Consider the following 72,089-nt stretch of genomic DNA (forward strand, 5'->3'; position numbering starts at 1 on the left):
TTTGACTGATGTGATTGTATGATTTATGTACGGAGCTAATCTAGGCTCAAAGTCGATACAGACCCAGGGGTTGATTCAGACCCAACACAGCTACTTGCTTTTATTTTTGGTTGATACGGACCCGGGGGTTGATACGGACTTGACACAGCCACATGCTATTATGATAATAACTCTTATTTGACATACTTTGGTTGGTTTCTTATGAATACTTGATGATTTTTTTATTAAAATAAAAATGAAAATTTTATCACTGTTTTTGGAATATACACATAGGTTATGAGTATATTATGTAATTCCTTGTAGTCTCGATCTTTGTAACAATGTCCCTGAACCGATTCATTTCAATTGATTTGGATTATGTTTTATTTTTCACGGATAATTAAAGATAAAAAAGAAAACCCACCAATAAATTGGAAGAACCTTGAAGAACCGAACAAGATTGACAGTTAAGGGTTTCCCTTTTTAGTAGGCGAAGGTTTTAACGGGCACAAAAGTTAATTGGGAAGGGTACTTCAATACAATCATATGAAATTTTGATTGTTAGATAAATTTTTTAATAATTATTTAATTTATACCTAACTAAATTACGATTTTGGATATATATATATATATATATATATATATATATATATATGAGTTTATAATTTGAAACGGATATATATGTAATTTTAAAATTTACAAGAATATGTAGTAATATTAAAAATTTATAAGGATATAAACGAATTTTTTCCAAAAATAAAAACTAAAATCTTCGAAAAGCTAAGATTGTATTTGGTTGTGGAAAATTTTATAGTTTTTCAAAAAAGGTGAAAATCTTGAACGTGCGTTTGGTTTGATAACTTTTCCAAGATAATTATGGAAAACAAAAATTTTCCGTTTTCCAAAATTACGAACTTAAAAAACTGATAATTATTGTTTTCCATATTTTTCTATTTTCAATTTTTTTCCCTAAAATATATAAACACACACCCCCAATCCTCACCCACATACCATGCCTCCGCTCCCACCCCACCCCCACCACATACCCCACACATACATTACCTACCCCACTCATACCCATCGACTACTACCCATCCAATCCTTATGTACCTAACACTACCATCTACCTACACCCACCACCTTATCCATCGACCCTCACCCACCACTTATCCCTACGCTTACCTTCACCCCATCCCATCGACACCCAATCGTCACCCCTACCCCACCTACCACACTACCCACCCCTAACCCACCCACTCCATTACCCACTCACCCACACCTTGGCTATGCTACACCTACACACCCGCCCCCAACCTACCTGGGCCCACCCCACCCTACCCTATCTACCTAACCATTCCCTTATTAAAAAAAACAATGGAAAATGACAACTGAAAAGTTTTAATAAAATGCGTTTTCTAAAATTTTCAATGAAATCTGAAAATAAAAACTCATCTTCGTTGTAAACTTTTCCAAGAAAACTGAAAATTGTTTTTTCCAAAACCAAACACAATCTGGGATTCAAACATATACCATTGGATTTCTATTAATATAGTTCAATACATATCGATGGAAGGCAAACGGGTAACAAGTTGCGCCGCTAGCCCTTTCTGGATGGCAAAACTAATTCTTTTGAAAACAACATCTGTGGATCTAGGAGATATGACATTAGAATGCATGACCCGTTGGACTCTGTTGAGGAGCTCCACTGTCTCTGGTGCGAGAAAACCAAATGTATCAAATGCAAAAGGCATAAACACATGTTGATTTTCTATACATGCATTCTCGTGCTTTGCCACTTTACACACATCGACTTTCAAAGCGGCATGCCCTGCTGTAAAACCCCCGCTCCTCAAACCGACGAGTGGAGAGACCCCAGTAAGATCCACACACGCGTGCTTCCCTCCTACCCATCCAAAGACCAAAATGTCAGCCGGTCTAAGTGTGGATCTTCCATCCCGCGGGTCCGTCAAAAAGTTCACTGGCGCTTCTTTCTTCGCAGAAATACCAGCACGCCGACAAGCATCAAAGAGAACATCTCTAACCACATCATGTCTGTACTTGAAACCAGGGAGCTCCCTACAATGAACCTCATGTTCCCCAAAGGTATCCAAACATGCGGCAAACTGGGCATATCTCGTCAATTGGGAATAGAGGAATCATGAGGCGATAACGAAGGATAGTTCGGTACTCCACAGGAGACATATGCTGGCCAATGCCATCAATAGGGATAGTTAGCAGAAAATCCTGAACATGAGGTGCCCGAAGACACTCAAAGACTGCTTTCTGTCTAACAGACATGTCGAGTCGACTTCCATATCTTTGACGATTTTGCTAAAAAGGGCACACACCAATGCTTTTTGGGATTTAGGGGGGGGGTGTCCTTATTAGTGAAACCGCTACAGTCGAATCCCGGAATCGTATCGCGAAGACGAGTCATGACACATAGGTAATCAAAGTCTATACCACATATGCCACTGTCACGTAAGATGTGGTCTTGTAATGCCCAAGACTGGGCCATCGAGGCTACAAATGCGTAAGAGGAAACCTCGTATGCCGAGTACAAACCCAAACCACCGAAACAAATAGGTAAGGAAGCCAAACGCCACTGAAAGTCTCCAAAGAAGGGGCCTCCACATACCACTATATCCTCGATAGACCTGCACAATCATTTGTCAAAGAACAAAGCTGCCTCATCTATATGCACCGACTGACATGTCCTTAAACCAAAGAAAATTTTTGCAATGCCCATACATGATCGAAGTAGTTGTTGGATTCATATCATTTTAATTAAAATAAAAACTAAAAATTCATTCTGTAAAACGAAACGTTTATTTTTAAGCTTTTTCTTAAAGGCTAAAAGGTTAAATCAAAAGCTACATTCCAAAAACGCCAAACTTATATCCTTGATTAACTTTCAAAAGCATAGAGCTACTTTCACAAAATAATTTACACAAATAAAATCCATACCACTTTGTTAGGTATGACTCTTAACGATTATAAGTTGTTATAAACAAGTTTCAATTTATAATTATAAATAAATAGAACTTCATAAGATATACAACATACATAGTTGGTGTGTACATTTATTTTGGAGGGAGGCTCGCAAAATATCTTAAATTTGATACTTTGATTCCCCATTTTTGGAGCTCGCAAATCACACTATACATGAGAAAGTGAAGAAGGGGGAAAAGTGAAAAGCGAGACATGGATGAAACAGAGTTTCTGAACTCAAGCCCGACAGAGAAGAAGGAGAGGAACAAGTTTCCATTGCTGAGGTATGAAGAACTGCCGGAATATATGAAGGATAATGAGTACATCTTGAATTACTACAGAGCTGAATGGTCTCTTAAACACGCCTTCGTTTCCTTGTTCTTATGCCACAATGAATCTCTTAATATATGGACGTAAGTGCTCTCATCTTCTCACTCTCTCGATCTGACATTTTTCCTTTTCAATTTTCTCCATTAATTAGGGAAATAGTTCGTAATTCTGTCTTTTCTCGTTGTCATGATATGATTCGACATATACATGTTACAATCATTCCGTAGTTTTGTTCGAATATTGCCGCTGATTTTAGGAAAAAACGTCCTGATTTTCTCTTTCATCGATAGATGATCCCTAGATATGTTACGTTATCTTCGAGTTTTACTATTAATTTTAGGGGAAAAGTTCGTAATCTCTTCTCGAACGCGTGTGTGGATCGATCTAAATTCTCAGGTTACGATTTTAAAGGATAAGTTGATTCTCTCCCTCGATTTCATCAAAGCGTGTATACTGTATATTAGTATATATCATCAAGATCATGAAAAATTCCCATACGATTTCATTGTTTTTTTTTGGATGAATTATCTTAAAACTATCTATAACCTGTATTCATCAGAATGTGTACATACAATCGGATCATGTGAGATTTTCCCAGAATTATATTATCTCTAGAAGGAATAAAAAATCAACAAAATTTGGGGTAAGGTTGGTGCAAGCTGCAACACCCACCTATATTCAACCTGTCAATTTTCATTTCAAGTTTCGATTTAATGTTTTAGAATTAAAAACCAATATTTAAATCGTTGTAACATTATCTATACAGATAATAGTATGTTCTATGTTTTTTTTACCCTATAGGATACAACCCACACATTTTTTTATTGATAATAACTACATTGAATTTTGTATATGCAGTCACGTGATTGGATTTGTTGCGTTTTTGGTACTCACAGTTGCAAACTTGACAGAATTTTATCAAGTGGCCGACTTCATTAACCTTTCCAAATGGTACTTACTAATTATTATTCGGCTTAAATACATATCATAATTTCAAGATATTTATTCCCAAATAAAAGTTGTATTGTTTTTATTATAATATATATTTTTTTTCTAGGGTTTTTCCTTCGGATACGGGTACACCACCACCGCTAATAGACACACCACGTTGGCCATTATTTGTCTTTTTATGTGGTTCAATGTTTTGCTTCGTATCAAGTAGCTTATGCCACCTGTTCTCTTGTCACTCGCAACACCTAAACTGTCTACTGAGTCAGTTAGACTACATCGGAATAGCAGTTATGATCATCACCTCATTTTTCCCTCCAATATATTACCTCTTTGAATGCGACACCATATGGCAATATGTTTACCTTACAACAATATCCATACTCGGTGTTTTAGCAGTCATTATACTCCTTTCCCCTAAACGAACACGTGGGAAATACCGATTCATTCGGACAATAATTTTTGTGGCAATGGGTCTTTTCGGGGTAATCCCTATGATCCATGCTACCATTGTTAATTGGAACGTGCCTCAGAGGAATACGACTTTAGGTTTTGAATCTGCTATGGCTTTTTCGTATCTGATAGGGGCCATGTTTTATGCTACTCGGGTACCTGAGAAGTGGAAGCCTGGTTGGTTTGATTTGGTTGGACATAGTCACCAAATATTTCATGTTTTTGTCGTGATGGGTGCATTGGCACATTATATTGTTGTAATTATATTGTATGAGTATCGTCGACGTAACGGTTGTAACTGATTTTAAATATTTGTATTATGCAAAATTTCGTTATAGCTCCTGTTAGACACAAATTATATTTTTATATTATTGTATAATCATAAAGCAATCAAAAATCAAGACATTAATGTTTATTTTGTTTGTATTGTTTTACTTTAATATCCTTACAGTCATTTGTGTAAATTGGTTGAAATGTTGAAATCATTTTTAAATTTAAATAGGGATTGAGATTGAGATTGAGATTGAGATTGGGATTGGGATTGAAATTGGGGTTGAGATTGGAATTGAGTTGGAAAGAAATTTGAATTTTTAAAACAATGGCCCTTTCTCTCTCCTCGACTTCTTGTTGCCGAGTCCACGTCACCCGAGCCACTTTGTTAAGCCTAAGCAAAAGGTTTAGGTTGATTGATCACATACAATACTTTTAAGAATCAATCCTTTTTGAGCAGTACAACCACCATTTGCAAGTATCTACATATCAACAACATTGAACAAAACAAATATACTTTTTAAAGAAGTATTCTTGTTTAGATAAAATTCCTATGAAGGTGGTTCACCATGTGGTAAATATACAAAGACATTTTTGTCTTGTTTTACAAGTGATGTTATGTTACCTTATTATAGCCATCCTAACTGAAACCTTAAGGATTTGAACTTGATCTCATGTGGGGATGAGTTTACTAAATATTATCAAGTGGGCTACCAAGTGATAGTTAGTAGTAAAGTCAAATTCGTTGACTATAAAACAAATTAAGATATTCATTTTCTCAAAAAGAATTTCTTTTTGTTTGACGGGTGACCAACGAGCGTTGACAAATATGATCCATTAAATAACTTGTGATAACATATAAAGAACAACATCTATATATAAATCCGCTTACATCCTTTTCATCATATATATAGATAACAATACCAGCCTCAGGATATCGAAAATATTTGAAAGATAACAAAGTCTAACTATTTGCCAAATATAACTTTCTGACCATCAAAATAACAACCCATAATGGTTTATACTATATGATTGCAGAGTGAAGAAACGACTCTGCATATTGAATAAATACTTTCTGCTACAAAAATTATATCGTGAATATCTCATTTTATGAATTCAAGAAATATCATCAATATCTTATTTTATGAATTTGTTATCGAGAAAACCTAATTTATGAAAGATGAAGCAACAAGATTGAACAAAAATATGCTTTCAAAAAGATAAAATCACATGCTATACATAAAAAGATCTCAATAATTTATGGAAAATAGAATTTCATGAAGTATTTATGGAACCTAAATAGTAAAAGTTTCATACTATGTGAAGAGATCGTTTAGGTAAAAGATGTTTCTTTTTTTAAGGAGTTGAGGGTTTAAGTTGGATGATTATGAGTAGATTTAAAAGGTAGGTGTTAACTGTTAAAAATAAATAAAGAAAAATGACAAAAATAGCCAAAAATACTAATTACTTTGTGGAAAATAGCCAAAAAAAAATTGAAATTGCAAAAATGGCCACAAAAATCGCAGATGGGAATGGTTCATCTGCGATTTACACATTTCATCTGCGAATGTACAAGTGGCTAAAGCACAAGTGTGCTTTAGCCACTTGTACATTCGCAGGTGGATTATTTTTTATAATTTTTTTTTTCTATATATATAGGGCAGGGAAGGCTTAAATCGCAGATGGACACAGTCCATCTGCGATTTCCTCTGTATTCCATCTGCGATTTTACGAAAAAAAAAATTAATTTTTTTTTATTTTGACTATGAAATCAATTGGTTTGACTACGAAATAATCTTACTATATATAAACTTTTGTAGAAAATTATCAGTTTAGTTGTTATTTGTTTAGGAAATTTCTCTAAAATCTCTCTAAAAAAATGATTGAATATTTGGTTTGTCTTGTAATCGGTGGGAGATGACAAGTTATTGAAACAAATCTGGAATACGTATGTCCACATGGAGGTATTTCTGAATTCGCTTTGATATTTTCTGAGTATATTAGTTATAGTGATTTTGTATCTTTGGTGAGAAGCAAAGTTGGTTTGTTAGACAAATATAGAATTACTCTTTGTTTCCATCATCCTGAATTGAATTATTATATAGCTATAGTTGAAGACATGGATGTTAGAATGTTGATAAATGTAATCAAATGTAGTGGAGGAAGGGCTGTCAAAGTGTTTGTGGTGGTTGATGATGGAGATGAGGTTAATGAGGCTGGTCACAGTGGAAATCAGCCGGTTGGTAATTTATGCAGTTATAAAGGGAGCAACAATCCGATAGGTACTTTCAATACTCTTAGTGTACCTCAGTTTCACAGTGTTGCTGAAAATGTTAATGTTAGTTATTCACCTATTCACTATGTGGATCCTGAGAATTACAAGTATGTTGGTGATAATGATGTTGGTACATATCTTAATGATGTGGGTGGTCGTTGTGATGATGTTGCCGAACAAGAAGTTAAAGTTATGAATAGGCGTGTAGTAGATAAAAGTAAAAAGAAAAAAATTCGAGTCAAAAAAATGAAAAAAAGCATGTTTATGGGGATTATGTTGATGTTGCTGATGTACGTTTAGATATAACCGACTTACAAAGCAATTCAGATAGAGATGAGTTGGGCGATGAAGTTAAGCTAAGTTTCCCGATAACCTTTTTTACGGTATGCCCCCTGTACCATCATGCCCAGTTGATATTAATGAAGATATCCCAACACAGATGGTAGACATGAATCTTCAAAAGATTGAATGTAAGAGTATATTTAAGAACAAAGAACTTTTAAAGCGGTGTATTGGTAAAAAAATGTCTTCGAGAAGGTTTTCAGACGAGGACAAGTAGATCCACCAAATCAAGGTATGAGGCTGTGTGTGTTTCGAAAAATTGTTCGTGGTTACTAAGAGCAAAAGCAATTAAAAATTCTGATGGACTTTTCCAAGTGAATAAATTTGTTGATGTACACACATGTTCTTCAACAATTTTGCAACCTAATCATCGACAAGCAAACAAATATGTTTTGGGTGAATATATTGCTGATGTTTTGGCTGAAGATTATAGTAGAGTTTATCGGGGAAAAGATATTATTAATGATATGAATGCTCAATTGAATATCAATATCTCATACCATCAGGCATGACGTGTGAAGAAATATGCATTGTTGTTGTTAAGGGGTACGAAAGATGATTCTTTTACCAAACTTCCGGCTTATTGTCACAATTTGGTCAAACATAATCCGGGTACGGTGACACATATTAAAACATATGGTGATGATCGCTTTGAGTTTTTGTACGTCGCACTTGGTTGCTCGGTTAGTATTATAATATTTTATTAATTTTTTTCATTTTTATTTTGGTGTATTTGAATAGATATACAATGTATTGTAGGTACGCGCTTTTGTCAAATTTTGTAAACCGACCCTAGTAGTAAATGGAGCTCACCTAAAGGGCGAGTTCAAAGGTACCATGTTACTTGCAGTTACTAAGGACGGACAAAACCAAATATTACCGGTTGCATATGGTATATGCAAAAATGAGTGTACCGATTCTTGGACATGGTTTTTTCAAAAACTACGTGATTGCATAGACAATATGCAGGAGCTTACAATTATATATGATATGTCTCCATCTATAGCAACATCCGTTGCCAACATTTTTCCTCACGCTCATCACATAATATGTGGTGTCAATTTGTATTTCAACATAGTATCTAGATTCAGGAAGAGTAACACAGTTAAAGGAATTTTTTAGGAGGATTGTAGGGCGTACATAGTTGATGCTTTTGACGCTGCCATGGATGTTATGAAAAAGACAAAAGAACCAGTATGGGAGTACTTAAAAAGTATAAATCCAGAAACTTGGTCAAGGGAACATTTTAAAGGGAACCGATACAATCTTATGTCCTCCAACAGTGCGGAGTCTATAAATGCATTATCTAGACACGTACGTAAGGTGCCGATACTTATGTTGATCGATTTTTTTCGTGCAACAATGCAACAGTGGTGGTTTCAAAGACGTAACTTTGCAGGTATTAAGTTAATTTTTAATATTAATGTTTTATTAATTTAATGTTATTGATCTTAACTTCTTCATTTTGCCTGTTTTTTTAGCGGAAGCAACAACAATACTTACCCCTTGGGCCGATGATATTGTAAAAGAAAACAAAAAAAAGTTTTAGTAAGTGGGATGTTCGCATGATCTCAAATATGAAATGCGAGGTCAAAAAGGGGGCACAAAACGTGATTGTTGATTTCCAACATATAACATGTACATGTAGGCATTGGCAACTTGATGGGATACCTTGTGGTCATGTCATAAGATGTTTAACAGTGAACAATTACCAAGACTGCTCGAGGTATGCATTAAATGCTTACTTTACCGAAACACTAAGGAAAACGTATGAGGAATCAATAAACCCTTTGCCAAAGCCATCCGAATGGGATATCCCCGATGATTTGATGATTGTTAAGCCACCTATATTGGATAAACGTCAACCAGGCAGGCCAAGAAACACATACCGCATTCCATCCCAAGGCGAGAGTCCAATTAGAAAAGAGTGTTCTACATGTGGTCAACTAGGACACACGAGAAACAATTGTACTGGAAGGGCGTCCGGTAGTGGAGCACGTCGCACAATTTCTACTGCAGAAATGACATTTAATATTGGTGGTTCAGCGAGTTGCTCACAAACCTATGACGCTGATTTTGATATAAAACAACCTTGAAATGAAGAGTTGTTAACTTATTATGTATTGTAATTTTTTTTTATTAAATCTTACAAGACATTGCTATGCTTTCATATTTTAGTTTAGTTTGTAGATTATAACAATTAATGAAGCTTTTATATTATAAAATTTAGTTTGCAGATTATAACAATTACAAGATGTTACTTAAAAAAAACAACAAACGATCCTTTTGCAACCAAAGGTGTATCATGATAATATTACAACAATTTTGTAACTAGTTTTTAAACTCAGGGAACTGCAATGGGTACTTCTCTTTCTCCATTGTTATATAGTCATCCCTAATTCTCATTTTGTCTTCCAAACGATCCTTTTGCACCATAATGTGTATCAACTGCTCGTCCTTCTCAGCAAGCCATTTTTTAGTTGTTTTGATTGCCTTCTTAGTCTTTTTTATGCATTCTTCATGCTATTTGATTTTGTTTTTATTGAGGTCTATCCATTCTTGAGCTTGTTTGCATTTCGATGCAATATCATTACCACGTTGAGTGAGAAGTCGGGATGACTCTTTGTCCTCTTCTTGTTGTTCTTCAGCCTTCTTCAATTCTTCAAAAATTTCATCTGACATATATGGCCCGGCTGAAGAGGGTGTAAAAAAAGGGTCGACGGAATCACAGTAGTAACAATCTACTTCGTTGCATGAGCAAACTTCGAATTTGTGTGAGGAACTCATAATAAAGTCGACATTATAAAAAACTGGTGCTATAAGTGGTATTTATACATACTAGTCTAAATGCTACCATTTCGTAGTAAGAGTTCTAATTCATAGTCCAACTTTGAAATGACTAGATATTAATGACAAGTCACTATAGTAACCTGCAAATCGTAGTCAAACTCTGAAGGGACAAGACGTAGATGACTGTTTGACATGATAAGTCACTGCAGTAACCTGCAAATTGTAGTCAAACTCTTAAGTGACAAGACATAAATGACTGTTTGACATGATAAGTCACTACAGAAACCTGCAAATCATAGTCCAAATGCAACTATTTCGTAGTCAAAGTTGTAATTCATAGTCCTGTATTTATTAATATAAATAGATGTTTAAGATCTAAAAACCAAACACCCAAATCACCTAAACGAAATGAACTCCCATATTTAGAAATGTCGTCAAATGCAGCAAGTTCTTCGAATGAAGTACCTGGTTCCAATTCTGAAAGGCCATGGACGACAAACGAGGTGTTGGTTCTTACACGATGCTGGCTAAGTGTTAAGGATGGTGTATCATTACTTGCTTCCCCGCATTGCCTAGTAGGTGATGTATGGACTCGCATAACAGCTTTGTTCAACCATGAGATGGGAGAAGGACAACAACGAGAACAATCAGATGTTGTTACTAAATGGATGGATGTAAAGGAAGAAGTGACATGGTTCAATCGAGCGTGTAATTATGCGAAAAGTACCAAACTTCGTTGTCGGGATGAAGAAGAGTTCTTGGAAGTTGTTACAGATTTTTACATCTGTGAGCGTGACGACAGAGACTTCGAATATGAGGAAGTTTGGAAGGTTGTTAAAAATAATCAGTATTTCATGTAGACCTCTCTAATTTCCGTTAATAATAACCCATGGACTTGTTTTTTATTTTAATGCTTTGTTTGTAGTATTTCGTTGTTTTTCATGTAATTGTTGTAATGTTTGTAATGGTTCATGGAATTCTTGTTAGTAATGTATTCTAATGTATTGTGAAAACTAATGCAATGGGCATTTATTAATTAAAATTAAACATAGAAGATGCATCCAATACATATGTAATACATGAAAATAACCTAGTACCCACCTAATAAACTGAAATAGATTTTAAATAAACGGGATATATTTCAAAATATTCCAAGGGGCTTCAAACTGGAATTCCAAACCGTCACTTAATGACTTGTATTCCCCCTTAGCAGCTACCAAGATGACCTCCTCAGTAGCATTTAAACGGGTGTCGTCAATTTTGGTATAAACATCGTTGAATAATAGAACTTCGATTTTCATTTCATACCATATTGCAAAGATGTCTAGTTCGTCACGATCGTTTCTTGTAGTCATTCGGTTTTCAGCGTTGAAAATATTGGTTAAACGACTCCAAAACATTGGATCGTTCAACTTGCTGGTCTCGTACACATGAATATAAGCACGTGTAAGAACCAAGAACTCGTCATTGCTCCATGGTATAGAACTCATTTTGATTGAAACAAAGAGAGTAAAATCTCAAAAATAATATATGAACAGCTGTAACATCGTTTAGTAAACTATTTATTTAACTTAATGTCAATTTATAGTAGTTTATACACAATATCGCAGTCCAATCTTCTAATATGTCTGCAATTCATAGTCAAACTTAATTGACGAACGCAGTGTACTAAGTGAGAACACAACAGATCACTGTTCGAGTTGATAAGTCATTCCGTCGAATAACAACACAATACACTGCTACTTGAGTTGACAAGCCATTGCACCGGGAAAATAAGGAGTCGCTATAAATAGTTGTTAATATCTATTTTAATTGTATCGCATTACTTCTCCCCTTGCAATTATGGACTCACCTGTACCACATATATGGAGGAACGAGGAGGAGGTCGCTTTGGTTCAAGCTTGGATTGTAACTGTAGAGGAGGATTTTCCACCGGGTCCCCCACAAGTTCGTGCTGGATCATTTTGGTCTCGTGTCTGTCATTTGTTTCACCATTTAATGGGGCGTACTCAATATCGAAGAAGAAGATATGTCAAAGCGAAGTTTTTGGATTTGAAAATAAAGGTGAAACAATTTCAACGTATTTATAACGAGTTGGATAATGAACATGCAAATATGGATGAAGACATTCTGCGACAGGTGGCTTTGGAACTATACCGTTTTGAATATGATAGTAGCGAGTTTACCCACGCAGATGCATGGAATCTTTTAAAGAATGTCCCTCATTTTTAATATGCATGTTGGTTAAGGTAATTGTTTTTCGTTAGTTAAGTTGCTTGTTGTTGTACGTGTGTTTTGTGACTAGTTAATAAATGTCCCTTACTTTTAATGTATGTTGTTTCCTCAATCGCAATTAAAAAAGAATTAACAAAACAGGTACATAAATAACTAATACATAATACGACATAAAATGCAAACGGGGTACATGAATAAGTAATACATAATACGACATAAAATGTAAACGGGGTACATGAATAACTAATACATAATACGACATAAAATACAAACGGGGTACATGAATAACTACTTCTTTGAGGGAGGTAACAGGACCACCGTTTCATTTGGTATTTCCCAGTGCACATGTGATGGTATAGAATTCACCAACTCAGATCCAAATGCAAGTCGATACACGAAAGCAGTGAACTTGTAATCAACCATTTCGTGAATGGCTTCAGACGTACGGGTTCTTAGAGATGCTATAGCGTGGCCACATGGTATACCGCTTTTTTGCCATTTCCCACAACTACATACCCTACGTTCAAGTTGTACTTTGCTGGTGGCAAAATTGTCATCGACTTTAAATGTATCCCCATACAAACATCTTGCCATCCAATTATAAGACTTGTTGATACGTTTTTGAACCTTACTCTCAACATAAGGGGTCAACCCACCAGACAACCTCCCTGGAAATTTTGATAATTTTAGAAAAATAATAACACAAGAAAAAAACTAAATATAACAATCTCCCTTACCCGCCACTTCAGCCCGTTCAGCATACTTTGATTGTATCGACGTATTGATTAACTCAATTATCGTTGTTATAGGAAACTTACGTGTGGACGTGGATATAATTTGCAACATTTCAGGGACATCAATCGATTTAACATTGTAACGTACTTTTGGGAAAAATGCTCGTGTCCATTTTGAAATTGCTATATCGTCAAGCCAGAAAATTAGACTCCTAAGCAAGGTGCAGAAAGGTGGTTTCCTACATGCACTTTGCAACCTTTCCAGACACAAGTAACAATCATGAACACTATATGCATTGCATGACTTCCAAAACAACGATTCGACTTCTGTATCGTTATGTCCGACAGACTCACGTATTTTTCGAGCTATATCTTTAGGACAATATCCATGATACGAATCCGGGTAGGCACTCTGAACACCAAAGTCTATTTTATCACATAGGTTGCTTATGAAACCAACCTCTGTATCCTCACATAAACACTCTTTTAACTTCATCATGAACCATCTCCATGATTCTTCAAACTCTAAGGTTCCCAAACCAATTGCTAAGAGTAGGGGTTCATGATTTCCATCCAAAGCCACTGCGAAGTACATTGTTGTCAGATAGCTCCCAAGAAGGGGTAAATAACCCACATATATCAACGGTATCATGCACTTAAGGAAGGTACGAATCTGCATAAAAACCAAACATAAATTAGTGATAAGTAAAGAGTACACGAGATACATTAGCAAGAAATATTAATTAAGTCAATAAAACTAATATGTTATACCACGCAACCTAAAGCCACAAAACAGAATTGAAAGCGGTTGGTATTCGTTTTCTTGATGGTTGTGAAGGTATTAGGATTTGTTCTTTGTAGATTATGCAGGAATATTGGTAGCTGAGAAAAGCTTCTTTCGGTGTAAGTACTCATTTTCACAAGCAATGAAAGTGTATTATAATCATCACACAAATACAATTTTAATTATATACAAATTGGTGTTTCTCTACAGTTCATATTTCATAGTTCAACTTTTTAAATTCGTAGTCAAACCAGTTCATTTCATAGTCAAACATCACTGACCGACAAGACAAGACAATGTACTTGTATGCAGTTCATAGTTCAACTTTTTAAATTCGTAGTCAAACCAGTTCATTTCATAGTCAAATATCACTGACTGACAAGACAACACAATGTACTTGTATGCAGTTCATAGTTTAACTTTTTAAATTCGTAGTCAAACCAGTTCATTTCATAGTCAAAGATACTTGTCTGTAATAAAATTTCTTCTATAAATGGGTGTAATGTAACTCCATTAAATTTATATGTGAAAGTAATTCATATTAGAAAGACTAAAAAAGGCGAATGACATACTGTAATTGCGGAGGTGAACGTATCATTAGGATTTCGGGTACAACTAAAAACCCAGAAAGATTATTTTACTCTTGCCCATATATGGTATCATGTTCTTAACTTCATTCATATTTACACCCTAATCATTATACGGCAACAATTCTTATTGTCAATGTTTAAATTTACAGGGACCAAAATGCGGATTTATCAGTTGGGTTGATGAAGAGAATGACCAATCATCTATCATAATAACTAAAATAACTAACAGTAACAAGCTCTTTCAATCAGAAAATAAGCAGTTAAAGATAGCCTTGGTTTGTAGTTGGGTGTTGTTTTTGGCAATTATTTTTTACAAGTTGTAAGCTTTTTAGTATTGTTTTGATAGTTTTCAGGTTGTTACATCAATAAATTGTTGTATTTGTTGTTATGTTTAGAGCAGTGCACTTGTTACTTTATAACAAATGGTGGTGTCGTTCTTATGTTGTAAGTATTTAAGTTATTACTAGGTCATTAAATCCAACATACAATTACATATACAAATATATAATCCAACTACATAGGACCAAGACTCGACCCCCAATAAATTTTTGCCATCCTTTGGCGAAACTCTAAAGCTGCGTTCATTGGGTCAATAAGTTCACGTATTGGTTGGCCTGAAACTAATTGTTCCATAAACATACAAACAAAAACACTGCAATCTCCCAAATGGCTACTTTGTTGGGGAACATTTGTTTCGAATATGAATTGCATATTCAATGGAATCCTTGGGATGTTCCTCCGGGCCCAATAGTTAATCTTGTCTAAATAATCTGTCACCCGAGCTTCAAATTTGGTAAAGGTTCCATCAGAGTTGAACTTTTCATAAGCCCCTCTACCGAGACTGTCATAAATATGGACTTCCATATTCGCCAATCGTAGTTCCCCAAATAACCAGTGATTAGGGGCTGAATGAATCGGAAATAGGACCTGTATAAGGATAAAAAAGAAATAAATTTTGTTTAGAAATAAGAATACCAAAACATAACGACAATAACGATAATATTTTCAAAAAATAAAATTTAGTTTACCGTATCGACATCCCACCAAGCAACCATGAAGTTGGGGTATTTAGCAATACCAACCATAAACGCCCTCCAATCCTGCCCTTCCTCCAGAGCATGGCAAACAAAAAAATTTGGCGGCATTATTGTATGTCGGTCGCTATCAAAACGTCTCTCCATCAGTAGTCTATACCAAAGGGTGATATGCTGCACAAAATTATGATACTTTTGTTATTAACTAAAAAAGAAAATACTTTTAAAAAAAATAAATTAAGTATTATTTTACCGCTGCCTCCAACCATCCGTCGTGTGTATGCCCAAACAAGGCGCTCCAAAATTCTCTATCTAACACCAAATTAAACAAACGATGATGCACGTCATATGAATGAAATAAATAATTCTGGATCACAACCTGACCGCCTGCTACGTAAGGTTGCAGGCGCAACACAGAGAAGTCGTGAGCAACAGCAAATGTTGGAGGAGGAACGGGGCTTGTTGATTTCATATCAACCTTCCTTTTTGGTATTCTTTTTTGCTTCGGTGTTGTGTGCAGCTAAAACAATATTGAAATGTTTAGATCTCTATCTTTCAAATAATTCACATAAAAAAATTTCTATTATTACGATATAAGTTTTTAAATTAAACGAATACCTCGGTGTACGGAGGGCACAAATACTTTGATGGATCTCGAGCCCTCGGTCTATCGGGTGTAACTTCTTTGCCGTCAAAACCATAAGCATCATAATTATTTACATTTCCCGTAATTTGTATTTCATCTTCCTCCGACACCTAAATTAATAAGCAAAAATCTGTAATTAAAACATGTTTCAATCTACTAAATAAAAATTAAAATAAATGTAAGTATAACAACCTCTTTAGCTTCATTATCATTTACATCAAACACATCATCATCAAATTTGTTCCTACTACAACCCGCATTCTCATTCCTCTCATCCAACTCCTACATTAAAATTAACACATTATAGTTATTAACGAAAGACACATTAAAAATTAATTATTATTATCGTAAATGTAATATCTATAATAACCTTGTCGTCTTCAATATCACAAAAAATATTTTCATTTGTATTATTTTTATTCATCACTTCATCTTTTATAACCTAAATTTGCAAATATAAAATATGAACACAAATATTCATATATGTTAATAAATTAAAAAAATAATGTAGCGTGTAACTAACTCGTTCATCTAATTTTGTTTGGAATACTGCAGGCTCCTCAAAACTGATGTTATTCCATAGATCTTCGTTATTCACTTCTTCAACAAACACCTCTGTAGGTTCTCGGTTCGTAAACACATGTTGCTCCAGTGCATGTAGTCGTTTCAACACCTCCTCTAGGTTGGGTTTTCCACTGCGCCCACCTCTACCATGAGAGCGACCACTAGACGACATACTAGACGAAGATTCGTCTTGTCTCCTAAAATGGTCCCGTACTGGGGATGGAACTGATTTCCGTTCACCATATACATACTCTTGAAATGACATATAATAACAAGATGTCATCTCATCATCACTCGGTGACATTTTATTTCTTGGTGGTTGTCCCTCCTAAAAAATTGAACATATTAAAAATGCATATAAAAGTATAATAATGAATTTTATTAATAATAAAAAAATATTTATAAACCTGTATCTTTGAAAAGATCTTGTTCACATCAACCCATTTCAATTTTTTTGTCCCACTCCATCGTTTCATCCGAGGCATGTCTCTATTTTTTCTCAATACAAATCCACAGGCACGAACAACCGGAAGCATCTCATATATTCATATCTACAATTTTTACAATTATAGTAATAAAAGTTAAAATTAAAATAACTAACATAACAATAAAACTATTTAAATATAAGTAAATTTTTATACCCTAATTGGAGCCGTAAATCCTAAGACGGTGTATTTTAAAGTTTGACGACGCTCAGGAAGTGATAAATATTTATTTATCTTGTTCCATGTATCCTCAAGGTCATCATACGTAAAATCCCATAAATAGCTACCCTAAGCGAAATTAACAAAACAAAATTTTTTTAGTTATAATATAAATTAACATTAATAATATAAAACTTTCAAAGTAAACAAAAAATACCTGTTCCAGAGATCCAAATTCTCAGCAAAAAAAAACCAATATTGTGTCACGCGATCATTTATTTCTTTTCCCAAAAAACATTCACATAAAATGTATATCAAACATACTCTAACTGCATCGGCGTCGTCAACTTCTAAGAATGGTTGATTTAAAATAAAACTTTTCAGGTCACCGATTTTCACCAAACTATTTGTATAGTTCGGAAATAGCCGCTCACGCAATAAACATCTTTTTTACTACTAACTATTTTTTCTGACACCTTTTTCCCGATGTTTTTTGGATACTCCGCAAATTTCAACCCGGTTATCAAACAAAACTCTTCCGGCCCATATACCATTTTCGTATCGCCTACTCTAAAATATAACCGTTTTATTCCATCTGGAGATAAAACAACGTCCGGCCATATCTGATGAAGGAACATTTTGTGGAACAACAATCTGTCCCCTTGTAAACGAGGGACGTCCAACAAGTAACCAAATATTGTATTTCTAAATATATCACGTCTCACACCATCTAACACTTCAAATACTTCCCATATGTTACACCCCGATCCCTTTAAGTTTACAATAGCTTTCACATTGAAATTATTATAATCATGCTGCACAAAACACAATAACATATTAGAAAACTAAACAACTATTTCATTTTAAAATATATGATTATTAAATGCAATAATAACATAAACAATAATAACAAGGCAAATACAAATATTTAATAAATAATTTATATATTTACGATAAAAAACAATAACATACTATAACAATTTTTCAACTTAAACGACAACTATATAAACAATTTTCCAAGTTATACGACAAATATACAAACGATTTTTATCTTTCTAATTATATAAAATAACATTTTCTAACCATATAAACAAACAATTTTTCAACTAAAACGACAACTAAATTAACAATTTTTCAACTTATACGACAAATATACAAACAATTTTTAACTTTCAAGTTATATAAAATAACATTTTCTAACCATACTATAAAATTTTTTCTACTAAAACAACAAATATATACAAATTTTCAAGTTATACGACAAAATATACAAACGACTATTGTACACAAATATATAAAATAACATTTTCTAACCATACTATAAAATTTTTTATACTTCACCAACAAATATATACAAATTTTCAACTTATACGACAAATATACAAACCACTATTGTACACATATTGTAAACATTATTTTAACCATTTTTCAATTATTAAAAACAATTATACGATAAGAATATACAATTTTTCAAGTTATACAACAACTATACAAACAACAAATAACATATTCTAACCATGATATATCAATTTATCAACTTAAACCACTAACCAAACATATTGTAAACATTATTCTAACAATTTATTTAACTAATAACTTAAAAAAATTAGCATATTCTAACCATTTTACTAAATGTACAACTACCCGATGCACACTCTACGCAGTCTCTACTTGTACATTCATACAACCACTAACAAAATAACATTTAAACTTCAAGTTTACTAATAACAAATATTAAAACTATCAAATACAACAAAATTACCCTATCACAAACAATATAATTTTTTTTTACACTAACTAATACAATAAATAATAAAATAATAAAAACATATACTAAATAAATGTTAATTAAAACATAAAAAAAGTTAAAATCTAACCATATTTTCAGGATTGTTGAAATAATCGTCCATTTTCTTCAAGAAATCGTCAAAAGGAATCCCCGAGAGAGAGAGTTTTTCTATATTGAAGAGTGAAAAATGAGGAAAAAAAAATCGTTTTATAGATTTTCACAACCAAAATCGCAGATGAACAGTACAAATCGCAGATGGACTTTTCCATCTGCGAATGTACAAGTGCTTAAAGCACAACTGTGCTTTAGACACTTGTACATTCGCAGATGGAAAGCCAAAATCGCAGATGGGGTATTTCCATCTGCGAATTTAGTGGTTATTTTTGCAATTTCTATTTTTTTTTGGCTAAATTTGTAAGATAATTAGTGTATTTTGCTAATTTTGTAATTTTCTCATAAATAAATCATTTTTCGAAATAAATTTATAAAAATAGATATAAATCATTTTGCGATAATTTGCGATTTGTGTATGCACCCGGTGGCTTTAGCTCGATTCAGATCCGACCCAGATTCAGATGCCCTACCCGACTCGATCGCAAGCAAACATTCTCATTTGAAAACAAGTTTTGGAACTACACAGCTCGAAGAACACACAGGCAGCTCTCGATTCCCAGAGATTTGCTGCTTCTTCGTTTGTGATTGTAGAAATGGAGGAAAATATCAATAACGGAGTTGAAGAACAAGAATCCGAAAACCATGAACCGACGTCTGTACCTGTTCTCAATACATCAATACCGTCCGGCGAGCAGACTGTTTGGGCCGACGTTGCCTCCCTTCTCGATTCGGCTTGTAATGGTAATAATCGACACTCTCTTCGAAACCCTAGATTTTCGTTTCAACACAAGGAACAGCTATAAACATAGGCTTGAACAACGTACAATCACTAACGATGAGTCATAGGGGGTTCATAACGGTCACGTATTTTGGATGGTTACTTTGTTTCAGTTGATTGATTTTATCGATTGAGATGAATTATACCGCTTTTCGACGTAGCTAACTTAAGTTTGGAAAGTGTAATTTTGTATCAGGTATCCAAGTTAGTAACCAAATTTTCTGTATCATCACATTCGTCATAAACATAAGGTTGTTTTGAGTGAAGATAGGTCCTATGTATATGTGAGGCTTGGATTTTTAATGCCTACACTAAGAATAACGATTGCAAATAACTAATTGAAGCATCTTGGCACATCAACAGATCTTCAAGATGGAGAACTCATTCATGGAGATAATTTTAATCTTTTTGCAGCCATGTCTGCTTTGGAGGTAATGGTTCATTACTATTGTAGTACTTCCATTACATATATATGATATATCTCTTTGTTAATGGTTCCTATCTTCAGTATTTGAGATTATGCACTGAGTTTTCCTACTTGCTTTGATTTTCTTTTGTGTGATTGCTTTGATAATGATTCATGCTTATATCTACTTTTATTAGATAATGGACCCAAAGATGGATTCAGGCATTGTTTGTAGATATTATTCGGTTGATGAAGCCATTGAAGATGGCGCTGCACCTATTCCCTTGAGCCTTAACAAAACTGTAGATGTTCATTGTATGATTGATATCATGGATCATATGCTTTCATGTGAGGTACTTTCTAATATTCCAACTCCTCCTGCTTTCATCATGTGATCTATAGCTAATACATATAATGAGGGTATTTTGGTCTTCTAATTGTTTGGCAGGCGACTTGGCACAAGGGTCATTCACTGGCACAAACTATTTTTTCTTGCATTTATCTTTTGAGACCTGATAGAACATCATCACATGCATTGCTTCATTCTTACTGCACAGTAATTCGTTCAACATGCAATGCGGTTATTTCAGCTGTTTCTGATTCACGCACACATGAGGTGAGGGATTTCCAAAAAAAAAAAAAAACGTGTTTATTTATATTTTTCATGTTACATTATTCTTTTTTTACTTTTATTTCAGGAAGAAGATCTGTTTACTATCACATCTGGTCTTCCATTGAAAAGAGATGGAGATGAAAAATGCTTATCCATGCTAAATGTTATAGAAGAAACCATTTCTCGCCAGTTACATGCTTGTAAAGCTCCATCACATAAGAAGAGATCAATAGAAGGTGGGTTTATTCAAAACTAGGTATACTTTATTTTTTTATGCATGTTTATATGTTGTCTGCTTTTATCAGGGTAGTAGAGCAGTATAGGAATAGTCTAGGTACTAGCTTCTTGTTGAACTTGGGTATTGTTGTTGTTGATATATTGTTTGTTTTCTTGATTTTTGTATTGGAATTTCAAGAAATTACTTGTATTGCAGACATAGAGCCATTACAAACAAATCTTGATCTTGAAGAAGGATATTGCAAAGCTGTGTTATGTCGTTTGCGCTTTCGTAAGGTCTTACCCGGTGTTTTTTTTTTTTTTTTCTACTTCTTTCATGGATCTTGTGAGTTTCTGATATATACACAAAAGGATTATGTACTAAATACAAGTTATAAGTATTATTTATAATATATGACAATCTAGTAACATTAATTTCATTTTGTTTGAGTTCAGCATTTTTACCATGTCCTGGTATGTTTGAGGCGACCTCAAGGAAGAGGATTGGAATTAGCAAGAAAACATATAGCCTCTTGCTTAGTAGAGCTTGATAGCATTCTTAAAACAGAAGAATTTTTAAGGGCTAACAACCGGAATGGAATGTGGGAGGATGGAATGGAATCTGAAGATAGCACTACTGCTTCTGGTTGTCAACCAATTGGGTTTGATTCCACTTTAAACAGTAGATTATCTGCTCCAACACCTCCCCGTGCAATCAAAGTTTTTTGCTGGAAGAAAGTATGCTATAGAAAAAGACCTTTTTTTTTTTATTTTTCTAATTTTCATTTTTTAAAGTTCTAAATATTTTATTAACTTTTTACAGGCTGTTGAATATTTTCAAAAGCTCCTTCATGATTTAGATATTGTCTGTTCACATCCCATAGACCCGTTGCATGAAGGTGCTTTGCGATTTGTTGTAGAGTTTCAGAAGTTGCAACCTGATTTAGTTGCTAGATCTCATTTACAGGTAGGTATGATATTTAAAGATTTTATAAAGTTGTATATTTTGCCAGTTCTATGGTTTTTTTGGTTGTGAAATGGATGGAATTGAATTCTTTCACATCCCTTCAAATTCCATATTACATGGATTTCACGATTCCTAGCAGTGGATGGAAGGAATTCATTTCCAATCTTCCTTTTTTGTTAAAAGACCAAAATACCCTTACCAAGGGCGTAATAGATTACAATCTCCTCATATTCCAATTCCTTCCAAAAACATTCTGCTAAACAAATGTCCCCTTAATGGCATTCATATCAAAGTAAAAAACTCTATATATGACATTTTGTCCTCAAATACGATAATGATCAAGTTATCTTTATTTTTTACTTTTTTAATTCTCATCCTAAAACTAATGAACAGCTTCTACTAGTTCAAGATGGGAAACTCTTTGGGCGTGATCCTATCTTCACTATGATTTGTAAAGCTGCTGCAGTACCAGAACTTGCAAAAAATAATGATATACAGAAAAACGAGTCTTTTGTACATCTTTGTCAGGTGAATATTTTCATATGGATTAAACTTTTTACTATTAACATATTGAAAATTTATTCCTATGGTTTATACGTGTTTATTTAATCATCCTAACATATGATTATTGCTTTTTCTTGAAAAAGTTGGCGATAACTTTGCTTAAAATTTTGTGTACAAATGCTGCATGGCAAAGACGTCAACTTGGGAAAGTTTTACAAGATTGGCGTATCATACACATGCAGGTGTGTAAGTGTAATTAATAATTATCATTTACAATATGATGTTAGTATTTAATTAAGTGACAAATATAATGTTACATCCACCTTTTTTGTTGTATATTAAATAATTAATTACAGATCTGAGTATTGATTTAACGTTTTATAATTAATTTGCAAAAATTTGTTATTCTTACTTTTCATAAAAATGGGTTGGTATGTGACCAGTATATGAAATAATTGCAACATTACAAATTCTTAAACTTCAAGCCAAACCCATTTTCATAAATAATTTACAAAAACAGTTTAATATATATGAACTTGTGTTGAAGTTTAAATTATTGTCATATATTTAAGAGATTGATATTTACAAAAGTCAAGGAAAAAATATGAACATAACATGTGAGTGGGCCAAGGACAGAATGATCATTTTAAAAGTTTAATAATTTAAAAACTTTTACTTTTTAAGATTATTAAAAATAAAATGTGTCACGAGTTAGCAAATAGTTAAAAAAATAAAATTAAGAGAAAGTTACAAATATGGTCCCTGTTGTATGTATATATATTTTTTCAGTTTTGGTCTCAGGTCAAACTGGTCAATTTTAAATAAATCACCAGCTGGCGTAGTTAGATTTAATGATTCAGGGACCCAATTGTTATGAAACAACAAAATAATGACCAACATTGCAAACCAAAACCGAAAAAAGTGCTAAACTCAGGGACCAAAGTTGTAACATACTCATTAATTTATTACTTTTCTTCCCTCTGTAATATCCCTCTTCATCGTTAATAACCTTTATTACAATAATCATGATTATGGCTTATGATTTTATTTTCTCCAATAGCTAGAGATTGCTCTTAGAAAGGAGTTTGAAGAAAGCTCAAGCACTTCACTTGATGAAGTATGTGTTATTAGTTTTGTCATTCTGCTTATTTATACAACCAATTCAATTTCACTTTATTTTAATAACTATTTTTTTTTTTTTTTTATAATATGTGTTTTGTAGAATTTATGCATGAAGATTTACAAAAACATCCTTAATTGGGTTGAGGAACAAACTTATTGGATAGCTTTTCGTTTCCTCATATTGGGTTTTGAATTGGAGCTTTATGCCCCTAGTGAATACTGCATGGTTTATTGGTATATATATGTTATCTTGATCAAACTTGGTGAAAAAATGCATCTCAGAATGATCACAAACAGTGAAACCGGTGAGTATTATTTAGATATATATATATATATTCTTCTATTATTTTGGTTAAAGAACATTTTTTTAAAATTTTTATTTCTCTTTTTATCTTTGGAAACTTATTAAGAACTGAATTGATATGCCAGCTAAGCGAAAAGGAAAGAAGAAAAGGGAGTCTATGAAGGATGTGGCAAGGGAACCTGCAATCCCACCTGCGGTTTTGTTGCTTCAGTGCCAAATATATCTTGCTGAAGGCCTCACATTGGTAACACATTTTGCTTGGCTTTTATACATTTTTATTAGCAAATTATCCACATTTTTTTTTGTAGATGATTTCTGCTTTGAGAAATGAACATGGAGTTTTTCAGTGTCGGGGACCATTCAATAGCGAGCAAGAGGTAACTCAAGTTTTTTAAATAATTTCAATTTTATTTTTAATGATGGAATGACTAAATACACTTTTTTTTTATATTTTATTTACAGAGATTTATTCAGCATTTTGAGCTGTTACAAAAAGCTTGCATTCCTGATCACGTCTCATACTACACGTTTAGAGACTACACTGCCCATTCACAATTGGATGTGGGTCCCACTTAGTACAAGTGTTTTTTTTTTAATATATAACAATTGTTTAATTTTATCATTAAATGCTTCTTTCTTCCTTGACAGACCCTCATCATGTGCAATTACTTCAAAGAAGCCCAGAGGATTGCAAAGGAACTGAGGGGTAGTTTCGTCAATGACAAAAACAAGTTGACAGAACTAAGACACATAGAGCAAGTTGCAGAACACAATGGTATCGCTCTTAATCTTGTAAGTCGATTAGGGTCTCTTGATCCATCACTTAAGGTTTCTTTTGAATTCAATCATCATCCACACTTTGCAACTGCTGTTGTCAAGAGGTCTTGATTTTTTTTTTCTTTTAATTTTTTTTTTCATGAAATTCGATTGTTTTCTAGTTTTGCAAATAGGTTTTCGCAAACATTTTATGTCATTTTTTCTTCCATCAAAGGTGAAGCTCCCTCGATTCATGTATAATTTTTCCTCTTGTCATGAACCGTGTAATATAAACTCCATTTATACAAAGATTTTGGTAGTCTATTATTATCACAATAAATTGATATATTCCATCAAGTTATCATCATTAATTAAAAATATATGTTGATAGTTGTCTATTTTAGGATCATAAGATTGTCGTTATCTATAGATTAATATCTCGCTCCCTATGTATTTATTTTGCACACAGAGAGACAATAATTAGATCTGAAAAAGTTGGGTCATTTACTTTAGTTTTCAACACAAAAGTGTTGCTTAGATTTGTGGTGTTTAGGTTGCTAGACACATCATCAACCAAATGACAAGGAAGGTATGAAGATAGGTTTAGTTTGGTTATTTAGGCATCGTTGTTTTGTTAGTTATGTATTGCATTATGTGAGAGTTTGGCCCATATTACTTTAGGATCTAGACTGATGTTAACGTGATGATTTTTAATTTTGGTCTCATCTACAATGTTTGGAGCTTTTAAAAGATAAGTGATCACCATCCTACCATATTGATGGCGGTAAACTAAATAAAATAATTCTAACGGTAAAATCAAGTTGACATTTTCTAAACATCAAGAAAGTAAACGATAATTGATAAGAGATGAGTCAAAGATAATTAGTATCAAAACAAAAACACATGTCTTATGTTTGTTAACCACAACATTAATTCTTAGTAAAACATTATCGTTGTCGTCGTCATCGTTATTACTATTATTATTATTTGTTTTTTTTTCTTTTTCGAATTTGGTTTTGTTAAAAAATTTAAATATGCTGAAATTCATTTACTTTAGTTTTCAATAATCATGTGATATTTTTGTGTGTGCCCTTAAAATGAATTCGTTGTTTAAATTTGTAGTGTTTAGGTTGCTAGACACATCAACCGATGACAAGGAAGATATAGAAATGAGTTTGGTCATCAGGCATGCTTTGTTTTGTTAGTTATATATGGCATTATATGAGAGTTTTGTATTGCATTTGACAAATATTACATTAGGTTTGAGTATGATGTTATAGGACAATTTCTAATTTTGGTCTCATCAACAAAGTGAAATAAGGAAGGACACATAGTAGTTCTGGATCTTTTGTACGTAGTGTGAATTTGCTACTCATCCACATTATATAAAATAACCCTAAAACCATGGAGTGGAGTTCTAGAAGCGAGGTAACATATAATAGGTTATTCTTATTCACGGATCAATGTGAATATTGTTGAATGAGACTTGCCACCGTGAGGACTGTTAGTGTATCCCATATCGGTGCGATACGGTCCAATAAGTGTCTATATATGTTGGAGGCTCATTTCTTTCCACAAGGGCTCTTTTGGAGAGACAATTTTAAGCTTCACATAAATTTAGCATGATATTAAAGTCGGCGTCCCACACCCTTGGTTCAACACATCCCTATTTGTCATCATCGAGCCTCCGACTATGAGAGGAGTGTTAGTGTATCCCACACCAGTGTGACACGGTCCAATAATTGTCTATATATGTTGAAGTCTGTGAAGTGGAGTTCTAAAAGTGAAGTATCAGGACACTTCCTTGGTTGTTGGTGTTTTGTGGTTTACCTCCTATATAGGACAAGATTGTTATGGATACAATTTACCTTTTATTGTTGTATATGTAACTTTTTTGTATGACAAAATCCTGATTCAACGATGGGGTTTGTAACTGAAAACATGATCTTTTGCTTCTTTTAAGCAAAGGAAGAGTTAAAATGTGTGAGAATCACATAGCCATTTTGTCGGTTTTAGATGAAACGTAGTAACTAGATGTTTTTGTGTATGAGTTAGGGTATCTAGCCATGTATTTGTAACTCCCGGATCTTGAGGTATTTTATGTTATTATTATTATTATTTTATTATTTTTTATTTTTTTGTGGCATTTTAGGGTTGCCACGACGTGGTGGAGGCACCATCACGACGTGGCAAGGCAAGCTTGAAACGCATGTTTCATTTAAGCCGCCACGAAGTGGCAGTATATGGCCACGGCGTGGCAGCTGGTTGATGGAAAACCCTATTTTTCGGGTTTGCTCCCTATTTAAAGGAATGATGAGGCTAGGGTTTGCTCACCCTCACCCTCCATCATCCTCCTAAAGATCTGAAGAAACCGTGATCTCCTTCCTCCATTATTGAAGCCCTTTTTGGTGTTCTTTGAAGTTCTTGAAGGAAGAAAGAGGAAGAACTGAGCTAAGATTCAGCAAACAAGTCTCCATCCTTCGTCCTAACACTCTTCTGGACCTTTGTAAGTGTCAAAGACTCGATTTTTATCATGATAGGTTGCTAGATCTTGAATTTTGCCCCTTAATCTTTATGTTCTTGTTAGTTGGAGTGGTAAGATCTCATAAAGTTTGCAACTTTATGATTCTATGGAACTTTTGGTATGATTGTTGGTTTGGATCTGAAGTATAGTTGAGTTTTTGAGCCATGCATGAGATTTTTGTCAAAAACCCTTATTTTGACTCATTATTGCTTCAAGACATGCATCAGACATGCATAGCTATAAAGCATCAACTTTTATGTTAGTTTTGGTGTTAGAAACTCTTCTGGAGTTATTGGCTTAAGGACTTTTTGGAATAAGTGCTTAATGGATGAATCCATGTCTTGTTTAGCCTTTTTGGAACCTAAGGTTTGAGATCTTGACCTTTTGGGTGGTCTTAATGGGTAAAGTTGGAAATTTTATCCTTCTAGACCATGTTTCAGACCAGATCTGAGCTTTGGAGCTCTTGGGATTGAAGAAAATAACTTAACCCATTAAGCTGTTGGAAACCCAGCGCCCACGATGTGGCCTTAGGTCGCCACGACGCGACGAATGGGAAAAAACTGACTGTTTCGATGTATGAGGGCCACGACGTGACCATGAATGGCCACGACGTGGCAATTGACTAAAGTCAACGTTGACCGTTGACTTTGACTATTGACTTGTGTTGACTTTTGGTCAAACACCTAGTTTTGGAAGAAGAGCTAAGGGTTTATCCGGTATAACTGTATATGTGATGCGTAACATCGGTTTTTCTGGCAGTGAGAGCAGTAACATTTGTGTATCGACTGAGAGATGAGTCTTCTCACTGTGTTTGTAGGTCGAATACATCAATGCCGACCCATTGGATTGTGTATGTAGGATGCTAGTGTCTTTGTGACTCTTGCATGTTTGTATGATTAGGTTAAAATAAACCCTAGGGCTGGACCCATTATTACATGTTCGGGTTGAAACATACCCCAAGGTTGGGCCTATGATTATGTGTTGGGTTGGAATATACCTCAGGGCTGGGGCCAACTATATGTATGGTATGTGGTACTTTGGGAAAACTCACTAAACTTTGTGTTTATAGTTTTATGTTTATGGTTTTAGGTACTTCCGGTACGAAAGAGAAGGACCCGACGTGATCGCACAACATCCCACTCGTGATTCCGCATTTATGACTATATTTACTCTGATGATTTTTGATATACTGTATCGTAGTTGATTTTGAGACATCTGATGTATGGTATTAATGATTTATAAGATGAAAAAAATTTATCACTGTTTTTAGGATGTTACAATATTCTATTAGCATAAGAGTGTATATGGTTAATATCGATGTTGCCTTTTGAATTGATCTAACTTTCATTGATAAAGAGGTAAGTTCATGATAATATACAAAATCACGTTCACATTATTGATTATGCAAAATGAAACTAAATGCACAATTGTTATAAAAATCGTTTGTTATATCCAATATATGTGAACGGTCAAAATAGAACTATAAAATATGTACAAAAAATATTAATGACTAAATAGTAAATATATATAAAAAGATTAGTGACTAAATGTGTAATAAAAAAAATTAGTGACTATATAAGTAGAACGAAACCTACATTATCTAATCATAATGATAGTTTTTAAATAAAATAAAAATTCAATGGTAAAACTTCTACTAGAAAAAAAATTAGTGACTAAATAGGTAAACAATAAAAAATTTGTTACTCTTATAGATCATCTCCAATCATGGATCTAACCTATAACTTTTGTTTTTACTTTGCCACATCATACTTCCATTAACTTTATCAAACAAAATGTTATTAATTTAAATAATTTTCTATCATCGTTCACTTTTAAAAGCTTTTGTTTTATGAAATTAACTAATATTAAATAAAAAATATCACAGTACATGAAATTAAAACAATATATTACAATATTTGAGTTTTTAAATAAAAAATGATAAAGTTATTAAGTTTATGATTATTCTGAATTTAATATTTAATATTATAGATTAAAAATGACTTAAAGTACTACCATAGAGAAGCTATAAGGAAATTAATTATCAATATAGCTATTAATCTAACCGATAACAGTTTTTGAGCTGTCAAAAAAATTACAAATTTATATTATGTCGTTGATATGTTAGTTGTTAATCTCTATTTCTTTTTAAAAAATTTGGTAGAGCAGATTGTTCGTTACCCTTTGTTCACTTGAATTAATAATGAAGGATAATATGAAATAGATATAACTGAATTGAATATGTATTTTAGATCGACAATGTAAAATTTCTGTATACGTTAATAATTATATGGATAAAAACGAGAGCATATATTGTATAAATATTACCTAATATCGTTTATAAAAGTGAAATATGTGAATTAAATAAGTAAAATAGAGGAAAAAAAGACGATCCCGACATTTGCATGTACATACAAAAAACTCAAAGTACAAAAAGGAAGTCATTATGTGTGTAGTGCTCACTTCTTTTCACCGGAAAACACCACTTATGTGTCCAACTACTGTTTTTTTAACATAAATATAACCACATGATTATCAATAATATATTTGATAATATAGATAACTAATCTAAATTTGAATATTTGCTAATCTGACCATCATTTCTAAAACATTATGTCTACTCTCAAACAATTGCATTTTGGGGTGTAAGATATTTAGATGAAATATGACATAAAACAATATGAAATCTGATATGTCGCACTATTTTTATAGAAATCACATTTTGGACTTACCTTAGCTCATACGTTGTTCATTTTAGACACCAATTTTGAACTTCATAACTTTTTTCATTTCATGTGACTTAAGGTTTTAACAAATTTATTTCAATCATCAATTAAGGGTGACAAATTGGTCAATCGTGTCGTGTTTTTGTCTGACACGACACGACACGACAAAGTTTTATGTAACACGAATACTACACGACACGATGTCGTGTTTTTTTAACTAACACGAAAACGAACCAATTAAAAAATGACAAACACGACACGACAAAGATAACATAAAATAACAATTAATTTAATTAATTAATATTTAATCATACATAACACGGTAAATAAATCGTGTCAAATTTTGAATACGAACACGCCACAATACGACGTTGAGTTTTTTACACTTGACACGAACACGAATTCGAATTTCAGTTTCGTGTCATTTATTTTTGTTGTGTCATGTCATCAAATGTCACCCCTATCATCAATACACAATTATGTTGTTGCAAATAAGGTTATCAACCCAAATACATGAAAGAAAAAATCAACCTCCCTGTTTATTGTTACAATCTTGAAAAACTGAATCAGAATACAATACGCACACAAGATAGATGACTGCAATTGCTTGTTCTTTTTAACATCATTGGATGCACGATAAAATTCATTTAGAATAGGACATTAGTTTGCATTTTCGTTTTGATCAATTATTATGATTTATACCCGAACAATTTTTAATTCCAACATTTTTAAACTGATTGTGCATGTTGATCATAATAGACGACACTCCCCTTAAAGAGAATTACTAGGAACCATGTTCCTAATGGTTATGGATGAAAATAACCAAAATTTTCCCCTTGCCTATAAAGTGGGCAAAACATAAAGTGAGTAAGTGTAGAGATAGTCTTTATCGAGACTGAATGAATGCATTGGAGAAATTAAAAATCTAGTCATCATATATGATATGGTCAAATTTTACTTACATGACCGTTAGACACGTCTTTCCAAAATACATATAAGCGATGTTGTTGTTGGAATTTGGTTATAAATTTTCGAGCTCGGATTAGAAATAATCGAAGAGTGGACATTTTGTTTTGGAAGATATGCAAAGCGTACGTAACATGTTATTTTGAATAGAGTTTCTAGGCTACATCATGTTATTCCAAGTCAAAATAATGTTCGAGACTTGAGAGTATTGATTAACATTGTTAGGTCAATCAATGTGTTATTCTAGAGCCAACTTGAGAACCGAGTAACCGAGAATCGATTTAGTGGGAAATATAAAACGGGGAATCAGACCGAATACCCTGGTTCTGGTTCTGTTCTATAAGTAAGTGTGCTCTTTAGAGACGTGTTAGGTTCCAGACTTGGCCCGAACCAAATCGATAACTGATGAACCGAGAACCGGTTTAGTGGGATATAGAGAATTGAGAATCGGACCGAATACCCAACTCATGTTCCATTTTTTTTTTCGGTCCAGTTCAGTTCCATCAGATTAAATGCTCATCCTAGGTATATATTAATATATACCAATGATTAACAATTTGAGAGGACCTATATAAAGTAAAAGTGGGCTAAGATCAAATAAACATTCGACGAACGTAACATGCCACGTTCATATCCAACAAGTATTAAAACGTTTCTAACAATAGCACGAAATTATTGAATGATATTAAAATAAACCAAAGTGGTTATAAAGTTCCTTTTTCCCAAAACTAGATACCTTTACTTTGATTCATCATCAAAATAATATATAGAAAAAGGAAAGGTAGATCGGTGGAAGTACCACTATTTCTTTAAACGTACGTTATTTCGGCTTTCGACCATAACTATCAAATCATTTAGTATTAATATTAGAAAATAAGATACTTGGATTTGATTTTTGTGGATACAATTCATAGCTTTTTCGGTTTATGTAAATATATATAAACAAGTTTAATCGTGATGATATATTCGATCTTATAAAAATTGAACATCAATATATGTTGAATTTCAGATATGATTAATATCATGAATTAGTTACCAAATGAAAAACAAAAGAACATATGCTTAATATTAGAAAATTATATTGATAATTAATTATCCAATCATTAAAACAAACTCGAACAAACCGATACTTAATATTGAAGATTAAATATTAGTTGTTACAAATCTTCTTCTACTTTAATAAATGAAGTTTTTTTTGCCACATGTCACATTGTCACTCAATTTGAAAAATGTTATTTTTTGGTTATTTTGAATTAATTTTTTTCCACATATCAATCTATGAGATTTTTTTATTTTATTAAATTCCACATAATATTTTAATGTATTAATTACAATAAATATAGTAATAAATAGATATCAATTTCATTATTGGACTTACATTTTAATTTCAAAATTTCCAAATTAAAACTTATTAATTTCTTTTATTTATTTATTTAAGTTCTTTGGTTAAATTTAAAATATAAAAAAAACATTTTAATTTTAATAATTCATTATTTTTCTTATTTTCTAATAAATTTAAAGTTATCAAATATTTAGATTTTTATATCTAACTTTTTTTTAAATTAACTCATGTGATACACGGGTCTCACAACTAGTAATAATATGAAATGAAAAGTAATTAATATTGAGAACTATTTTCTCATGAATAACAAATATATTATTATTAATGTTTTTGACAAAAAATGAATAATGTCCGCATCCCATCCTTTGTACGAATGTAGGATGTTTGGGTGGTAAAACTTATAAAAAATAGCGAAAACTACAATAAAGTATTTATATATTGTCTCATAATTGATTTAGTCCTTATATTATTTTTTTATTCAATTAACTCCTAAAAACCGGTAATCGTATTCAATTTAACCCTTTTACCCGTTCAACAAGTCAACAAACTTTCAAAAATTACATTTTTGGCCTAGATTTAAAAGTTATTACAAAGTTGGTCCAAAATTTACACTTTTGGCCCAGATTTTAATTTTTTTTTTTTACAATTTTGGTGTAACGCCCGGTTCCTGGTATGTATTTTAAATCAATTTATTCATTTTTGTACAGGAACTCGATGAGTTGGAGGCCCCAAACTCGTCGAGTAGGAATGAAATTTGGACACATGATTTAAAGCCTACTCGTCGAGTCGAGAGCCTCAACCCAACGAGTAGGGCTGCCAGAATGAAACCCTAAATTTCAGGGTTTAACACCCTATTTAAACACCTTAACCTCCAAAGGCTGGCCTCATTTACAACCTCCATCATCCCAAACCCTAGCCACGAAACCCTATTCCATATTTGAGTGTTTTGAGCCATTTTTGTGCATTCTTTGTGGAATTGAAGAAGAGGATTCTTGAAGAAGGAGAAAGGACGTGAAGGATAAGAGTAGATCCAGAAGTTGAGCTCCATTTCTGGTTCATTGGAGGTATAAAGCTCCTATCTTGTCTATTCAATGTTTAGATCTAGTTTTAGAGTGATTTCTCCATGTTTTGGTCTAAGAATGCTAGTCTTTGGGACTTGGATGTCCAATGTAGGGAAAACCCTTCAGATCTAGGGTCTTTAAGGGACTTCATGGCATAAAGGTGCCAACTTTATGGCCATGAAGGTCTCATGCAACTTATGAACCATCCTTTTGGCTTTTTGAGCTAAGTAGTCCATGCATGCAAGTAAAGATAGGAACTTTACGTGATATATCAGCGCTAGGGGACCAGATCTATGGTTTGGAAGCATTGAACTCGAATGGAAGTGACTGAATGGATTTAGAATAAGAGAACTCGACGAGTTGTTCATCCAACTCGGCGAGTTGGATCGTGGTCCCCCAACCTTTTCTGTTATTGAGCAAACTCGGCGAGTCTAGGGGATGACTCAACGAGTTAGGCATGGTTTTTGGGTTTTGAAGATTGAAGAACTCGGCGAGTTCAAGGAGGAACTCGATGAGTTGTATTGAAAAGTCTCGAATCTATTATAGGGAGGAACTCGACGATTTCATGAAAGAACTCGATGAGTTGGGTCGCGATTCAGGGTTTATGATTTATGGACCAACTCGACGAGTTGAGTCAACCTAGAAGGTTGACTTTGACCAGAAGGTTGACTTTGACTTGGACTTTGACCAGAGTTGACCCTTAAGGGGGTTATGAGTATGAAAGGGTAATTAAAGGAGATTTTTATGTGTAGGAGTTTGAGAGGAGTTGATTGCAGAGCCGATGACAGTTCAGCTACTTCACGACATTTGAGGTGAGTTACCTTCAAGTAGAAGTGGGTCTAAGGCACCAATACCGGCCCACTAGTAGGAGATATAGTAGAGATGATTGTCTTTGTGATAATTGTCTGGTATGCCACTATCTGTTATGCTTTATGTGTTAGTATGTTATGATATTATGTGATAGTGGTAGGAGGGGTAGGACAGACCCCGTTACCGATCGAAAGGACCGAAGGGGTAGGCCAGCACCCTGATATGCTAGGCAGTATGTGATTTAGGTGTTTATGTATTAGCATGATATATGGTAGTAGTAGGGGTGAAATAGTCCCCGATACCAGTCGAAAGGGCCGAAGGGGTAGGCCAGCACTCTGGTATGCTAGGCAGTTACCGGTTGAAAGAGACCGAAGGGGTAGGCCAACACCCTGATATGCTAGGCGGTTACCGGTTGAAAGAGACCGAAGGGGTAGACCAGCACCCGGATATGCTAGGCAGTATGTGTATTGTATGGTATGTGGTATGATGGGGGAACTCACTAAGCTTTGTGCTCACGGTTTACAATTTTGGTTTCAGGTACCTCTTCTTCGAAGGGAAATGAGTCGGCATGACTGCAGCGCATCACACACTCGATTTTCCGCACATAAGAGTCTTGGGATTTGTACTCTGACATTATTTTCCTATGATATGTTTTTGAAAGATATTTGACTTATGGTTTATGATATGAGATAACACTGGTGACATTTCAGTAATCTGTTTTATGAATCTTTAAATTAAAAATGAAATTTTTGGTCTTGAATTTTGGGATGTTACATTTGGTCCAAAATTTACACTTTTGGCCCAGATTTTAAATTTTATTATAAATTTGGTCAAAACTTTACCCTTTTGGCATAGATTTCAAAATTTTGTTATGAATTCATCCTAACTTTATTTTTTTTACAATCTTTTATCTCAAAAAAAAAAAAAATTCGAATATGTTTTTTTAAATTAAAAATCATATTTATACAAAAAAAACATATTTTCACATAAAAAATATTATCTTTTCTATATAGTTTTTTTTAAAACTTTTTTGTATACGAAATACCTATTTTTAAAAATAGGTATTTATTAAGTATATAAATATATACAGATTCGTTTTTATAAAAAATTTATATACAAACACATATTTTACAAAAAAAAAGTTTATACAAACACTTATTCTATTTTAAATATATTTGTATACAAACACATATTTATAAAAAAATATATACAAACACCTATTTCATAGTAAACATGTGTGTGTGTGTGTGTATATATATATATATATATATATATATATATATATATATATATATATATATATACACACACACACACACACACACTAGCCTTTTACCCGTGCCAAACAATGAGTGCGTATAGTTTCTTTCAGTATTATTTCTATTCGGTAACATGTATGATTGGATACCCGATTTTGACACGAAGATAATAAAAAGGTAAACCCCTAACAGTGAAATCTAATTTGCTTTGAAGACACACATTTTTATCAGTGATCAAAATTACTTTTGAATTTTGAATATGAGTTATTATTTTATGGTATTAATTCTTATTTAACTATTATTTAGAGTATACATTTAAAATGATAATTTATTTTTCAATAATTTACTTCTAAAATGATGTTTTTTTATCACAAGCATGTTTATATATATATATATATATATATATATATATATATATAAACATGTTTGGATACATTTCTTTATAAAAACGTGTTTGAATATATTTTTTTTATAAAATACGTGTTTGAATACAAATGCGGTTATAATAAAATAGGTGTTTATAAAAAATATATAAATATGTTTTTACAAAAGAAATGTATACAAACACTTATTGGGTGCATATAAATATGTTTTTACAAAATGTATATATAATAAAATAGATGTTTGTATACAATTTTTTTTTTTTTTTTGTAAAATACGTGTTTGTATATATTTTTTATAAAAATGGATTTTTATATATTATGTAATTAATAAATACCTATTTTTATAAATAGGTATTTCATATACAGAAATGTTTTTTTTTAAAAAAATAGTACAGAAAATAGAAGATTTTTTATATGAAAATATATATATATATATATATATATATATATATTTTTTTTTTTTTTATAAATATGAATTTATAAAGAAAAAATATATCCAATTTTTTTTTTGAGAAAAAATGTTGTAAAAAAAAACTAAAGTTATGATGAATTCATAACAAAATTCTGAAATTTAGGCCAAAATGGTAAATTATAGACTAAATTTGTAATAAAATTTAAAATTTGGGCCAAAAGTGTAATTTTTTAAAGTTGGATGACCCGTTGACCCGGTAAAAGGGTTAAATTGAATACGATTACCGGTTTTTGAGACTTAATTGAATAAAAAAAATATATAATGACTAAATCGATTATGAGACCAATATATACGAATTTTTTTTGCAGTTTTCCCCCAAGAAAATGCTTTAAAAATAAGCATGAAAACATACAAATTTTTATGCCGAAACCTAGATAAAGTCGGAGGATAGAAAAATCAGATTATATATAATATGGGCGAGGAACTCTTTCAAAGACAAAACCGAGGTGGTGAAAGTGATATTTTATAAAGTTAAATGTGTTAAATATAAAAGAAAAATCAGATTATATATAGTATAGGGGTAAATACGAAAGTTTAGAAAATAAAAAGTGTGGAAGTGACAATTTAGAAAGTTTTTAAAGTTTAAGGGGGTAAAAATGTAATTTTGAAAAATAAAGGATACAAAGAGTTCTTTTATAAACTAAAAGGAAACAAATGATAGAAATAAAAATGTAGGGATTATTAAAAGAAAAGTCGGGCCACCGACTTTCCTTTTTAGAATATGTATATATAATAATAACTAGAAGGGGTCCCCCGCGTTGCGGGGGTTGGAAGGTGTTTGGTAGCCATAGTAAAGTATGTTGCTATTCTCTACAATTCGGCCATTTACAAATGCATAATAGTCAAATATGTTGAACTATGTTATAGAAAGTGAATGTACATTGTTATTTCTTAATTACATTAATATAGATGAAAAAGAAATCAATGAAGGTACATTGCTTTTAGCTAACAAATTGTAATAACAGTAATGAGTAACACCACCCACCTGAGTAGATTTGTAAGCTAACAAATTGCTTTTAGCAACATCTTTCCTATCAGCACCTGTCTTAAATCCAGCCAAGTGTCGATAATAATCACATTTACTCTTCAAGTAAAGCATCTTTGAATCAAAATATGAAGCAAAAGGAAAAAAAAGTGATCCCGAAACTAATAATGTTACAGAAACAATAAATAAATACTAATAACATGCATACTTACCTTCTTTCGACATCAACGATACCCCCTAATCTTTTCATGCCACAAGATAAGGTTGCATTAACAGCAAAATCGCAGGTTTGTATTAAGGGTCCTCCTGAAAGAACATATGAATATGATACAACAATTACTTTAAGAAGACATAGTGGTAAAAATACTCAACAAAGCAACACTTCATTCTTCCAATTGTGTGAGTTTAGACCTAATTATCTTACAAAATTTAATTCATGGTTGAATTTAAAGATAAATGATTTTTTTTTGTTTAAAACATAAAATAATAGTTCCTGACCAATGGTGAAGATTTAATAAAAAAAAACGATAAAACATATGAGAGTCTCAAAAGCTTCTTTTTAAACAATGACTTCCTATGCACCCTCCCTGATATGTATATAAAACCCTTCAAGTATGCTCAACAACTATCAAAAGACTAACTCAAATTGTCAATATACTTGTATTTGTCACCATAATAGCAAGAAACTTAATATAGTTCATGGTAGTGATGGAGAAAAGGTTGCTAATTTGCTTAATCACCATCTTCTCGTCATATTGAATGCAATCTCTTATTCAAAATTCATCAAATCTGAAAATTATAATAGAAGCTATCAGTCATTAGCATCAGGCGTAGGTCCAAAAAAACAAAACAACACGATTTAAATTCCCTCGTATGTTGTAATACAAAAGACACACTATAAGCACAAACACTTACCAATAGGCTTTAACAGTAGTGATTAAGAACTGTAGATCATTAGCATCAAATCCAGAATTGACCATGGGTAAGATACCTGAAACAACCTTATAGCTTTAGAAGATAATAGCAAAAACAAATAAGTGTGCAATATTTCAATTTCGGTAACAACATTTCCATGTCTCTCCACCAACTTTATGCTACAAAAAGTATAGATTTGTATAGAGTTTACATCAAGAAAGACATATTTTCGCATGAAAAAAAGGAACCCAACAAAAAGAAGCATATTTCGATGCATGTTCGTAGCTAAAGAACTTGGAAACTGTCTACCTGCATATTTGGGTATGGGAAGTTGTCTCTCTCTTTGTCCCTTCCATCTGTTTACCTGCATACAAACAACTCAACTATCAAGTAAAAAAGACCTGATAGTTATCAAAAAGTCATTAACCACTTAAAAAACCCCTTACTCAACGTATCCGCTGAAGCTACATGTATGATTTCACCGATGAACTGGAAAAACAGATGGAATCCCTTTTTGTAAAATTGAAAAAGGAGAAGGCGGTGGATAACCTTCCTGTAAATATCTGATTAGAAGCAGATACACCCGATAGTAGGACGTCACCACCAACAGAGGAATCTCTGGAGGGATCAACGGAGAAAAACTCAAGGGAAATAACCTGAGCATAAATCAATTCCAAAAAGAAATTCATATTTTAATTACTATGAAGTCCGACCCAAAGGTACTGAAATTAAAAGCATGTTATAAAAAATATGAAAAACTATACCTTTAGAGGGGAAATTAGGGCAGAAATCAAAGGTGGGAATTGTTTGGACTGAAGTTTCTAGTACAGAATCCATGTAAAATCTCCAAAAGAACATATATAAACCGAAAATAAGATAAAGGGGATGAGTGGGTCTGTTATGTGGAGGTGAAGATGGAGATGATGGTGTAATTCCCAAATCTACCCACAACATCTGGTAAACCAACTTAAACCCTACAAAAGGACCCCAATTCTAACAGAATAAAAATGCCCTAAAACGGAATTAAAATACTGAAAAATTGAAAACATAACGCTTACCTTCTACTATGTGATTCTGGTAATTTGACCATAATTTGTATCATGCATCGACCTACAGTCAGACGGACCCTCCTTCTCGAACACCACAAGACCTCCGTGCGACTCTACCTTCAACGTCTCCCTTCAATTTTCATGTTTCCCTTGTCTCTCCCGTATCTGTCGCACACCACACAGCAGGAAGAGCATCGAACCCTAATGGAAACACATAAGTGGGAGATTTAGGCGGTGACGAGAAGTTTTAGATAGAAAAAGCAAGAAAACGAAAATGTGGATGTTTATCGGAGAGGGCACAGCCAGAAGAATCGAAGAAGAATCGAGAGATGAAGAACAGAGAGAAGTTACCTGCAACAAAAAAAGAAGGAATGAGGAAAAGAAACAGCGGTGGAGCTTCAACGAAAGAGAAAGAGGGAAGAAGATCTAAAGGAGACGTAAAATCGAGAATTGTGGTGGCGGCGGGAAGCAGGCGAGGTGTAGAAGATGGATTCGAGTGAAAGATAGAAGTTCGGGTGGAAGATAGATAAAAGCAGTCGGTAATGAAGAATTACCGGTGGAACCATGAGATCGGAAAAAACGCCAGCAATCCAAAAGTGATTGGGTGGGAAAATGGTGAAGACAACAGGCGTCAAACACGTAGCAACAAAAATCGATCAAATGGCAGAAAGTGCCCAAAAAACAAAGACGGAAAAAGAAAGCCATTCGACTCCATGGGAGTTTCGCCTCGTTGCCTTCTTCTCCCTCCGACAAAAACTTCCCGAAGAACTTTGACTCTTTCATGGAAAACTTACCGGAATCGGAAACACCTTTCGATGTGTTTGTTTTAACCTGCGAAATCGGTGGAGTAGACGTTGGGGATCTGAGGGAGCGTATGGAAGACTATGTCGGACGGGTGAAAGAGATGAGGATATTGGATGAGAAGGCGGTGGAGAAAGAACAGGAAGAATCGATTTTGTGTGCAAATTTTTCTGGAGTGGTCTCATGAGCCAAAAGGAATGAAAAAGGGAGATAAGGAAGAGTATGGAAGGATCGGGAAGGTTAGCTGAGAGGCGGTGGGTTAGAAAATGGAGAACACAAACAAAAAGGATATAAAGAAATTAATTAAAGAAGTACAGGGGCCGGATATATAAATGAAGGGACCAAAGGTGGACAAAGGAGACCAAGTTTACTGTTCTTTTGTTCCACAATTTTAATATATATATAATAATTGATAGGGCTTATTTCAGATTATTTCATTTATAAGGGCGGCATATGTAAATATAGATACCCTCACCGACAATTTGGTGTCCTTACTTGCAATTTTGTGAATAATTGCTGCTGCTAGAAGGTCAACCTCATGAAGTGGGCCCAGCTGCTAATTATTTCATTTTTCGTAAAAGGTATAAAATATAAATTGAAATTTTACCCGCAAACTTTATTTGAATTCTATTAATGCACATAACTTTAAAATAATGACTTTAGCCCCACTTTCGGCCCTCTTTTTTCTTTTAAATCACTTTTCGTACTTCAGTTGTAGATTATAATAAAAGCCACTTTAATTTTTTTTTCTATACTATACACATTTTGGAATAGAGTAAATATTACATAACACATATGTAACATACTATTGTGGTGATATTGTACAACAAAAAATCATAATGAAAAATGACGATCTATTGTAATAATTGCAAATGTGGGACATGAAAAAGTAGATTTAAACTTTCATGAATAATTGGGTGCAAAAGGGAAAAAAGTTACAAAATGAAAAGATTGACAGAAACAGAAAAGTTAGGGACTATTTTGTCAATATTAATATCTTAAAGGAGCACATGTGAATAAATTGTGGAACACATGCTGTCTCTTTCATCCACCGCAAAGCTGTCTATAACCGCTGGATCTGAAAATAGGTGGTCTCGCTAAAACCATTGAATCTAATCTAATTCATTCATTTTTGATCGGACGGTCCCTATTTATTTGTATACATGGATGTGAGTTTTTGTGGATGTATTCAATCATCGTACTTTTTCCGCAATGTTGCGATATAAATGAGAGGATCTGAATGCAGATTTGGAATTTTCTGATTTACTTTTTTACCTTTTCGTATTTTAAAATTTTAAAATATGATTATAACTAATATTGTTAAATGAATTTACAATAATTAAACTATTAAATTATTAGTAAATATTAAATGTATCAAAATGTTACATATTTTTCACACGATGGGTGAAATTGCATAGCTTAATTCAGGTATTTATGACAAAATAGCTAGTAGTTGTATAGAATTATTTGATAAAAATAACTGTAAATTTTTAAAATTCACAAAATAATATAAAACATAAAAGCTAAAACCAATAAAAAAACCACTAAAATTAACTTTTGAATTAAAAGCTATTTGATTTAAACAAGATACTTAAGTTATATATTCATTTTAAAAAAAAGAGTATATATTCATTCTTGAAGTAAAACAATGTGCTTTATGTGTTAGCAATTGATGTGTCATATATGAGTGACATAATCAAAATAACTATGACATGTCATAAATATATTATCCACTACTTCTTAATATACAAACATCTTAATACAATTTTTTTTGCATGACTGAAAGTGATTTTTACACAAAAATAAGTACATAAAATATCAATAACAATATTATAAAAATACTTACAAAAACAAGCAGGTATCAACAACTCTGGGGTCAAATCTCTGGAAATCATTTTCTACGTTACATACTATAACATACTTTTCAATATGACAACACATATATTTTAATTTGAGTATCCATTATAATTACATTATTTTTCAGAATTCTCATATGTTTGTCCTTCATGTTTTATTCATTAAATATGATTAGTGTCATATTTTTAGTAGTTTATAAACGAATAATAAAAATACTATATCTGTCGTGAAAAAACATAATTCATATTGTTTTAACTTAAAAGAATGCAACTTTTTCCCTTTTTGCAAACATACCGATTTAAAATATAATATATTTATTAATAATTTAATTATTGGCTAAACATTTTTTATAATTTATATTTGAAATCGAGGTGTATTTTAAGACAGAATATATAATTAATTAATGTTAGAAAAGCATTTGTTATTTGACGCCGACGGCCAACCAAATACGAAATTCGTTTCCAATTTTGTGTTTTTGTAGACCTTTTTGGTGCAGACACACACACACAACACACACCAGCCAGACGCCTCTCTGTCTCTCTTTCTCTCTCTAGAAAACGATTCCGGTGAGTCAATTTCGTCTTTCTGATCCATCTAATTTCTGTTTTTAAACCTCAAACACCGAATTTTGCAAGTTAGAAGTTCATCGTTGATTTTGTTCATTTCAATTCTATCAATAGATATCGGGTGTGTTTTGAATTTAGTTGCCTGTTTCTCGGTTTTAGTTTATGATTTTGACCTCAGTTGCTGAATTTTGATTTGCGACTTTATTTCTCTAACCTGCTAAACAGGAATTGATTTTCTATACCTTTTATGTCTCTGTGTGTGACTTGTATGTGTTCTTATGGATGCAACGGAATTTAGTAGTTTTCACTTTTCAGGGTCCCGATGGACTTCTATCTTATTAGTTTAATTCGAATAACTTTTTTGATTATTGATATCTATACAAAGTTAGGAGGGATGTAAATAGGCTAGGTTCATCTTCTACTATATGTGGACTATCATTCTATCAACTAATTGAGCTGAAGGAACTAATATGTTTCAGTAGTGTTGGTTACACTGAGCGTTGATATCTTGATGATGAGATTGTTTTAAGATGATCTTCCTGAAAATTTTCCCTAATTTTGTAGATCGGATTAGAATTCCTTGTTGAAGAATGTCAGGTGGTGGAACTCAAAACAGTTTACGGAAAGCTCTTGGAGCAATTAAGGACAGCACAACTGTCAATATAGCTAAAGTTAGTAGTGACTACAAGGTACATGAACATTTTGGAATTTACTCAATAAATTAAGTAAAAGTTATGCAATATGCTTGTCTTTAATGATGTTCTTTGGTGTAAAATTTCTGTAGGAATTGGATATAAATATTGTCAAGGCCACAAACCATGTTGAGCGCCCAGCAAAAGAAAAGCATATACGTGGTAAGTTATTTTATTTTTTAACTTAAAATTCAGGGCATCTTAGAAGTATTTCTCTCTTTATTTTATTTAAACAATGGAAAACTAATGTTTTCCCCAATTTTGCACTCCTTCTTGCAGCTATATTTGCAGCTATCTCAGCTACAAGACCTCGAGCTGATGTTGCTTATTGCATACATGCTCTTGCAAGAAGATTGTCAAAGACACATAATTGGGCTGTAAGCATTCCTTCCAATAATTCTTGATGTGATTTCATGCCAATAAAGTTATCTCTGAATAGGATGTTATTGGTTAAATAAATTTCGTTGAAATCCAGGTTGCTTTGAAAACCTTAATTGTTATTCATCGGGCCTTGAGGGAGGTGGACCCCACATTTCAAGAAGAACTTCTCAACTATGGAAGAAGCAGAAACCATGTGCTCAATTTATCTTACTTCAAAGATGATTCTAGTCCAAATGGTACCTTGAAATGTTTCTTTTCATGAATCAAAATATATGGATTTATATAAATCCTTGAAAAAAATATATTTTGATATTCTTTTCAGCATGGGATTATTCTGGCTGGGTTAGGACATATGCATTATATTTGGAAGAAAGGCTGGAATGCTTCAGAGTCTTGAAATATGATGTTGAAACAGATCGCCCTGTAAGATAATAATTTATATAGTGTTTTGTTTAATAATTTGGTTATTATCTTTTTTAATTAAATTAACAATCTTTGTTAACAATTGTGATACAGAGAACAAAAGATCTTGATACTCCTGATCTACTTGAACAACTACCAGCTCTTCAGCAACTTTTATTTCGTGTTTTAGGCTGTCAGGTATAATCTTTAACACTTAATTAGTTAAAGTTGTTATTAAACACTAAAGTTTGGTGCTTTTTAATGTAAAAGTTGAGTTTAATAACCTAATCATAGTAAGATCTGAACCTTAATTTATATCCTATGCAGCCACAAGGAGCAGCAGTTCATAACTTTGTGATTCAGCTGGCACTTTCTATGGTTAGTAAGCATGTTATCAATAATAATACACCCATCATATCTTTCACTTTAGCATGAGGGAAAATTTGTAAAATGTTAAACTTAATGAGGAAAGCCCGAGTTTCATGACTTTTTCTATTAAGTCGTTCTTTTTGTATTAATTAAAAAAGAAACACTCAATATAGTACCCATTATGTCTTACTATTATTATCTTTGTTGCTTCTTTAGGTTGCTTCTGAAAGCATGAAAATCTACAATGCAATTAGTGATGGTTCAGTTAATTTGGTAGACAAGGTAAACGTTAATTTTATGTATTAAAATTCAAAGTTTATTTGATGAAAAAAAAAAGATACGATAATTTAAACGTAACCATGAAACAGTTCTTTGAGATGCAACGACATGATGCTCTTAAGGCTCTTGATATATATAGGAGAGCTGGACAACAGGTAGAATATTTAATATTCTGGGAATTTTTATTTACAAGTTTTTGAAGTTTTTAGCAAAAATGGCAGATATATTATGTTAATATGTTATGCTCTTCAATGTTTTCAGGCTGAAAGATTGTCCGAGTTTTATGAAGTATGTAAAAGTCTTGATATTGGACGTGGGGACAGGTTCATTAAGATTGAGCAGGTATGGATATGATCATCTGCTTATAAAGTTTTTAGGATTAAATGCAAGAAATAGCAACGTACTTCTATTGATTTGTTTATTATATTTATAGCATTCTAATTTGTTTTTTTTTATACTAAAGCCCCCATCTTCATTTCTACAAGCCATGGAAGAATACGTGAAAGAAGCTCCTCGTGCTTCTACTGTTCATAAAGATCTGGTAGGATATTTCTGTCTACTTATAAATATTAATTTAGAAAAAAAAAACTGCTTAAATTTTATGTTCCCAAAAAAGCAGGATAGCAAACCAAAAACAATTTTGGCCATAGAATACAAAAAAGAAACAGAGGTTCAAGAGAAACAGACAGAATCTCCACCACCTCCTGCACCCGTGGCTGAACCCGTTAAGGTGGAAGCGGTTGCCTCCAAACCACCACCAGATTTACTGGTATTTTATTATTTGATATTATTTCTAATGTATTATTAATTTTATATGATATTATTTAATTATATTTGGATTCTTGAGAAATGACTCGTTTGTATTGCTAGGGTTTGGATGATCCGGTTACAGACGCTTCTGAATTTGACCAGAAGAATTCTTTAGCTTTGGCTATTGTTCCCGTTGGTATGTAATTTATAGTTTTTATTGCAAAAAATAGCAATTTATTTCTATTTATTTATTTGTTGATGTCACAGTTGACCAACCAACTTCAACCACCACAACTTCATTCAACGGAACCTCGGGATGGGAGTTGGCACTAGTAACCGCTCCAAGCTCTAATGGGACCACCGCGTCCGCAAGCAAATTGGTACATAACATTTACCTCTCAACATAATTATTTATCAGACTGTCTCTGTCTGACTATTAGTCAAATATCTAAAATGCCAGGCCGGAGGGCTAGACAAACTTACACTTGATAGTCTCTACGACGATGCAATCAGAAGAACCAACCAAAACCAAACCGCGAGCTTCAACCCATGGGAACACGGTCCGCTAGCCGGGACCATGATGCCGCCGCCACAAACCGCACCGGGCCCATTCTACGGCTCAACCGCCCTAACCGCACCACACAACATACAAATGGCTATGGCTCAACAACAACAACATCAACAACAAGCCTTCATGTTCCAACAACAACAAATGATGATGATGGCCCCACCACAACAAAGTGCAAACCCATTTGCAAACCCGTATGGGCCCACCTCGCACCCTTATGGGTCGGGTGTCCCGGTTCAATCGTATAATCCATATACGGGACTTATATAGGAGGTTTTTTCGGGGTGGAAATGTGTACAAGTTAATTAGGAGTAGGAATATGCATTGTTCATTATTTGAGGTCGAGGGTTGGAATAGTGTTTTCGGGTTATATTCACATTCTTTTCGTCTGCCAATTTTTTTTTTCAAGGTTTTCTATTTTGTTTAAGATAGAAATATCGTGTAAAACTTTTGAGATTATCATTTGCACATTCATGTATCATATATAAATAGTAATTGAGTGGTCATTCTTGGACAGTGTTAATCAACTTAGGGGTTGTTTGCTGGGAGAATAAACAAAAATATGTATGTATTGGATCTATATGAGTAACAAAGTATCTATATTTTTTTTAATTACAAAAAATGAAATGTGCATTGTCAATTTACATCTTTTCAACGGGAAAACCTATTGTGGGTTTTGATTTTGAAGCCAAATCACGAAGCTCATCAACCTCATCACTAGTTAGTCTCCAACCCAATGCCCCACCAAATTCTTGTGCTTGTTCTGCATTTTTGGCTCCGGGAATTGGGATCACATTATCTTGAGCTATGAGCCAGTTGAGAGCCACCTGGCAACATATAATACATACATCTTAGTCCTGGTCACAGTTGCTAAACACAGTACAACCTGTTCTGTTATGTCATATCAAATATACCTGTGTTGGAGTTTTCTTATAGCTCTCTCCAATCTCCTTGATCCTGTTTATAAGAGGTTGCAGCTGCACGGAAACAGATTATTGTATGACATAAGTATGGAATAAAAAAAACGCAAACTTTCCCATTTTTGCCCTTGTGGTCTTACCTCGGTTAGGAACTCAGCAGTGTATATATTTCCTCGAGGACCTGTCGGGATGTTTTGCGGGGTATACTTTCCCGTCAAAACACCTACAGGAGTTGAAAAAAAAGGTTATTGCAAATTACAATGACAATTCTAGGGTTTTTTTACTTCTTTTTCTTTATAAGAAAATACAAAATTACAATTCAAACCTTGAGCGATAGGCGAATATGCGATTAAACTAATCCCAAGTTCATCACACGTGGCCTTGACACCGTTTTCCTCAGGTATCCTGTAAATGAGACTGTAATTGACTTGGTTTGAAGCCAAAGGGATACCTCGTTTCTTTAGCTGTTTATAAGCCTCACGAAGACGCTTTTCTATAAAACCATAAAAAAAAAAGTGTATTTGTAATGTTAGAGTGATAACATGAGTCTGTTGTAGTGGTAATGAGGTGAGAATCCATAAGAGAGGTCTTAGGTTCAAACCCAGGCATCACCTTTCTTGCTTTGAGGACACTGTGATTTACCTCATCCATGTTGGCAGTGGGACCGGTTTTTAACAGTTATAACTATAAAAAAAAAAAATGAAAATATACCGCTATAGTTGGAGACTCCAACGGCCTTCACAAGCCCTTGATCCACCGCATCTCCAAGACCATCAATATACCCTGAAAAAAACTATCCAGCTTAGGAGTTTTTTATTTTTATTTTATTGGTTAAGCATTTAATATGGATAACTATACAAAATAGATATAAAGAGTAATAATACATTAATGTAGCCAAGTAGGGAAAGTACCTTCGTTTCCCCAAATTCCTGGCCTGAAAATTTATAGAAAAGTTAGTTGGTTATTACGATTTACTTGAATGTGACATGAATATAAGCCAAGGAGGCTAAGAAACAAACCAATGGAGTTGATAGAGTTCAACTGAGTCAAGCTCGAGTCGACTCAATGAGTCCTTAAGGGCTGAGAGGACACTTTGGCGCCCAAGCCTCCATGGCAATGCTGCAAATTTAGTTGCAACAGCTATCTCATCTTCCGGATACTTCTTCTTACGTTCCTTAATGAATCTTAAGCAGATAAAAACAAAGTGAATATGACATTATTTCTATTCAATAATAAACGGAAGTTGACTAACGTACAGAGGGGTAAAATAATCATTTACTCACATTCCGACAGTTCATTCGGACCAAGAAAGAAACAGACTTTGTGTATATAACTTTTACAACATCATGTACCCATTCAGTATCTTATCCATACATATATTAAAAGGAAAAAAAGGGTAAAATGGTTATTTACTTCTAACAGAAGAAGGGTAAAATAGTCATTTGCTCACATTCAGACAGTTCATAAACAGACTTTGTGCATACAATACTTAGAATCGTTTATCCAGTTGGTATTTTATCCATACAAACACTTAAAAGAAACAAGGGTAAAATGGTTATTTACTTCTAACAGAAGAAGGGTAAAATAGTCATTTGCTCACATTCAGACAGTTCATAAACAGACTTTGTGCATACAATACTTAGAATCGTTTATCCAGTTGGTATTTTATCCATACAAACACTTAAAAGAAACAAGGGTAAAATGGTTATTTACTTCTAACAGAAGAAGGGTAAAATAGTCATTTGCTCACATTCAGACAGTTCATAAACAGACTTTGTGCATACAATACTTAGAATCGTTTATCCAGTTGGTATTTTATCCATACAGACACTTAAAAGAAAGAAGGGTAAAATGGTCATTTACTTCTAACAGAAGAAGGGTATAATAGCCAGTTACTCACACAGTTCATAAACAGACTTTGTGTCACTTACATTTCATTTAAACTTATGGAAATAAAGTTAACAACTGCTAAATGGTTTGTAGATTACCTTCCGAGTAGTGTTTCAGAATTTATCGCACCAAATGAGAACTGAAAACACAGAAATTTCAGGTTTTAGTAACACAGAGTTTTTCAAGAAAAAGTAGGATCATAATGCAATTTATTCTTACCCTGGACCCATAAACCTCAGCAGTATCGAACCAAGTTATACCACTATCTATACTTGCATCAAATGCGTTCTTACAAGCTTTCATCTTCCTATCTGCAATCATCCGAAAGAGAAACCAGGTCCCAATACCATTTCAGTCAGAAACCAATAGATAATAGAACATACAAGCTTAAAAAAGTTCACTGAGGACTTTTAACAAACACCTGGTGGACAAACTTTTCAACATGTAATCTCACTTACCATCCCATTCGAAATTGTTCCAATAACTGGTATCGCCCCATGACCAAGCTCCAATCCCAAGCTTTGTGAGCTTCAAATCAGAACCACCCAGCTTCACGAACTTATCTTCCTCGGTTTGCACCTTCACAACGCCATCTGAAGCAACTGCCCTGATTCGTTCAACCTTTTTCTGGCTAAAAGCAAAGTTACAGGTACTAGTGAATTGCAACGCCATTCCCACACTTGATCTTTCAATTACTCCAGGTTTTGGTTATTATGCTTTCAGACAAGAAAACCCACTTACTAATCTAAGCAAAAACATTAATTTTTGGTGGTCGATGTATAAATTCTCCACGTCTATTAGTTTCCAAAGAGCTTCGGACCACATGAAACATGATGTACTTGTGTGCCAAAATTTAAGGTCCAAACATATGATTATGTCATCTATTTTTTGTTTAAGCAAATTTTAGGCACAGAGATATGATTCTGTCCCTTCTAAATTTAAATTGATGAACTTCAAAAAAATATTGTTTAAGCAAAAGAAAAAGATTAACGGTCTATCATAGTTTTTTTTTGTAGTCTAATAAAAAAACTTATTATTTGCATATTTATATCATATTAATTTATAATATGTGAGAACTACAGTTACAAAATTAATTAAATTTTCATAGTAAAAACTCGAAATTATTAATCAATTATTTTAAATAAATTATTAATTAAGAAATATTTTTTTAGTTATATAAAATTATAATTGTTATTTTAAATAAATACGTGAAATTATATCACCTTATAATCTGTATTAATTTTATTTTAATTTTTATTCTAGTGTTATTAATTTAATGTAATTAGAGTGTCAAATTTAAAATTTGAAATTTAAAATGAAAAATCAATAGATTGATAAGTGACGTAACATTAATTAGAAGACCTAATAAGGTGACACATGTCAAAAAGAGATTAAAGTTATTCTTTTATTAGAATAGAAAAATGTATAACTTTAATCAAAGTATTTTAACTGCATATATATATATATATATATATATATATATATATATATATATATATATATATATATATATAAGTTATCAAGATTGAGATTTTACCTGCAGTTGCTTTACGTTTAGTAAAATCAGAATTGTAAATTGGATTGGAATCAAAATACTTACCGCCGAATGAACTGTTTCCAAATTGTAAATTGGATTGGAATCAATGATAGTGCAATACTTATTGTTACTTGATGTTGATAAAAACAGTGAAATCAATCTTTAAGTTCTTAAACAATAATCAAAATTCTTATAGATGCAAACCACATCAATTAAGGAAAAACATGTTGAGTAGAAAAAAAAAACAAGATTATGACCATATACAACTAAAGACATAAGATCACAAAAAGACTAATATATACCTACCGCGTTGCTATGTATAATTTGAGATAAATAGATCAAGTTGCGATGTTTTATGAGACTTACTGCGTTCTAGAATGCTAAATTTTAAGTAGAATGAACATATTTTTGAGACTTGATCTAACTTTCAACTTTCAAGCTGATGGACAACTTTTGTAGGTTCTGCATGATATTTTTTTTTTAACATCTTAAGCAGAATGTTCCTATGTATCATACACCACATATCAATTCTTCAACTAATAGTATCCTTGAGATAATCCGTAATAACTATCTTTCTCGCATAATGCATTTTCAGTCCAAACATCAAAAGATTACTTTACAATTTGCATCATAATCTTTCACATCCTTGAAAGCAAGAGTTCAAGTGTATATTTATATTAGAGTTTGTGAAGCAATAGTGGGTCGAAGGCCACTGTTATAATGAACATCGTCATATGTCGCGATAAACGAAACTGAAAAGATTTTTAATTGGATGTTGATATCTATGTCAAATAGTAGGCAACACTTATATATACAATGTAGATTTGAAAACAAGGATCTAATTCACTGTAGAATTGCATTACCTTGTAGGCTTGTAATAAATTATTAATTGGACTATGCTACTGCTGTTGTTTCATTGGGCTGATCCAGGGCTAAGTTAAGTTCGGACCACGTTACAAATCAGGTTGGTGTTCAATTTTATTTAGTGAATAAAATAATTTAACATTAAATTTCAGAAATACCAGTGGATCTGAATATACAAACTTTTAGTTTTGACACTACATAAGTTCTTAACTTTTTAAAATTTATAATGTTTTACTTTTGGATAACTGTTTTTATGATCGACTTTTTAAAACTCAAATCAGTCACTAAACCTTTTCTTGTTCATGTACTTGCTGCATTCCATTTTTTATACGTATGTTTTTTTTTGGAAAGGGAACTTCCCTAACGAGGGTTTCCGGGCCAGCTTTCACGCACCGACTAATCCCCCGCTGCAAACATGAGGCTTTGCCTCATGCCCTGGAGTCACTGCAGGCGAACCTCCATGGCCACAAGGGCTGAGTGGTGCCAGTATTTGAACATGGGTCAATAGGTTATCCACCATATCTTCCACATGCCTTACCAAGTCATCACAACCCAAGTGGTTTATACATATGTTTATATCCATAATACATTTGATGTCGAGATCCTGCGGGTCTTGTTATTCATACATCATGTCTTTATGATATTAATAGTACTTATTTCGATGGTATTCATGATGATATGAAACATGTTCATGGCGTTAGGGTTGCATCATGTTTTTACGCTACTAGAAAACTAAGGTAAAATCTCAATATTAATAACTTTGATATATATATATATATATATATATATATATATATATATATATATATATATATATATATATATATATATATATATAGGTTTAGGTTCTATGGAAAACAAAAAACCCTAAAAATCATAAAAATGCATAAAAAAAATACTTAGAGATCACAAAACTTTTTTTTGAATTTTTTTTATAAAAAATCGCAGCTTTTTATTAAAATTCGCTGAAAAAAAAAATAAAAAATCAATTCTTTTTTTTTTTTTTTTAATAAAAAATTTTTTTTTTCAAAATTTTTTTTTTCAAAATTTTTTTCAGCGAATTTCTTTAAAAACCTATGATTTTTTCATAAAAAATATCAAAAAAAAGTTTTGTGATCTATAGGTATTTTGTTTATGCATTTTTATGATTCTTAGGGTTTTTTTGTTTTCCAAATAACCATTCCCTATATATATATATATATATATATATATATATATATATATATATATATATATATATATATTTCCAATAAATTATTGGTCTCGCTAAAGTAAAAAAATGAACATTGGACAGTCGCTCAATCCGTCCAGTGTCAGTGATAGTGTAGATTTTGATGATTATACCGTTTTCATAACAATGAAATATAAAGATACAGATTTTTATAAGAATAGAACAAAATTTAAAGTTAAATAAGATAATAACTAAACTTCTTTAAAGATAAGATATTTAAATAAAGAATTTATGAAACTTACTACTATTGAATGATACTGTTATTAAAATGAATAAAAACACAATGTTAGAAAATGTTCATTTTCTTTCCAATCATGTATAACTTGAGTAATTACATAAGGAGATGTGATAATATCCATGTGGACCTTGGAATAGAAGGTTTGGTTCACATGCAGAATTATGGGCAGTACTTGTCACCTTTTATCATAGCTGTTAACAGTATCTTGTTGGTGGGGAATGCAATTCTTCTCTCCCTTCCACCTTTATAACAAATCATGTTAAATAACAAATCCTATTGTTTTATTTATAATAGAAATACAACGGTTTATGTTGATTTTTTTGGGCAACAAACCTAAGTGTACTAATCGGTAGTTGCTTATTTTATTTTATTTTATTTATTTATTTATCTATTTATTAAAGTTAAGAATAAGAAATATAACATTAGACAGAAAAATACATTAGAGGTTGCTAATTGCCTATTACAGACTTTGAACGAAAGTAGAATTTAATTTATTTCATATAGTTTTCCCTTTATAGAATTATTTTAGAAATTGGTGTTTTAATATATATATATATATATATATATATATATATATATATATATATATATATATATATATATATATATATATATATATATATATATATCATAGATGACAATAGAAGTAAACATACAAATGAAGGACTCTAAAGGTCTATTAGCTTATAAGTTAACTTATGAAAAAAAGTAGCTTATAAGCTATTTTATAATATATGCTAAACTATTTTTATGTTCATACCAAATACTAAATTACAAGAAACTAGTTTATAAACAATCTTATTCTTTCAAACAAAGCTTAAGGATCAATAAGAACGTTCCATATCTTAGTTACTATTTTATTGAAAAGATCTACTCCACATTAATTACTCGGTAAGGTAAACGATTGCTAGTTCATAAGAGTATATCCCCATTGATTTGAACTTTTAACACTCCAAATATCATTTAACAACTTGAATATCTTTATTGATCTCTTCTGACTATTATGTATTTTAATTATTGAAACTCACAAATTTCATCCTTACTATAAAACAAGCGCTTGCCCATTCACAAGTGAACATATATATTTCAATATAATCATATTATCTTTGTTGTGTGTGTAACTAGCTATATTATTGATCTCTGACTATTATGTATTTCAATTATTGAACATCACAAATTCATTCTTACTAAAAAACAAGCGCTTGCCCATTCACAAATGAATGTAATTCTTGTGAATAATATATTCACAATATAACCGTATTATCTTCGTTGTGTGTGTAACTAGCTCAAAAGTCAAACCCATATATATATATATATATATATATATATATATATATATATATATATATATATATGGCTAGGTTATAGTGTGGATGGTAAGTATCATGTGGATGTATGAATGAATGTGGACCAAAAGTTTAAAATACATATTCTGACATAATACATATTCTGATTGAATAAACATTTTGAAGAATAACAAAATTTTGAACCATGAGTTGAAGAATAACAACATTCTTAAAGAATAATCATCTATTATTAATATTATTTAAAGAATCTAAGGTCAAAAAATAAACAAAAAAACAATTTTTACTGTCACATTCTATAAAAATACAATGTCATTTTTTTTAATTTTTGCCACGTTCTATAAGAATACAAGCTTTATAGTAAGTCATTATTGAAAAAATCTTTATTCTATAAGAATACAATGTCATTCATGAAAGAAGCTTCATTCTCATTCTTCCTAGAAGGGAATTTATTTCCTTTGACTTTAGATCTTCAACTAACGAGTAAACGAAGACCTGTATTAAAAAATAGAAATAAGCATGAGAATAAGATTATACAAATAACATGACTATTGTATTATGATGTGCTTAAAACCAAATTTGTTCAAACAAAAGGAAGCACACTACAGTCTTTGCTAGCATTATCAATTAAATGGGTGAAATTTGAGGACAATTTTACCCTTTTGCATCTAAATCACCACAAGAAGTTCCATATCCAAGACTCGTACAATCCCCAAGAGCACAAGCGTAACTCATCTATTGTGCAATCGATGAATCATCTAATCTCCCAGAAACCTTCATCACACACCTTTTCTTCTGTAAATACTTCACCCCAGTTTTAAATGGAAAAATAAAAGGAAAAATCGGAAAATTCTTTTTTTAAATGGAAAAATAAAAGGAAAAATCGGAAAATTCTTTTTTTAATTATTATTTTCATCATTTTATTTACCTAAAAAAATAAATAAGTAAACAAAAATTATCCTTTTTTTTGAAAAATACGTGAAATATTCTAATAGAATACTACACTATAAATATTCTAATGTTATTTTTAAAATGTTAGAATATTCTAATATTCTACTAGATTTGTCAGATATGTAAAATATTCTAATATTCTATTAGAATATTTCACAGATATATCAAAAAAATGGTAATTTGTTTTATTTTTTTTTAATTTAATTTAATTTAATTTAATTTTATTTTTGGAAAATATAAATGACGAAAATAATATTAATTTTTTTTTTCAAAAATTTTCAATTATTTTGCTATTTAAAAATGTTTTTTTATCAACAAAATGAGTAATTAAGATTGCGTCTCCCCGTCTCACAAAATATAGTGATCTCACATGAACCTAACCCTATATATATATATATATATATATATATATATATATATATATATATATATATATATATATATATATATATAGAGAGAGAGAGAGAGAGAGAGAGAGAGAAGTAGGTTCCGTTAAGATTATGAAAAAATAGAGATCTTGAGATTCAACTTCAGCCATAAATTTCTCATATGTCTCTCTAGCCTTTAGCATACCGGCATGACGAGAGAATTATAATAATAAATATTTATGCAGCCCCGCCTCTTCCTTTATTCCCCTCTACCTTCCCTACCACTACAACCGTCACCGCCGCTGCCACTTCTGCCACCAAATGCCCCCACAAATTTCATCATTACTAGAAAACAAGCGCTTTGCCTACTCACAAGTGAACATACTTCTGATGAATAATATGTTTACAATATAACAATATTATCTTTGTCATGTGTGTAACTAGCTATTAATGATCTCCGACTATTATGTATTTCAATTATTGAATCTCACAAATTTCATCCTTACTAAAAAAACCAAGTCCTTTCCCATTCACAAATGAACGTAACTCTAATGAGTAATATGTTTACAATATAACCGTATTATGTTTGTTGTGTGAGTACTATATATATATATATATATATATATATATATATATATATATATATATATATATATATATATATATATATATATATATATAAAAGTAGATTCCGTTGAGATTCTGAATAAATAGAGATCTTGAGATTCAACTTCAACCATATATTTCTCATTTGCCTCTCTAGCGCTCCAGCATACCGACATGACGAAAGAATTATAACTATAAATGATTATGCACCCTCGCCCGTTCCTTTACCCCCCGTCACCTTCCCCACCACCATAACCGTCACCGTTGTGTCGTCACCACCACCTCTGCCACCAACTGACCCCACCACTGCCACCTCTACATCTCTACCACCGCCACCTTCTCTGCCATCAACCACCTTAGTCATATATGATTAATCACTTTTTGAACAGACATATATGTATAATAATTTATGATTATGCATATATGTATAAACATGTATAATCATATATGATTATACCTTTCTATCATATAATCAATTATGATTAGGCATTATCCCGACGCGGTAGTACGCTGGAGCATTAGATCGGAAAATGAGAAATATGTGGTTGAGGTTGAATCTCAAACTCTCAATTTTTTTTTTAGAATCTGAATGGATCCGTCCTCTCTCTGCCTCTCTCTTTCTCTCTCTCTCTCATATATATATATATATATATATATATATATATATATATATATATATATATATATATATATATATATATATAAAAGGGAAACTTGGGTAGACAAAAGGACACTCCCTCCTTGGGTGTTTAAATTTACATTGAATCATACTTGTACTTCTTCATCTTGTATCTTTAGATAATACATCAAACATACACCTCGTTAAAAATCTTGCCGGAGAAAACCGTTTGGGACAAAAAATTTCGGTCGACGGATAAAAGTGTACGATATGGATGTCTTGAGCAAAGGAAATAACCATACATGAAGTGCCTCATTAAAACCTTGTTAGAAGAAAACACATTGGGACAAAAACTTTAACTGAAGGATAAAAAAGTGCACAATGGTTAAAAAAGTATTCAACTAGATACTCCCCATGATTTCATCGATCCTTAGTGAGAATGGGATACACTTTGTGTCTCATTAAAAACAACTTTGTCAAGGTAAACCCTATGGGACAAAAAACCTGGACTAAAGATAAAAAGAGCACATAAACATTCTTCAGGAAGCTCCCTCTCACATGCACTCAACAAGGTGCTAACCATACATCAAGATGCAATATTTACTTCCACACAACTGGGTGATGATACATGTCGTTTAGGTAGCTCAAAGAGCTTCCTAAGTCCAAAGGGTCTGCCATGTTTTTGCAACGAATACATTGTCACCGACTTAGTGAACAAGTCTGCATGATTCTTCTATGATCTAATATGTTAAACTTTAATCTTTTGAATTGCTTGTTGCTCATGTGTAAATAAAATTTTTGGCGAATGTGTTTATTGTTATTGTCACACCCCAAACCAGGATGACGGAAACGTCCGAGGGTGGATGACTTTCATGTGTTGCATCATAACAATTGAATAACAGTAAAGAAAGCAAACATAACCATCATATGTATAATTGATAAGTTACATCATTGTAAGTGTTACATGTTTCAAAAAGCCAATTACAATATGATGACAAAAGTTTGTTTGACGCCTTAGCGCCCCATCCTCGAAAGCTGTTGATTAAATGTTTTATTGATTTCCTGAGAATACAAGTTGTTTGAAAAAGTGTCAACAATTAAGTTGGTGAGTTCATAAGAATTAGTTATGAAAAACAGTAAGCCTTTCCGTGAAAAGATATCGTGTTTGTTTCCAGAAAATCCGATATTTTCTAATAAATGAAATGTAAGCCGTTCACTTGTAAAATAAGGGTGTTTGTTCCAGAAAATCCAATATTTTCTAAAGAATGAGATGTAAGCCGTTTACTTATAAAATGATAATGTTTATTCCAGAAAATCCAATATTTTCTAAAGAATGAGATGTAAGCTGAAAAAGTTCCAAAACCGAAATGTACCGGTATTTTCCATAATTAAGAGTAGTAATACGTAGTTTTATTCGTATATAAAACCGTTTGAAGGAATGTGTCTTCGTATAAAATAAACGTATCGTTGTTTCACTATGTGAGTTTTTATAACCGTGCTTTTAAGATGCAGTGCCTGCCTCGTCGTTCTTCAGGCGCCGAGTTATTTATGACATTTGTCACCCATAACCTGCTGGTCTGACTATAGCTAGTAGTCAGGGTGTGGGATCATCAATCCCGTATAGATCTATACACAAGTATCACGCTCTCGTATCAGAGATTCTGGTTATAAATACACGACTTTCTGTATACCTCAGTTAGGTACGATGAAGACAATGTCTCACAAATTTATTCAACGAGTGTACGTGTTTTTAAAATGAAAACGTTTGAACATGAAATTATCCCCCCTTTCTAGGATAATATCGAAAATGCCGTAAAAGCAATGATATATGTACTTTATATAGTTTTTACCCTTTGCTCAACGGGTTACAAAGGGGTAAGGTTTCGTAAACTATATTATAAAATTTTAATGAAATGAACGTTTTGTATTTGAAATACATATATATATATATATATATATATTTGTATGAATAATGTAATGATTATCAAAATGTTGTTCGTGAAATCATACGCGGTTGATAGTAAAACCGTTTCGTGTATTTAACGCTTTTCGTAAAATAGTATAGTAACGTATTCAAAATATTCGCGTTATAACAAAAATATCATTGTGTGTTACTTGTATTCACCCCCCTAAAACATAGAAAAAGTCTTGAAAAATGTAGGGGTATGAACTCACCTCGAGTGTGATTGCGGTTTAGATAACGAGATAACTACGATAATCTTCGAGTTTAGAATATGGGAAGCTAGTCGTATCCTAATAGTTTAAACACATAATAATGTGTGAATATATGAGTTAATAGTTAAAGTGTTGAATAACACTTAGGTTTAACAAAAGAACTTACAATAAGGTCTTTAAGGATCAAACTTGAAGAATTTGCTTCTGGGTAAGTTTTCGAGATGCTCCAGAGGATATTTGGGGTTTGTTATTTGAGAGAGAACTTGAGGTGAAAGATTGTTTACTGTAAATGGTATTAAGAAGGACTCTAACTCGTGTATTATATTTATAAAGGGAAGGAAGGATAAGGCTGTGAGGTGATGTTTACATTGAAATGCACAATTATCACATTGGGAGGATAAATAATCAATCAACTTACATCTTATCTTGACTTTTAAGGAGGATTTCGGCCAAAGGGGGAGTGATTTCGGTCTAGCATGACCAAAATCTCCTTGCTTACACTCAAAGATGTTGATTTCAGTCTTGGGGGGTGCTCAAGAAAGGGTTTTCGGTCATGGTATCACCTAATAAAGGTGATTTCGGTCCTAGCCTTCCAAAAAGCACTTGATTTCGGTCCTAGCCTTCCAAAAAGCACTTGATTTCGGTCCTAAAGTGTTCCAAGATTCTCAAAACCGAAATCCCTAAAGTACTTTACAGTTTCATGCTTTTAGACTTATCATATTGACTTGTGTTGACTCCTTTGACTCCTTAATGTTTTGTTAACTTGTAAAGACTTCAAAGGTTCATCCTAACATGGTTTTCCAAATTATTATATATATATATATATATATATATATATATATATATATATATATATATATGTTAACCTATATAAACATGTCCTCTTGGCATTCCAAGTTCTATTGAATCAAAGTTATGATTGCGAATTCACTTGTACATGGTTAAAGTTTAGGCCTCGTTTGTCCTAAAAATTTCCAGTTGTCACATCATCCCTCCGTTAGACGGAATTTCATCCCGAAATTAGTTCTAAAGTGGTTACTCATGAACTAGGGAAGAGATGTGGGTACTTTTGTTTCATCTGGTCTTCTCGTTTCCAAGTGAATTTGGGTCCTCGCATGGTGTTCCAGTGGACCTTCGCTATTGGAATATGACTTTGTTTCGCTCTCTTGATTTCCCTATTCATGATTTATACTGGTTCTTTTACGAAGTGTAGACTCTTATTTACATCGACTTCATCGAGTAGAATTACTAGAGTCTCGTCGGATAGATACTGTTTCAGATTGGATGCTTGGAAGATGGGGTGTATGTTACCGAGTTCCTGTGGTAGTTGGGGTTTGTAAGTCAACGACCGATCCCGCAATGTCTCTAGTTGCTCACGGATTCGAATGGTTTTCTCTGTTACTTCTTTTATGATCTATGGGTCGGTGAGGGTGTTTTTGGTCATTTGACTTCTTAGCCTATTGGGAGTTCCTAACTTCAATACAACTTAATGGTGATCTGCGCTTGTGTCCGTATAGTGCTTCATTCGGGGTGGCATTGGTGTTGGGGGTAGGTACTGTTTGTAAGAGGACTCAACCAGTGGTAGGTGAGCGTACCATGCTTTGCCAAAGTCTATCACACAGATGTGAAGCATACCTATTAATGTTTGAATGTTTCACTCATTCTGACTGTTTGTTTAGGGATGGTAAGCTATACTCAAGACGAGTTGGGTTTTCAAAGACTTCTGTAATGACTGGAAAAAGCGCGAGGCGAATCGATTCAACGTGCGAATCAGAGTACATAGTAGCGAGCGAAGAGTCGAAGGAGGCTATATGGTTGAAGAACTTCATTGGAGACCTTGGAGTTGTACAAGCCATAAAGGTGTTGGGTTATGAGCATTACATCAATCCTATGGTGCACATGCAAACCCTAATGCTTGGATCTAGTTTTTCTAATTTGTACATGCAATAATTGTCCAAGACTTGCAAACCCTAATCTAGCATACAACAAAATCGAAATCAACATAAATAACTAGTAAGAATGTTACCTTTCAAATGAAGCTTGTAGATCTTGTGCTTTTGAGAAGCTAGCACCTCAAATGTGATGCCTCTAGTAGATCATAAACACCAAAGCAATTGGAGAATCTTAGAGAGAGAGGGGAGAGGTAATTTTCGGCTCAATGAATCCTTCTAGGGTTGTGGTAGCCGAAAATTGGATGCCAAGGGTGTCCTTATATAGCTGAAGAATTAGGGTTTCAGTCAAAGACCTAATCCGGTTACTTAGTCTCTAAGCAGCCCACTAGATCCTTCCAGAACCTAGCCCTTGGACGAAATCCTTATGGGCTTCCATAAGATTTCGTCCACCCTATATTTAGGGTTCCTCAGCCCACTCTGCAATTATCCAATAATTACAATAACAGTCCCCTTAATTCAATTAACCTCTTTTGACCACAAAATTAATTCTTGACCAATGTTAATTAAATAATATGATTTTTCTTTTAGTATATTATTCAAATAATATATTAATAAACCATAATAACCTCTTTCTCTATTATTCTTCCAGTCAAGTTGCTTTGGTGAAGGCAACCCAAAAGGACCATGCTACAACCGGGTCAAGTACATACCAAATATAGTTATGGCTTAGACGCCTAATCCAACAAAAGGAGCCCATGGAGATTTTCTGTGAAAATGAAGGAGCGGTTGCCTTAACCAAGGAACCAAGGGATCATGGCAGATCCAGACACATCGATAGAAAATACCACTTCATCAGACATTGGGTAGAAGAAGGACTCCTCGTCGTCAAGTGGGTATCGTCAGTGTAACACCCGTTTATTTATTAGTTAAATAAACAAATTAATGAACGAATGGTAGCCTAAAATAAATAATTATATATGCAGGGTGTTGGGTTCGAGGAGTTAATTGCCATAATTTTAGAAGCTGAGGGTTAAAAGTGTAAATCCGGACTTAATTTGTAAATATTATGGAAGGCAGGGACTAGATGGTAATTATTGGGACTTCATTGATGAGATTTTGGGGGCCTAGGGGAGGTTTGGTAAATCAGGTATCAAATTTGAAGGGAATTTCCGAAGCTGGGGTAGAAAAGGTAAAATTTGGGCTTAGTTTGGAAAAGATATGGTAAGGAGGGACAGGTTGTGACAAATCTGTAGAGAGTTTGTATGGGATACGAGTATTTAACCCATCACCATGCACCGACCTCCTAAAACCCTAACCCTAAACACCCTCCCAGCTGCCACCTTATCACCCCTTCTTCTCTAGCCGCCATTCCTCCACCGATTGAAGCTGGAAGCCTCCATCCTTTCTGTTACCGGTGAAGACAAAGAACCAAGATGACCGGCGTCGTTCTACTCCGTTGAAGGCGTGAACCACCGCTGCTGAAGAAGAAGGCCGCCTTGGAGCGCCATGACAGTTTACGGTCGGAGGGAACACGCCCGAGGGTGTCGCTGTTGCTGTTTCATGTGGATGTCGTCACTCCGCTGTAGCGCTGCTGCTCCACCTGCTATCGTGTCGACGAGCATGGTCTCTTCGCCGCCTGATGATGCGGTAATGCCGTGAACGGCTGGGAAACCTCACCGAGACCAAGCGTGGGCCGTGAACGAAGAAGAATATCAAGCTGTGAACGACCATCTCAAGTGTTCGACGTCGTTCATGCTGCTGTTGTCGCCGGAAGTGGCCCTTGGCCGCCGCTGCCGTCGTTTTGTACTTCTGCCGTCGCCGCCATGTGCCATCTGGTGGCCGTGAGTTGTGTGGGTGTGTGATTGTGTTTCAAGTGCGTGTTTAAGTGTGTTTGGGATGTTTGTGCCGCCGGAGAGCAAGTGCACCACCATGGCAGCCAACCATGGTGGTTGCCGCCGGTTGTAGCTTCTCTGCCGCCGTGCGCCACCGCCGACCACCATTAGGTGGTTGTGTGTGTGTGTTAGCATTAGTGTGAGTGTGTGGTATTGGAGACTGTACTTTGTAACTGTAATAGTGTCGGAATAATGAAATGAAATCTCAAAACCACCACCGTAGGGTGGTGGCTGCCGCCTCCTGCCGCCACCGGCCGCCGTGTCGGGTGGCGGTGTGTCTTGCCTCTTCAATTGTGATTCGTTTGGGGTGCTTGAAACCCTAATGGGCCTTGTTAGGCTAATGGGCCCAATGTAGCCAAATGGGCTTAGTGAAAACCCTAATGAGTCTAATGGACTCTAATTGACCCAATAAAACCCTAGTGGGCTTAATGGCATTCTAGTGGGCCTAGTAGGCCCAATAAATCCCTAATGGACCTAAAAGCCCAATAAATTGATAAATGGGCTAACATTTGGGACGGAAGAACCACAATGCCAATAAAACCCTAATTTGGGGAATTAATCGGGACACATGGGAATTATTTAATAACTGGAGATATTAAATAATAATCGTTGTCAAGAAATTAATCTAAGTAATATTGGACTTAATGGATTAAGTCCTTAATGGGTTAAGTGAGAAGACTTAACCCTAATCATCATTTTATGTGAAAACCCTAATTTCACTTGGGTGTATTGTTGGACCTTTTATTGGGCCTTGATGATTGGGTTATTAATGGGCCATCCAAGATCAGACAAATGGGCTAGAATGATTAATGGGCTTTGGGGTAAGGTCCATATGAGGAGTTGGGCCCAATTTGGAAAATTAGGCCATAGATGGGCCATAGTTGGGCCTTAAGGATTATATGATATTGGGCCATTAGAAGGTCAAATGTTGGACTGGACTTTTGGTTGGGCCTTGGTAAGACCTTATTTAGGTTGGGCCCAATTTGGAAAATTGGGCCATATGTTGGGCTTTGAGTCCTATTCGACTTTGGGCCTATGAATTGGGCCTTAGGCTTGAATAAGCCAAGGTAGGGGTAATGTAGTAATTACCCAAAGCATGTACTTATGGTTATGTAGTGGAACCCAATTATTAATTGGGTAATGTTTTGATATTGACAGATCGGGAATCTGTCATCCAGCAGCTAGGGTTGAGTCTGCGGGACTTCAGCAGTGTGGGGTTGAGTCTTCGGGACTTCAGCAGTGCGAGGTGAGTTACCTTCCAGTAGGGGTGGGTCTAAGGCCACAATGCCGGCCCACCAACAGGGGTAGTTGGTAGATAATTGTCTTTGTGATAATTATCTTGATATGCTTATGAGATATGCTTATGTGATATGCTTATGAGATATGCTTATGAGATATGCTTATGTGATATGCTTATGAGATATGCTTATGAGATATGCTTATGTGATATGCTATGTGTGTCAGTGGTAGTAGCAGGGAATAGTTCTTCCCTGACTCGGTCGTTAGGATCGAAAGGTAGGTCAGTACCCCAGATATGCCTGACTGTATGATTGTATCCTGTTATTATATGATAGTGGTAGGGGGTGAAATAGTCCCCGGTTACCGGTTGAAAGATACTGATGGCGGATACCAGTTGAAAGATACCGATGTCGGATACCGGTTGAAAGAACCGATGGCAGTTACCGGTTGAAAGATACCGATGGCGGATACCGGTTGAAAGATACCGATGTCGGATACCGGTTGAAAGATACCGATGGCAGTTACCGGTATTATGTGGTATGTGGTATGATGGGGGAACTCACTAAGCTTTGTGCTTACGGTTTATAGTTTTGGTTTCAGGTACTCGTTTTCAAAAGAAAGGAACCGGCTTGATCGCAGCGCATCACACTATGTTTTCCGCACATGAGATCCTTGGGATTACACTCTGATATGGTTTTATGATAACATGTTTTGATTATTGACACATTGGTTTTGACATGACATGATATTATGGATGTTTTCTTATACTTTTGGTTTTATAATAACTTAATTAAAACGAAATTTTTGGTCTTGAATTTTGGGATGTTACAAGTTGGTATCAGAGCCTTGGTTTGAGGGATTCAGGCACACTCTCGGGTGTGTCTGGACTCAAACTGAGGGCTTGGTATGAAAATTGTCAAAAGAAAATCATTTTATAAAAAGAATTTGAAAAGAATTTGGACGGAGAAAAGAACTTTGAAAAGAACAAGGTGTGTGATGCGTGCAATCAGCCGAGCTCAACTAAGTTTTCCCCAAAATACACATACATGTTATGTTATGATATGATATGATTATGAGAAATGCATGCTAGATTAGGGCTAAGGATCTAGGAGGATGCCTTATATGCCTATTGTATGTGCTTGTAGACTTGCATGCTAGTACTGATCAATCAGTAATAGGATAGCCTGTTTAGGTTATGCATGATTGTATGAGCCTTTGAATTACATGTATAGATCCCCGAGTAGAGGATCGAATGGTTAGGTTCTCCATTGTCTGAATGCTTCTTGCTTTGTGCTTTGTGGGACACTTAGTAAGGTGATCTAGCTATATTCATGAGGTAGCTAGTTGACATTACTGAGAATCTTTCAGCAGCTGAGGACTGGGTGAGTTCGGGAACCTAGGAAAGCCTAGGATATGTTTCAGTGGGTTAGTAGTGAGGCTCAGTGAGACTTGGGTGTACCAGTTTGTGGAAGTGGCTTGGAGGATTCGGGAGGATTACTGAGGAAAGTATGGATAGGTGTGGAAGGTAGTATTGGGCCCGTACTACTGAAAGCACAGGATCCATACTCGAATCAGTGAGAGTCTTGGAGAATCTAAGAAGCTTCAGGGAAGAGTTTGTAACCCAGTTTGGGGACAGAGGATGTTCCAGTTGTTGCAGCTTTGCCATTGGCAAGCGAACTAGTGAGCGTGACAGGGTGTCAGACCCTGAAGGATATGATTTCCATGAAGTTGCAGATACTGTATCGATTTGGAGCACCCTGGAAAGAGAAGTTTTGTGCCAGGTGCGTATAGTAGAGGATCTCGAGAAGAGACCCATGACTTCTGATCATCGGGTGAAAGGCCAGCAGGACTGAGTCAGTGCAACGCGTACGAGGAAGTACACGAGGGAGTTTATCACTCCAAGGGTTTAGGCTGCTACATGTGTGGCAGGGTTGATCATGTGAGTTGGAGGTGACTAGGATTCCTCCAGATGTTGCGGGTATGTCATCTTTTACTGCTACTAGATGGATGTTGGGAATACGTATCGCTTTGGAATTGTGAGCGAGTTTGGACAAGTCGGATCTCGGGTCGGTTTTCTGGTAGTGTTTGGGCTATCAAGGATCATATATGCCATCTTGCATGCCGAAAGGTCCTTGATGAATCCACTGAGGGACGCATCTTGCGGAGTGGGTTCCGCGCGTACCGTCATCATTTCGGATCTTTGTCGAGATCTATGCAGGAGTATTATTTAGAGGATACTCGGTCAGGATTGGGGTGATAGTTCTCCAGTGAAGTCAGCATTCAGGGGTTCTATCCGTGTCCAGGTATGGTCGGTAATTGTCTATGGAAGAACTTTGGAGTTCAAGCACTACCGTTGCTAGGAAAGGATTGGTAGCAGGAAAAGGTAGTGTCAGTCGCGGGTGTTAGATGCATAAGTGGTTGGTCATCGCATGTTCAAGTGAATTGTATTTTCGCATAGGCTGTGTTCGGTTAGAGTTCAGTGGTACTGCAAGATTGGAAGTGGGAACGAGAATTCGTCAGCCAGAGTAAAGATTGAGACCTTCAATTGACAGCATGGGAGATGGATTGAGGTGTCAGATTGGACCAGATTTCAAGAGTACTCTTCAAGATTTCAGAGGATGGGCGATCTTAAGGTTTAATCAGTGATTAAACGCTAGCATTAGTAAGCACAGGTCGTCATCAGTGGGATATTAGAAAGCGAGACGGATTGGGAATCCTTCAATTCTCGCATGCCGTGAAGACTTAGTCGAATCTAAGTGGGGGAGAGACTTTTTATAAGTTCTCCAACTGTGAGTTCTGGTTGCGTAAGGTGCAATCTCTTGGGCACCTTGTCAACCAGAAGGGTATTCTGGTCGATCCGGCCAAGATAGAGGCCGCGATGCAGTGGGAGATTCCGAGATCTCCAATTGAGATTCGGAGCTTCCCGGGTCTAGCGGGATATTACCGGAAATTTATACGGGATTTCTCCGAGATTAAGGTTCCTTTGACCCGACTGACCAAGAAGTCGGTGGCCTTTTGTTGGGGGCCTGAGCAGCAAGCAGCCTTCGAGACTCTCAGACTACGGTTGTGCGAGGCACCGATTCTCACCCGGCCAGAGGGTGTAGATGATTTCGTGGTTTACTGTGACGCTTTGATCATGGGCATGGGTACGGTACTGATACAATGGGGTCACGTGATAGCAGGTTTCGGGAACCAGGTTAGATTTCCGGTTAGGACTCAAGTTCAGTTGTGTGTTAAGTCGAGTGCGTGTTCGACCCAATATGGAAAGTGTTGTGAGACTACGGGGGTAGCCGTAGCATTCACTAGCAGTTAGATAGTTTGGAAAGTGTTTTAAGACTACGGGGGTAGCCGTAGCATTCACTAGCAGTCAGATAGTTTGGAAAGTGTTGTAAGACTACGGGGGTAGCCGTAGCATTCACTAGTGGTCAGTTAGTATGGAAAGTGTTGTAAGACTACGGGGGTAGCCGTAGCATTCACTAGTGGTCAGTTAGCATGGGAAGTGTTGTAAGTCTGCGGGTGTAGCCGTAATGTTCACAAGCAGTCAGATAGTATTAGAGTGTTGTAAGTATGCGGGGGTAGCCGTAACATTCACTAGCAGCCAGATAGCGATAGAGTGTTGTAAGTCTGCGGGTGTAGCCGTAGCATTCACTAGGTTGGTAGATAGCATGAGTGCGTTGTTAGGACGCGAAAGGAGCAATAGTACACACCAGTTCGGGTGCAGCAGTGAGGATATGGAAATCCACGGATTGGATTTCGGACTTACCCAAATGGATTAGATCTGGTTAAGCCAGTAATGAGATGGTAGGGACGTCACTACAGTTATGAGATCAGGGAAGCAATGGACTGCTTAAGGTCATTTGTGATGAAAGACTACCATTGGTTAGGTAGCAATCACTTTTAGTTTTGGATTGGGTGACGTCAGGATTCGACGCATGGAACCGATCGGTTAGATCAGAAAGTTGTTTGAGCCATTGTGGCATGATAACTAGTGGCAACTAGTTCCAGGTAAGTATTTCGTTCAGAAGTCGTGTGAGGCAACTAAGTGGGGAATCCTTTGGCTCCGCAGCCGGGCCGGAACCCGACATTTCAGATCATTGGTGAATGAATCGAGACCAGGAAGGTCTTGGTAGATTCTGGAAAGCAGCCGTGTGACAGCATACTGCTTCAGGCAGTTCAGTGTTCGGGCAGTGACAGTGTTTGGGCAGTATTAGTATTTGTGTTTTGGGTTGCAAATACGAACGAAATAATAGATTGCTTGGGTTATGCTGAGTGACCAGCAGGGGTAATCAGGTATGTGATCCTATTTTATAGGGGGAACCTCGAACTATCAGAAGTTGAGTAGCCTATTGAGGGATAAACAAATTGAACTCAACGATTATGATTCAGTATGAGTGGTCTGTCAGGGATTCAGACCATCTCTAGACAGCAGATTTCAGACGGAGTAGATGTGATCTGGTTGCGGGGAATTCGTTCATATGAGGATATTAGGGCTTTACGAAGATTGGTCACCGCTACCCTGGGAAGGCTAGGGTGTGCCCAAGACGGTGATCATGTTACCGGAAGTGGTTCGGCATATAAGAAATAGTAAGGAGTGATTTCGAGGACGAAATCTAATTTAAGTGGGGGAGAGTTGTAACACCCGTTTATTTATTAGTTAAACAAATAAATTAATGAACGAATGGTAGCCTAAAAGAAATAATTATATATGCAGGGTGTTGGGTTCGAGGAGTTAATTGCCACAATTTTAGAAGCTGAGGGTTAAAAGTGTAAATCCGGACTTAATTTGTAAATATTATGGAAGGCAGGGACTAGATGGTAATTATTGGGACTTCATTGATGAGATTTTGGGGGCCTAGGGCCGATTTGGTAAATCAGGTATCAAATTTGAAGGGAATTTCCGAAGCTGGGGTAGAAAAGGTAAAATTTGGGCTTAGTTTGGAAAAGATATGGTAAGGAGGGACTGGTTGTGACAAATCTGTAGAGAGTTTGTATGGGATACAGGTATTTAACCCATCACCATGCACCGGCCTCCTAAAACCCTAACCCTAAACATCCTCCCAGCCGCCACCTTATCACCCCTTCTTCTCTAGCCGCCATTCCTCCACCGATTGAAGCCGGAAGCCTCCATCCTTTCTGTTACCGGTGAAGACGAAGAACCAAGATGACCGGCGTCGTTCTACTCCGTTGAAGGCGTGAACCACCGCTGCTGAAGAAGAAGGCCGCCTTGGAGCGCCATGACAGTTGACGGTCGGAGGGAACACGCCCGAGGGTGTCGCTGTTGCTGTTTCCGGTGGATGTCGTCACTCCGCTGTAGCGCTGCTGCTCCACTTGCTATCGCATCGACGAGCATGGTCTCTCCGCCGCCTGATGACGTGGTAATGCCGTGAGCGGCTGGGAAACCCCACCGAGACCAAGCATGGGCCGTGAACGAAGAAGAATATCAAGCTGTGAACGACCATCTCAAGTGTTCGACGTCGTTCATGCTGCTGTTGTCGCCAGAAGTGGCCCTTGGCCGCCGCTGCCGTCGTTTTGTACTTCTGCCGTCGCCGCCATGTGCCATCTGGTGGCTGTGAGTTGTGTGGGTGTGTGATTGTGTTTCAAGTGCATGTTAAGTGTGTTTGGGATGTTTGTGCCGCCGGAGAGCAAGTGCACCACCATGGCAGCCAACCATGGTGGTTGCCGCCGGTTGTAGCTTCTCTGCCGCCGTGCGCCACCGCCGACCACCATTAGGTGGTTGTGTGTGTGTGTTAGCATTATTGTGAGTGTGTGGTATTGGAGACTGTACTTTGTAACTGTAATAGTGTCGGAATAATGAAATGAAATCTCAAAACCACCACCGTAGGGTGGTGGCTGCCGCCTCCTGCCGCCACCGGCTTCCGTGTCGGGTGGCGGTGTGTCTTGCCTCGTCAAGTGTGATTCGTTTGGGGTGCTTGAAACCCTAATGGGCCTTGTTAGGCTAATGGGCCCAATGTAGCCAAATGGGCTTAGTGAAAACCCTAATGAGTCTAATGGACTCTAATTGACCCAATAAAACCCTAGTGGGCTTAATGGCATTCTAGTGTGCCTAGTAGGCCCAATAAATCCCTAATGGACCTAAAAGCCCAATAAATTGATAAATGGGCTAACATTTGGGACGGAAGAACCACAATGCCAATAAAACCCTAATTTGGGGAATTAATCGGGACACATGAGAATTATTTAATAACTGGAGATATTAAATAATAATCGTTGTCAAGAAATTAATCTAAGTAATATTGGACTTAATGGATTAAGTCCTTAATGGGTTAAGTGAGAATACTTAACCCTAATCATCATTTTATGTGAAAACCCTAATTTCACTTGGGTGTATTGTTGGACCTTTTATTGGGCCTTGATGATTGGGTTATTAATGGGCCATCCAAGATCAGACAAATGGGCTAGAATGATTAATGGGCTTTGGGGTAAGGTCCATATGAGGAGTTGGGCCCAATTTAGAAAATTGGGCCATAGATGGGCCATAGTTGGGCCTTAAGGATTATATGATATTGGGCCATTAGAAGGTCAAATGTTGGACTGGACTTTTGGTTGGGCCTTGGTAAGACCTTATTTAGGTTGGGCCCAATTTGGAAAATTGGGCCATATGTTGGGCTTTGAGTCCTATTCGACTTTGGGCCTATGAATTGGGCCTTGGGCTTGAATAAGCCATGCTAGGGGTAATGTAGTAATTACCCAAAGCATGTACTTATGGTTATGTAGTGGAACCCAATTATTAATTGGGTAATGTTTTGATATTGACAGATCGGGAATCTGTCATCCAGCAGCTAGGGTTGAGTCTGCGGGACTTCAGCAGTGTGGGGTTGAGTCTTCGGGACTTCAGCAGTGTGAGGTGAGTTACCTTCCAGTAGGGGTGGGTCTAAGGCCACAATGCCGTCCCACCAACAGGGGTAGTTGGTAGATAATTGTCTTTGTGATAATTATCTTGATATGCTTATGTGATATGCTTATGAGATATGCTTATGAGATATGCTTATGAGATATGCTTATGTGATATGCTTATGAGATATGCTTATGAGATATGCTTATGTGATATGCTATGTGTGTCAGTGGTAGTAGCAGGGAATAGTTCTTCCCTGACTCGGTCGTTAGGATCGAAAGGTAGGTCAGTACCCCAGATATGCCTGACTGTATGATTGTATCCTGTTATTATATGATAGTGGTAGGGGGTGAAATAGTCCCCGGTTACCGGTTGAAAGATACTGATGGCGGATACCAGTTGAAAGATACCGATGTCGGATACCGGTTGAAAAATACCGATGGCAGTTACCGGTTGAAAGATACCGATGGCGGATACCGGTTGAAAGATATCGATGGTATTATGTGGTATGTGGTATGATGGGGGAACTCACTAAGCTTTGTGCTTACGGTTTACAGTTTTGGTTTCAGGTACTCGTTTTCAAAGGAAAGGAGCCGGCTTGATCGCAGCGCATCACACTATGTTTTCCGCACATGAGATCCTTGGGATTACACTCTGATATGGTTTTATGATAACATGTTTTGATTATTGACACATTGGTTTTGACATGACATGATATTATGGATGTTTTCTTATACTGTTGATTTTATAATAACTTAATTAAAACGAAATTTTTGGTCTTGAATTTTGGGATGTTACAGTCAGAAGAGAATCTTGCAGATCTCCTCACAAAGGGACTGAGTAGGACTAAGCGTGTTCAACATGTAAGGAGCATTGGTCTGAAGGACGATATTAGTTTTAGTGATTAGATAGATAGTTAGAAACTTGTAATAGATAAATGTAATTGACATTTGATGATTAAGTAATGGAATATTTATTTATGAGTAAAGTTTACTATCTTGTGTCAATTGTTTGCTGTTGTTTCACTTTTGCATGTCTTACTTCCTGAATAATAAGATTATTGAAACTATCCGCAGTCGATCATACTTTGGAAGTAAGTATTGAATGAATAATGTCATGAATTGGATTGTAGATTGTCTAAGTGCTTAGACATAGCAAAGGTTTGCTGCAACGTTCAT

General features: G+C 34.5%; 5 protein-coding genes across 5 annotated transcripts; 4 read left to right on the plus strand and 1 right to left on the minus strand.

Moving 5' to 3' along the window:
• The first annotated feature begins 3,012 nt into the window (after positions 1 to 3,012).
• On the plus strand, positions 3,013 to 5,116 carry LOC145128355 (heptahelical transmembrane protein 1-like). Its single transcript, XM_079063156.1, has 3 exons — positions 3,013 to 3,383; positions 4,159 to 4,251; positions 4,358 to 5,116. The coding sequence occupies exons 1-3, from the start codon at positions 3,184 to 3,186 to the stop codon at positions 5,001 to 5,003; spliced, it is 939 nt and encodes a 312-aa protein (XP_078919282.1). The 5' UTR covers positions 3,013 to 3,183; the 3' UTR covers positions 5,004 to 5,116.
• Positions 5,117 to 8,752: 3,636 nt separating this feature from the next.
• LOC145131010 (uncharacterized) lies at positions 8,753 to 9,684 on the plus strand. The gene is made up of 3 exons (XM_079065750.1): positions 8,753 to 8,987; positions 9,070 to 9,130; positions 9,237 to 9,684. Exons 1-3 carry the CDS (start codon positions 8,753 to 8,755, stop codon positions 9,682 to 9,684), a joined length of 744 nt encoding a protein of 247 aa, XP_078921876.1.
• Positions 9,685 to 19,999: 10,315 nt separating this feature from the next.
• Positions 20,000 to 25,502, plus strand: MAK10 (MAK10 homolog). The gene is made up of 16 exons (XM_079068809.1): positions 20,000 to 20,253; positions 20,654 to 20,721; positions 20,894 to 21,049; positions 21,145 to 21,312; positions 21,395 to 21,545; positions 21,743 to 21,822; positions 21,982 to 22,263; positions 22,349 to 22,492; positions 22,886 to 23,020; positions 23,140 to 23,238; positions 24,057 to 24,113; positions 24,219 to 24,423; positions 24,548 to 24,666; positions 24,731 to 24,799; positions 24,885 to 24,983; positions 25,071 to 25,502. Exons 1-16 carry the CDS (start codon positions 20,106 to 20,108, stop codon positions 25,308 to 25,310), a joined length of 2,220 nt encoding a protein of 739 aa, XP_078924935.1. The 5' UTR covers positions 20,000 to 20,105; the 3' UTR covers positions 25,311 to 25,502.
• A 17,255-nt stretch (positions 25,503 to 42,757) lies between these two features.
• Positions 42,758 to 46,848, plus strand: LOC145128255 (ENTH/ANTH/VHS superfamily protein). Its single transcript, XM_079063052.1, has 16 exons — positions 42,758 to 42,891; positions 43,456 to 43,580; positions 43,676 to 43,745; positions 43,863 to 43,960; positions 44,059 to 44,200; positions 44,287 to 44,387; positions 44,481 to 44,564; positions 44,694 to 44,744; positions 44,952 to 45,017; positions 45,104 to 45,169; positions 45,276 to 45,356; positions 45,478 to 45,555; positions 45,631 to 45,783; positions 45,885 to 45,960; positions 46,032 to 46,144; positions 46,225 to 46,848. The coding sequence occupies exons 2-16, from the start codon at positions 43,482 to 43,484 to the stop codon at positions 46,600 to 46,602; spliced, it is 1,656 nt and encodes a 551-aa protein (XP_078919178.1). The 5' UTR covers positions 42,758 to 42,891; positions 43,456 to 43,481; the 3' UTR covers positions 46,603 to 46,848.
• A 35-nt stretch (positions 46,849 to 46,883) lies between these two features.
• LOC145128256 (NAD(P)-linked oxidoreductase superfamily protein) lies at positions 46,884 to 49,979 on the minus strand. Its single transcript, XM_079063053.1, has 10 exons — positions 49,601 to 49,979; positions 49,362 to 49,453; positions 49,241 to 49,281; positions 48,272 to 48,436; positions 48,164 to 48,186; positions 47,964 to 48,035; positions 47,578 to 47,745; positions 47,393 to 47,475; positions 47,247 to 47,309; positions 46,884 to 47,159 (listed from the first exon to the last, which is right to left on the minus strand). The coding sequence occupies exons 1-10, from the start codon at positions 49,812 to 49,814 to the stop codon at positions 46,974 to 46,976; spliced, it is 1,107 nt and encodes a 368-aa protein (XP_078919179.1). The 5' UTR covers positions 49,815 to 49,979; the 3' UTR covers positions 46,884 to 46,973.
• Positions 49,980 to 72,089: the final 22,110 nt, after the last annotated feature.

The sequence above is a fragment of the Lactuca virosa genome, chromosome 8 (assembly GCF_052849685.1).
Source record: "Lactuca virosa cultivar CGN04683 chromosome 8, Lactuca_virosa_CGN04683_v6, whole genome shotgun sequence".
NCBI classification, from domain to species: domain Eukaryota; kingdom Viridiplantae; phylum Streptophyta; class Magnoliopsida; order Asterales; family Asteraceae; genus Lactuca; species Lactuca virosa.

Coding starts and splice junctions, on each gene's coding strand:
- LOC145128256 (XM_079063053.1), bottom strand. CDS start 49,814: ATGGCGTTGCAATTCACTAGTACCTGTAACTTTGCTTTTAGCCAGAAA. Junction 48,437..49,240: donor TCTGAAACACTACTCGGAAG/GTAATCTACAAA, acceptor TATCTGCTTAAG/ATTCATTAAGGAACGTAAGA. Junction 47,476..47,577: donor ATATTCGCCTATCGCTCAAG/GTTTGAATTGTA, acceptor CAACTCCTGTAG/GTGTTTTGACGGGAAAGTAT.
- LOC145131010 (XM_079065750.1), top strand. CDS start 8,753: ATGGATGTTATGAAAAAGACAAAAGAACCAGTATGGGAGTACTTAAAA. Junction 8,988..9,069: donor TCAAAGACGTAACTTTGCAG/GTATTAAGTTAA, acceptor CTGTTTTTTTAG/CGGAAGCAACAACAATACTT. Junction 9,131..9,236: donor GTAAAAGAAAACAAAAAAAA/GTTTTAGTAAGT, acceptor ATGTACATGTAG/GCATTGGCAACTTGATGGGA.
- LOC145128355 (XM_079063156.1), top strand. CDS start 3,184: ATGGATGAAACAGAGTTTCTGAACTCAAGCCCGACAGAGAAGAAGGAG. Junction 3,384..4,158: donor GAATCTCTTAATATATGGAC/GTAAGTGCTCTC, acceptor TTGTATATGCAG/TCACGTGATTGGATTTGTTG. Junction 4,252..4,357: donor TTCATTAACCTTTCCAAATG/GTACTTACTAAT, acceptor TTTTTTTTCTAG/GGTTTTTCCTTCGGATACGG.
- MAK10 (XM_079068809.1), top strand. CDS start 20,106: ATGGAGGAAAATATCAATAACGGAGTTGAAGAACAAGAATCCGAAAAC. Junction 21,050..21,144: donor ATCATATGCTTTCATGTGAG/GTACTTTCTAAT, acceptor ATTGTTTGGCAG/GCGACTTGGCACAAGGGTCA. Junction 24,984..25,070: donor CTGCCCATTCACAATTGGAT/GTGGGTCCCACT, acceptor CTTCCTTGACAG/ACCCTCATCATGTGCAATTA.
- LOC145128255 (XM_079063052.1), top strand. CDS start 43,482: ATGTCAGGTGGTGGAACTCAAAACAGTTTACGGAAAGCTCTTGGAGCA. Junction 44,388..44,480: donor ATGTTGAAACAGATCGCCCT/GTAAGATAATAA, acceptor ATTGTGATACAG/AGAACAAAAGATCTTGATAC. Junction 44,565..44,693: donor TTCGTGTTTTAGGCTGTCAG/GTATAATCTTTA, acceptor TATCCTATGCAG/CCACAAGGAGCAGCAGTTCA.